At 49.0% G+C, this 72,089-nt stretch overlaps 6 non-coding genes across 6 annotated transcripts; all 6 read left to right on the top strand.

Annotated features, from left to right (window-relative positions):
* Positions 1-8,340: 8,340 nt before the first annotated feature.
* Positions 8,341-8,502, top strand: LOC142586470 (U1 spliceosomal RNA). The gene has a single exon (XR_012829233.1). It is a non-coding gene; the product is annotated as a U1 spliceosomal RNA (small nuclear RNA).
* Positions 8,503-18,335: 9,833 nt separating this feature from the next.
* On the top strand, positions 18,336-18,497 carry LOC142586464 (U1 spliceosomal RNA). Its single transcript, XR_012829229.1, has one exon. It is a non-coding gene; the product is annotated as a U1 spliceosomal RNA (small nuclear RNA).
* Positions 18,498-22,072: 3,575 nt separating this feature from the next.
* Positions 22,073-22,234, top strand: LOC142586472 (U1 spliceosomal RNA). Its single transcript, XR_012829235.1, has one exon. It is a non-coding gene; the product is annotated as a U1 spliceosomal RNA (small nuclear RNA).
* A 9,909-nt stretch (positions 22,235-32,143) lies between these two features.
* Positions 32,144-32,305, top strand: LOC142586471 (U1 spliceosomal RNA). The gene has a single exon (XR_012829234.1). It is a non-coding gene; the product is annotated as a U1 spliceosomal RNA (small nuclear RNA).
* Positions 32,306-42,457: 10,152 nt separating this feature from the next.
* Positions 42,458-42,619, top strand: LOC142586474 (U1 spliceosomal RNA). The gene has a single exon (XR_012829237.1). It is a non-coding gene; the product is annotated as a U1 spliceosomal RNA (small nuclear RNA).
* Positions 42,620-55,653: 13,034 nt separating this feature from the next.
* Positions 55,654-55,815, top strand: LOC142586418 (U1 spliceosomal RNA). The gene has a single exon (XR_012829216.1). It is a non-coding gene; the product is annotated as a U1 spliceosomal RNA (small nuclear RNA).
* Positions 55,816-72,089: the final 16,274 nt, after the last annotated feature.

The following is a 72,089-nucleotide window of genomic DNA, read 5'->3' as shown; positions in this document are numbered from 1 at the left end:
CATGAAGGTCAATTCGCTTGCTGCTACCGCGATTATTCACTCCAGAATTTCCACAGCAAGTTACCGCGCTCTTCGAGCCAGACGTGTTCATGTTTACCTGTGCGCGAATGACACCGTGCTGGTTATTTAGTTCAAACATGTTGACGGGCTAGTTGGCTTGAATCCATGATAGAATGTGCAAGCGCGGCGGAACAAGGGCGAAGACAAAAGCAGACACGCAAAGACGGCGCTGTCTCTGTATGTCTGTTTCTTTCTACGTCCTCGTAGAGTCACGCTTACACATTCTATCATAATTAATTTACTTAGTAAGCAAATGCTTACAAGATTCTACAACCGATAAAACTCGTACAGCTATCTAATAATTTGCTATCGCAATCGCTGCTTCGCCTTTCGGGTGGAACAGCGAATTTCTCCCGCTGTGCAATAAATAACAAAAACGCACGAGTATTTTCGTGCTCTCATGTCGAGTGCCCATACGCCTTGCTCCGTTCCTTTCTTCTTTCCGGTTTCTGTAGCAAATGGAAAGGATAGCGCCAGGGTTTAGACACTGCCTTTTCGGTGATATGCAAAGCTCTGAAGCCGAAGAGGGCTCGTCTCATAGTCACTGTACCCGAAATGTTCGTAGTACAGAAAGTCACGCTTTGACGGTACCCATGATGGCTACAATGAGCGCGAAGCGCAAATTCCTATCTTTCGAAGCTTCGGCTCTGCCGGAATGGCATGAGACGGCTTTGTCTTGTCCGACGATGCTTTTCCCACACTCCTGCGCGCAGCAGCCTACAGGCATTCTCCTGCGTGTTACAGGTGCTCCACTCATCATATCACAAAGCGGCACACAAGACAAACGGCGATTTTCCGAAGACTTGGGCAGGTGCTCCGCTTGTGAAAAGAACTGTGCGGCCGAGAGCAACTGTGGTTCGAACCACAGCGAACTGTGGTTCGCTGCCATTTGGCGCCGTCCATGCGGGTGGAGAGTCGCGGGCGACGGCTCGCTTACCGTCGTCCGGCACAGTAACGTCGGTTCCTTGAGTTTACGGCAAGGCCGCTATGCGTGGTATCTTGCGAAATGTGCATGAAATTCATTGATTTATTTTATTTCCTACTTGAAAATAAGATTTTGCCAACCAATCTGAGCACCCAAGCTTTCGTTTGGGCTAAGAATCTCGGCGGCGAAAGTTTTGTTCAGTATCCCTTCAATTACTTTGATCTGCTAATGTAAATGCTAGGCGAATTGTAAAAATAGGCTAGTTCTACAAGCTAGAATGTTGCCTTTCCCTGAACAGTGATCCCAGGATCACCCACAAATTTTGCCCATACTGCATCTCACTAGCTCGTTGCATTAGGATGGAACCTACGAAACGCGCGGCGGCGGTGTCCCGGCGCAGCACCAAATAGAGCGCTCAGGGCACATTCGCTCCCTTGGCCTCATCACTATAATAGGTATTGTTGTGCGTATTGATGTAATTTAAGACCCACTGGGAGGCCTTCATCTTGATTATTTTAACCTCCTTGGCTTTAGTATAGCTATTTGGTTTTTACTTTTCGCCACGGCCATTGAAGAAATAGTGCCTTGCACATGCGTATATTACGTTGTAGATATTCTATAAATCAATCCACGGGTTCAGCAATGGTTTCAGCCTATTGTGTAGAAAGGACTGAGAGCTTCTTTTGCGGGCAGTTAAACGAACGTAGGAAGCAAGTCAACGATGCCTGAACCTAGTTATAGGAGGGAAATCGCTGTTGAGCATGGCTAGGCACGGTTATGGAGTGCTACTTCCCGGCGAGCTCTACCGGCATAGTGCTCAGACTCAGCCTGGAGCATGCGGCGTAGAACTGACGAGTTCGCACCGGCACGTGCTTTACCCGTGGCGACACTGAGCGACCAAGCGCCACTGAAGTACCTGTTGAACCCTTGCCTAGTCACGTGGTACACAACGGCGAACATGGGGGGAGCAAAACTTAAGAGGAAGCTTTAGCTCGGGCCCAACTCCGACGCGGCCTATTCAAATACATGTAAAACGCAAAAACGTTTTTCTGAGATAACCCCTGCACCGATATTGATGAAATTTGTTGCATTTGAAAGAGAAAGTTAAATTCTAGTGACTGTTGGAAGCGGAATTTCGATTTAGGGCTTAAATTTTCTTAACACGATTTTCAAATATTTGACCGTTTGAAAAAAATAGAAGCACGAAGTTTACAAATTCATAGCTCTTCATCAAGACCTGATATCGCGGTTCTGTAAACGGCATCCATTAGATCATTGAAAGCGGACAAATTCAGTGCGTCATTTTACATCTTAAGTGAATTTGTTACGTTGGTTACAACGGTTTTGCAAACGTTGTATGTCCCTATGATTAAATTTTTTTTATATTCATGTGTAACATACCAATTTTGTCCGCTTTAGATGTACTATTAGATGCAATTCGCAGAATTGTGATACCATGTTTCATTGCTGAGTTACAGTGTTGTAAACTTGATAGTATCGTTTTTTGAAATTTTTCGGTTTTTGGCAATTTTTAATAAAAAATTCACGATCTAACTCAAAAATTCGAAACCAACAGTCACTAGATTTTGAGTTTTTCTTGTAAATGCAACAAACCTCGTCAAATTTGGTGCGGTGGTTGCTGAGAAAAACGAATTCTCCTTTTACATGTATTTAGATAGGAGCCCCCGAGCTAAAGCTTCCTCTTAAGGAGGGAGCGTTAGGTCACGCAGCCAGCGCTGACAGGTGAACGCTCCGTGAAGACACAGTGGTGACCCAGCACGTGGCCTCTTACATCGAGATCACGGAGCAAGAATCCAGATTTGCTGAGACGCTTGGTTCCAAGTAGCTATGCCAGAAGTTTTTATTCGGTGCGCGTTTGTTAGACTGCGCTGCTGTGGCTCTGCCTGCAGAGCGGGAACACTATAACCTACCGCGCACTTTGATGGTTGGTCACGGGTTAAGCCATAATGCTTGGCTGCAGTCGCGTTGCGGTATTCTCCATCCTATTTTTCGCTTCCTCCATGGCGGCGAGACTCGAACGAGCGTAGCTGCGACGCCTCTCCGCAGCGGAGCATGGGACGTGAAGTCACACTCACATTTTCGCTCCGACAGCTGAAGGTCCGACGCGCGCCGAGGTTGACTTTGAGTGTTGTACTTTCAGGCGTAGTGCTTTCGCTCTAAAAAGACAAACCGGCAGTTTCTAATGAAGTAGTGCGCCGTCATTAGCAAACATTGCATCCGCCGTAGTAGCCACGTCTTGTGCACGCCATTCTTCTAAAGTGCAATGCTTCCCGAAAGAGGCGAAGTCGTTACCTTTAAATGTCTTAGAATCTCTTCGCAATGAGTGTGGAGAAAGAGCCAGCATGAATTTTGGGGTCAAGCGGATAACACAACTGACGAAGGTGAGCGAGGGGGGTGCTGTACGGCTGAGTGTCGGAGAAAGAAAAGGCGGGCAAAATATTGACACCCGAGAAGCGTTCTGGTGGAACAGGGCGTGAGCGCAAAAAGAAGCTGCACTATTCTGACCTAGAAGCACTGCGAAAGGTCATGCAGTTTTTTTTTTCGGAGAAACGAGACCCCCACTGTTGCCAAACTGAGGTGCAACATTGAAGGGGACAGCGAGGTCCCATCCGTATCGACGGCAACGGCAACTATGCACAGGATATTGAAGAAGCTTGGCTTCCTATGCAAGGAGCGGTCTCGGAACGCACTGTGCATCAAAAAGGCCCACATTGTGCAGTCTCACCGCCGTTATCTGCACGAGATTCCGGAGTTGCAACGCCAAGGAAGGCAGACGCTTTACACCGACGAAACGTGGACGAACGCCGGCCACACGAGTAGAGAAGTGTGGTTGACGAAAGGGTAAATACCCTGAATAAGGCGCGTGAATGCGGACTGTCGAGGGGCCTCGAAAACCCCAGTTACAACGGCGGCAGGCTTATTGCGACCCACTGTGGCAATGAAAATGACTTTGGTGAAGGCGCTGGGGAAGTCTTTCCCCCAAAGAAAAGCTCAGTCTGTTATAATGACGAGATGACTAGAGAGCACTACGAAAAGTGGGGAAATGAGAAATTGCTGCCTCATCGGCCACCTGGAAATGTTATAGTCGTGGACAGTGCATCTTATCACTCCGTGAAGCAGTAAAAGGTGTCGCGAATGAGCAGCATCAAAAGAAAAATACAGGGTTGACTTTCCGCAAAGGGTGTTGCGTATGGCCAGGACGCGGTAAAGGCTGAGCTCATGAAGCCCGTCGAAAGCACTAACACAGGTGGAGGTAGATACCGTGTGGACTGTATCGCTGCAGCATAAGGCCACATTGATGACGTCGAAAAATAGGTTTTGCATCCTCAGAGACGACCGTGCATTCGATCGATGTCTCTTGCGACGCAAATCTCACGCTCGAGCAGTAGACGTTGGTCTCCCTCAATAACTCAATCTACGTCTGGGGGTCTTTCAGCGCCGACGTGAATGACAATGCTGGAGCGCGGCGGCATGCTGAATTGCTCTACGAGCACACTGACGGCATGGTGACTCCGAGAACTCTCTAGCAAAATTGCTTGGTCTGCGGATAGCGTTATCGACTTTGATGTAAGGTCGATGATTGCGCCTTATTGCTTCAGGAAGTCGTGCCAATAATTAGGGCTCGTGAACACTCTTGAGCGTAATCAAGTTGACATGATAGGTTCGGTAATGAACGGTAATTCTTGAAGCACAGACTCCAGCCGGTGTTATCAAATATCCTCCAGCTGTCCGGACTTGACGACCTTCCCATGCAGTCTTAGCTTTCGTGAACTGGGCGGCAAAGGGTCCACTCTTGACGGAGTAGTCGGTTTCTGTGTCCACTAAAACGGTGACTCCATGGGGTTTGAGAAGCAAATCGTGGTAGGTGGTTCTTTGGCATGCGTTTCAGTTTGGTCTTGGCGTAAGATGACAGTTGCGTCACATTGACATGAGGCTGACACGTAGGGTCGTAAGGTTTTCTTTTGTTGGCGTATGCTTGCCTTCCAGACTTGGTCGGGATGGCGGCGTGTCGTTGCTACGTCAACGAGTAGGACGCTGAATCGTCGTCGTGGGCGGCGGAGGATCTTCGCCATTGAGACGAACAGCAACCGCCACGCCATCAGTTGCTTCCTATGGTTTTCCGCATATGAGGTTATGGCCGGGGCCGGACTAGTGTATGGTCGGGGCTGCGGCGACAGGTAGCGTCCTTGTGAGGGCGAACGGGAAGGTCGTCGGGTTGTCCAGTGTGTTGATGCGAGATATTCGGCCATGTCACGAGGTCGCTGCCGAAGCTGTGGATGCGGTGCGTTGACGGCAAACCCTCGCAGTCCCAAGTCGCGGTGTGACCATCGGCGGAACACGTGGCCGGCTTCTCCTTCCCAATGATAGCTGAGCGGGTGGTGTTCGGGGTCTCGCAAAATGTGTCTTCCTCTAGGTGTTTAGCTGGCCGATTTTTGGGTGCGGTGAGGGTGGCGTCTGGTGACACTGTCTGGTGAGGAGGGCGGGCGACGACGGCATATGTCATCGTTTCCGGCTGGGGCTGTGGCGATGGCGGTTGCACTTCAGTAACCCCCAGTTATCGCTGAACTTTAACGACGGCAGCGATTGAGGCCTCTAGAGGCTGCGACCTGAGAAAGATCTGCACTTCCTCGTGAACGACCTCTCATGGTTTCGCGCAGATCGGCGCTGCGGAGGGCTTGAACATCGATACAATTTGTTGTCAGCATTCGGCAGTTACATTGCCTTGTGCGCATATCGAGCGTCTGCTGAATGGCTGTGGCCTCGGAAACAAATTCAGCAGCGGTCTTGGGTGGGTTGCATATCAATCCGGCGAAGGCCTCTTGCTTGAAACCGCTCATCAAGAAGCGAACTTTTTTCTCTTCTGGCAAGTCGGGTCGGCGTGTCTGAACAGGCGAATCACCTCCTCCGTGACAATCACGATGCTCTCGTTGGATAGTTGCACTCGTGCTTCAAACAGACATTCGGCTCTTTCCTTGAGCAAGATGTTCGTAGAGATGTGCAGGAAGACGTTGCCGAAAAGGGGCCGTGTTTTCATTTACGACTGCCGGTTCTCTAACCATGCCGCAGCTTGTCGTCGCATTTCCAGCTGTCAAACGAACTTATTCGTCCTTTTATTGGTACTGCATTTCACCCGCTAAAAACCTGAAGTTCTCGTTCAGCGCAAGACGTACATGCGTGATGTAAAACTTACGCGAATGTTATCGTTGGTTCTGTCTATTGTGTTGGCCCTTGCCAAACTTTTTCTATTTAGATTGCATGCACCACAGGAATTGTGTAGTAGTTTCTGGTAACCACGCGGGCACCGGTGAGTACACTGGAACCTTCGATGACTCATGTGCAAAAGCCGGCGCTCTTGAACCTCTGGAAAATTTTCAACGACCGCTGGCTGTGTGTGCCGCTATGACTCTGCTTTAAGAGGAAGCTTTAGCTCGTTCCAAACTCGGACACGGCCTATTCAAATACATGTAAAACGCAAATACGTTTTTCTTAGATAAACACTGGGCTGATTTTAATGAAATTTGTTGCATTTGAGAGAAAAAGTTAAATCCAGCGTGACTTAAATCTAGTGACTACATGAAGCGGTATTTTGATTTACGGCCTCAATTTTGTTGAAAAAAAAAGCGCCATAAGCTGCTTCGAATGCCAAGTGTGCACTTACGTAAGCACGTATGAGTTTATCGATGTCATTATTGGAATGAAGCAACCACAGGCCAGCGGCATCATCCTCTTTCCACAGCTAACAGGTAGTCCCGTAGTATCCAGCAACCGGACACGATCCCAAGACTAAAGAAAGCTAGAACGGCAGTCCTGTTAACGGTCGTAAACAGCCAAATGCATCTAAATAGAAGGATATGCACACTTGTTAAAAAGATATCAACAAATATCTTGCCATGCGCAAAAACACACGGTAACGTTAAGCAGTAAACAGATGGCGTGCAGCACATTTCCCCGCTGGGAGATATACGCATTCGTCAAAATTTTAGTGCCGCAAACGAGAAGCCAAGAAATGCGTACAGTGAACGTTGGCGATTCCACCTAAAGCTGTATGCAGTAAAAAGAAAGACATTGGAAACACAAGGGATTTTCGTGGGTTTGAAAGCGCTCAATTTCAGAAAGAGGTTGGAGCCTCTTTTGGGGAAGCATGTTCGCCTCAGTCTTTTAATAAAAGACGTAATTCCGAAGCACGTTAATGTGTGTTTCGCCATTCTTCGCAGCTCGCCCGTCCCTATACTCCCCTCGTATAGAGCTGCAGCTGTAGAGTGACCGCCATACTCTGCCCCTCTAATTTGGTTAGGCACACCCGAGCAGCTGGAGGAAGTCGCCTGGTATGCCTGACAGCCACGAAGATATTTACGCAGATCAAATGGGGCAATCCAGTTAAAAACACCCACTCATGCATTTTTCTCTGTTCTACTCTTTGTGTGTTATCACGAAACTGTTGGCTGTACAGGAGCAACGAAAAGAAGCTTGAAATTCAGAAAGGATGTGGAAACATGTTCAGGAAATAGAAGACACCATCGATCGTTAATCGAAACAGCGGAACGCCTTTGATACTGATGCTGATCAGGTACTGATGCTTCGTGAGAATGTTATCGTGCCGGGCAGTGATACGTTGAAATGAAGGAAGCGCAAATATCGTGTGTAAAATGTGGGATCGGTTCCCGAACTGCCGGCTTTTATTATTATTATTATTATTATTATTATTATTATTATTATTATTATTATTATTATTATTATTATTATTATTATTATACATCCACCCGGCCGTGGTTGGTTTTTGGCTATCATGCCGGGAGGCTAAGTACTAGGTCGCGTAAAGGATGCGTAAAGGTCGCGTAAATGCGGCCGCCTCCACGGCGGCCGTATTTCGATGGCGGTGAAATTCAAGAGCACCCGTGTACTCACATTTAGGTGCACGTTAGAGGACTCCAAGAGGTCCAAATTTTCCCGAGTCCCGCCTTATGGCATTCTATTTCATGAGATCGTGGATTTGATACGTGAAACCATCTAATTTTAGTTTACTATACCGCATTCTCGACAGCCTGGACAGCACACAGATAACCTGTTAGAAACGCAAACGAATACGTGATGGTTCTTGACCCTTTATTTTTGATTTCTGCGCCATGTTAGTGAAAAAAACCTATCAATAAATTTCAAAGATGTGAAAATTAGGATTATAGGTTTTCAGCTAGAAGGCTCTTGTGTGCAAAAAGTGCCTTGTATGTTGCTCTAATTTAGTGCAGCGTTTAGTGAAAGAAGCGATGCACTCTCCGCTACCAGTGCAATACGTAGGGCCTATTGAAATAGGCTGTCGTTCCGATGTATTATCTCTCATACTTACCTGGTGCCGAGTTCCTGATGATCATTCAGGTCGGGGCTCCGTGCTGAGGCTAACCATTGCACTGCGGTTGGCTGAATCACGCCACTACCCCAAACCGGGGCAGATGGGGCATGCAATTTTTGGTAGTGGGGCTTGGCGTGCGCGCCAGCCCCTCGTCGTTAAAATCAAAAATTAGAACTCATGCGTACTGCGTTCACCACGGGCGGAGCTGCGCGCCGACCGCCATGACGTAAAGTGTGCTGTCTTGCAGCAGCCGCAACACATGCGGGCAGCCGCCGCTTGCTTGACGTCCACCTATCAGTGTTTCGTGAGCGCACCACCATGGAAGGTTCGAGAGAAACTTCCTGCACGAATGGCGCAATTAAATAAAAGTGCGAAGTAAGCTTGCTCTGCAGTTGCCTTCTAACGTTGGGTTTGTACAAGCTTACAGTCAGAATAATGTGTCAAGCCGCTGTTTCGAACGCACTTGAACCTGGAAGTGAAACAAGGCGTTGTAGCGGCGTGAAAATTCTTTGCGCTCAACTTTCTCAACTACGTACAGAAAGAGGGCGGCGATTTGCACGCAGTGTCGACAATATTCACAGGCGGATACAGGCAGCCAATCCTTGCGAAATAAGATATAGCGAGCGCAATGAATAAACGCGGGAGCCGTCCGTTCCTTCGGCGTCTACTGCCGTCAAACTTCCACTTCCGCCAGTGCTGTGGTGCGTCCACTTCGGACGCTAAGTGAAGCTCCCCCATAGCGTGACCAGATGAAAAGTATTGAAGTACCCGGCTACTAGGACGCCACAAAGGACGCCGCTCGAAAGCACAGCAGTACGAAGATGGCAAGATGCCTTTGCTCATGACCAGCCAATCTCGTCTTCGATTTCCCGCTGTGCGATAAAGAACTAAAAAGCATAACTCGTTTCGTCTTCTCGAATGCAGCTTCGTTCCTTTCTTTATTCCGCTTTCCGGAGAAAATGGAAGGGATAGCGCCAGGCTTTAGGCGTTGCCTTTTCGGTGACATTCCGCAGCTCTCCAGAAGAACAGGGCTCGTCTGATAATCACTGTCCCCGAAATGTTCGAAGCACAGGAAGTCACGCTTAGACGGTACCTATGATGGTTGCGACGAGCGCGCAGCGCAAATCCATGTCCCTCGAATCTTCGGCTCTGCCGGAAATGCGAGATTGCTTGTCTCGCTTGAAGACGCTCTCCGCACACTTCTGCGCGAAGCAGCGTAAAGGCGTTCTCCTGCCTCCACTCATCCCATTACAGAGCAGCACACAGCACCAGTGACGATTTTTCCAAGATTTGGGCACGTGCTGCGCTTGTGAAAAGAAGTATGCGGCCGAGAGCCACTGCCGCTCGAACCACAGCGAACTGTGGTTCGCTGCAGTTTGGCGCCGTCCATGCGGGTGAGAGACGCGGGCGACGGCTGACTCGCCGCTATCCGGCAAAGACAACGTCACAAGAACGTCGCTTCCTCTAGTTCACTATACGGCCGGTAGACGCGGTATTTTGTGAAAAATGCATAATATTCATTATTTTCCACTAGTTTCTGCCTGAAAACAAGGTTGTGTCGACCAGTTTCAGCACCGAAGCTTCCATTCTTGCTAAAAATCTCGGCAGTAAATGTTTTATTCAGTATGCCTTAATTTCTTTCGCTCTGCTGATGTAAATGCTAGGCAAAGTACAAAATAACGCCATTACTTTCAAGCTAAAATCTTATCATTACCTGAACACTGAGACAAGGATCACCCACAATCTTTGCGTATTCTGCACCTCATAATCTGGCTGCATTTGCGGGAAACTACGAAGCGCGCGGGAGCGGTGTCCCGGCGCCGCGCAAATAGCGCGGGAATAGCGCGGAATAGCAAAGAATCGAACGTGACTTCAACATAGTTGTTTGAGCAAAAGCGCTGTTAAGCACGGTTAGACCAGGTTCTTCAGTGTTTTTCCCGGCTAGCCATACCGGTAGAGCCCTCAGACTCAGCCGGGCGCCTGCGGCGAAGAGCTGACGCCCTCGCTCAAGCGCGTGCTTCATCCGTGGCGAGGCTGAGCGACCAAGCGCCAACGAAATAGCTGTTACCTCACTTAGTCACGTGGTATGTAGCGTCGAGCGCGGCGAGGTTCGAGCAAGTGTAACTGCGACACTTCTTCCCAGCAGTTCACGTGACGTGACGTCACAGCTTCACATTTGCGCGCCGGCGGCTGAAGCTCAAATGCGCGCCGAGATTGGCCTTGGGAGTTGTATCTTGAGGAGTACAGCTTTCGATCTAAAAAGCAAAGCGGAGGTTTCCTGCGAAGTTGCACGTCGCCATTGGCATCGATGGCCTCCACCATAGCAGTCACGTCTCCTGCGCGCCGTTGTTCTAAAGTGCAATGCTTCCTGAAAGAGGCGAAGTTGTTAGCTTCAAACGTCTAGCTTCCCAATGAGTGTGGGAAAGGAGCCAGCATGAAATTTTCTGGTCAGGCGCACAGTACAACTCATAAGCTGAGCGAGCGGGCACGGTACGATTGGGTGTTGGAGAAAGAAAAGGCGGGTTGAATATTGATACCGAAGAAGTTTTCCGGCCAAAGAGGTCGTGAACACAAAAAGAAAGCGGACGACTTTCACCTACCACCGTTGAAAGGGGTCGCAAACAGCTTTTTTCGGAGAAACGGGACTCCACTGTCGACAAACTGATGCGCCACTTGGAAGGGAACAGCAAGCTACCATCCACATAGACGGCAACTATGCAAGCTATGTTAATGAAGCTTGGCTTCCGATACAAGAAGTCGTCTCGGGACTCACTGCTCGTGGAAAGCGACGCACAAAGTGTAGTCTCGTCGCGCTGTCTGCGCCAGATTGCGAAGTTGTGGCGCCAAGGCGGGCAGATTTTTTACACCGACGCAACGAGGGTCAACGCCGGCCACACAAGTAGTCAAGTGTGGGTTGACAAAACCATAGATACCCTGCATAAGGCGCGTTGATCCGGATTGTCTACGGCCTTCCAAAACCTCAGCGGTAAATGTCGCAGGCTTATCTTGACCCCTAGCTGTGGCAATAAAAATGACCTTATTGAAGATGCTGGGGAAGCCTCTAGCACGGCGGGAGCAAGAAGGCCGCAGACTCCTTGTCAGGCATCCATATACCTTTTGGTCTACGCCCTAGGCAACTGTACCATACGTTGTCTGAATAAACTATTTGACTCTTTGACAAAGAAAAGCTAAGGCGATTATCATGAGGAGATTAATGGAGAGCACTTCCAAAATGGCTAACTCAGACATTTCTGCATCTTCTACAACTTGCAAGTGTTATACTCATGGACAATGCACCATACCATTCCGTGAAGCAGAAAAATCTGCCGCGAGTGAGCAGCGTCAAAAGGCAAATAAAGGACTGGCTTTCTGCAAAGTGTGTTGCACATGGCCAGGACATGGCTGAAATCATGAATGCAGAACTCAGGAAGCTCGTCTAAAACACTAACACAGATGGAGATAGATACCGAGTGAACTGTATCGCTGCAACATCAGGCCACCTCGATGCCGTCGAAAAGAGGTCTTTGTATTATTGGAGAAGAGTTTCTATCTGTTCCAGACTACTACGGGGAACTCTTGGATTTGTGTCGAAGTCTGGTTCCCGAACTATGACCTCAGAGGTTAATCCCACAGAATCTACAAGGACAAACGCATTGCATTCCACAATTTCCTCAATGTAGGTGATGGTCACGCCCTTGTTGATGGGTTTGAGCTCCTGACTTAAGTTTGTAAACATCACTTCCATTTTTCCACCGAGCAGTCGATCGATCCCTATTCTGACACAAATTTCACGCTCGAGGAGTAGACGTTGATCGCCCTCGATGACTCCTTCTACGTTTGCGAGTCTATCAGTGCCAACGGAAATGGCGATGCTGGAAAGAGGCGGGATGCTGACTTGATCTTCGAGCACAGTCATGGCATCGTGACTCCGAGAGCTCTTCGTCGGTATCGCTTGATCTCCGAATAGCGATATCGACTTCCATTTCGACTCGATGTTTGCGCCATGTTGGTTCAGGGATTGCGTGCCGAGAATTACGTCTTGTGAATACTGCTGGGCGGTAAGGAAGATGGTAGGGTAGGTTCGGTCATGAACGGCAACTCTTGCCTTGTAGATTCCAGTCGGCGTTATCAAGCCCCCTCCAGCTGTTCCAATTTTAGGGGCTTCACTTGCAAGCTTAACTTGAATTCGGCGGCGATGGGTCCATTATGACGGTGTAGTCAGTTCCTGTGTCCACTATAGCGGCGACTGCGTGACCGTCGACAAACGAGTCGTGATATGTGGTTCTTTGCCTCGCATTGCAGTATGGGCTTGTCAGATGAAGGCTGTGTTGCGTTGACATGAGTCTGGTACGTCACGTCGTCACGTCTTCTTTTCTCGGCGTATACTTGGCTTCCAGGCTTAGTCGGGATGGCGGCGTGTCGTTGCTACTTCCCCGAGTAGGACGTTGAAGCGTCGTCGACGGCGGCGGACGATCTTCGCGATTGAAATGAAAAGCAAACACATCTCCATCAGTTGCTTCTTATCGCTTTCCCGATATGGCCTTATGAATCAGCCCCGAGCGGGACTAGTGTATGGTCGGCGCTGCGGCGGCAGGTAGCGTCCTTCTGAGGGCGAACAGGAAGGTGGTCGGGTTGTCCCGTGTGTTTAGACGAGGTAGTCTTCGATGTCACGAGGTCGCTCCCCAAGATGTAGACGCAGTGCGTTGATGGCGAAGCCTTGCAGTCCCAAGTCGTGGTGCGGGCATTAGCCGAACACGAGGCCGGCTTGTCCTTCGCAACGATAGCAGAACGCATAGTGGTCGGGTGTGCGTCAAATGTGTCTCCCTTGGGGGGCTTCGTTGGCCGACCGGTGGCCGGGCTGACGGCGGCGACTAGTGACGGATTCGTGGCGTCACAGGGCCCTGACATGGGCGCCGAGGGGGACCTGGTAGCTGGCGACGACGGCGTATGTAATCGTTTCCGGCTGAGGCTAAGGTGGTAATGGTTGCACTTCAGTGACCTCCAGTGATCGCTGAACTTCTTTGACGATGTCGGCGATTAAGGCCCCTTGAGGCTGCAACCTGCGAAAGAGCTTCTTCGTTTCATCGCGAACAACCGCTTTTATGCTCTCGCGCAGGTTGTCGCTGCCGAGTGCTTGGGCATCTATACAGTTTGGGGTCAGCATTCAGCAGAGACATTGCCATGTCCACATATCGAGCGTCTTCTAAATGGTTGTGGCTTCGGAAACAAGTTCAGCAGCGGTCTTGGGCTGGTTGCGTATCAATCCAGCGAAGACCTCTTCCTTGAAGCCCTCATCAAGAAGCGAACTTTTTTCTCTTCTGGCACATCGCGGTCGGCGTGTTTGAACAAACATGTGATCTCCTCCGTGAAAATCGTGATGTTCTCGTTAGATTTCTCCTATTCACCACATTTTCAGACTGGGAGTGGCGCCTGAAGGGTGCAAGGACTCTACAGTACACTGTACTCTGACGAAGGCTGGTCCACCAGCCGAAAACGTCAAGTAAAAGAAGTCTTCCAAAAAGGTCGTCATCTCTTTCCTGCGTATATATATATATATATATATATATATATATATATATATATATATATATATATATATATATATATATATATATATATATATATATGCACATCGAGAAAGGAAACAAAAGGCTCGAATTCCTTCTCGTTCATCTATCTACAAGCGGTGGTATGAAATATAGCGCTCTCGATGCTATTAGGTAGCAAACGAGTTCTTCTTAGCCACGTGCCTGCTCTGCTAAGTTCGCGTGTTACGTGGATGGCACATCCACCCGTAATAACTTTCAGTGGCGCCGGCTAACATTTCTAGGGCTAGCTCTATTACGCATAAATACGAATGTATTAATGGACGGATCGATTACCAATGCTGTCACAGAATTGGTAGTGCATTGCACGCATAGGGCTAAGGTTGTTTGTTCTTTCCGCCCCGCGTACCTATCTATTACCTGTTTGTCCACTTTCATTTCCCCTTTCTTCGTTATTTTCATATTTCACTTTCTATCAATGCTAATTACCGCAATTATTTCCTTGGCTTCATTGCCTGGTGGCTTTATATGTTTTGATATAGAGCAGCTCACAGTTATCTGCTCCTGAACACCATCAGCCGCACCTCGCTCCTCAAAGAGGCAGCACGTGTGCCGAGAGAGCTCGTGAACTTCACTTTGCAATTTGGTGAAACAGGATGAAATTGTAGATCCGGGACCTCAAACAAGTGTAACGTAATGATAATTTATTTCTCTCTCATTTACCGCTAAGCCACCGCCCAATTTTTTCGCACTTTTTCTCGCATTGTTTATTCTTCTTTCTTTCTTCTTTCGTTCTTTTGGGAGGTGAGGGTTTACGCCCCCCCTCCCTCCTTTTACACGCGAATAGACTTTGAGCAGGAGAAGTAGTGCGTCTTTAAAGTGAAAGGTGGCGCCAGGAGTAAGCTTCGTTTGTTAAGAATAAGGGATTAAATTTTAGCCACCGAACCATCCACGACGCCTATCTTGGTTAGAATCACCATATAGCGAGATCAATCGTAAATCCTCAATCCTCGAGCCTTCTCGCAAACACTTTAAACATGTAAATGTACACAAAACGCAGTGTAGGCATCAGAATACGGAACTGCTGCCCATGCTCCAAAATCGGTCATGCGTCCGTCAGAAACGGGCTGCACATAAAAAAAAACATGCAACAACGAGAATGATAATCTCAGATCTCTAAAATAGCAAGCTAGACACATTAGGAGCGAGCTATGACTTAGCATTAGTTTAGACGGAAGACCGTCGACATAACGATTAGAATAGACAGCCACCTGGAATGCAGGGCGTACGTAACAGGGGACCTGCTAAGCAAGGCCCTTGACATGTTGATTTCGAACAAAGACAAGCACCCGTAAAGAAAGATATTTCTGGATTGTGTTTCAAGCCACATTAGCATAGATACGATTGAGAGATCACATGCTTTTTCCCGCGTCGCGATTCCGGGCCCTCGGCTTAAGTTGGACGACCAATTAATGTCAAGGGAACTCAACCTATAAGATAAACAAAATAGACAGCAGACATAAAGTTAATTACACACAGAGCACAATACGCTTCTGGCACCAACAAGAACACTCGTAGAAAGGAGAGTGTCATATGGAGCAAGCCCACAATCACCACGTACACGATATCACTGCACTACATACATTATAAAGAAGGACGCAACTAATGTGGCGGCACCGTAACACCCAGCATACGCTTTGAGGTTGCCAGTGTACTAAATGTAAACAAAAGAAATATTTAAGACACAGAAAATAAAACAAACACCCTCGATGAGTGGCTGAGCGACACCGCTGTGGTCAACGTAACCGAAAACATCGAACTGGCCACGATACCCAACTTAACAGAGCCAGCAGGCGATTACCATAACCAGAATTCAACAGGCAACTACCATGATACATATTGCGACATCGTTTGAAATGCAGGACATGGGTAGAAACTGTTGAATGCAAAGCATTTCTTGACTAACATTTGCCACTTTGACGGTAACTATGTATCTAGCCGCCTGCGTTTTGTTGCTCTAGTGGTCGTTTACAGAACTTGGTATCTACCACGATCCGCATAGCAGGACAGGAGTGGACGACGAACATAAATGATAAGTCGTGACATGAACGTCATGACATGTGTGTTATGTAGTTCATGAAAACGGCGTCTACATCTTGGTGTTGACATGATCGTTTCGTTAACTTGCAAGATCCTACAGCGCGTGGGATCTGCCGGCTTTCTTAATGAATGGTTCGGAATTTATATGTTCGTTTCCTGCATCCACCTCAGGGAACAAGCGGGTCACCGTAGCCACGGACTATGCCATCATGCAAGCTATCACCAAGCACTCCCTACCAACTGGGCTACTGGCATTACAGTTTTTTAATGCGAAACATTTCTCTCAGGCTAGGTTAGCCAGGACGCAAGCAGTATACTTCAGACAATTACAAACAGACTCTTACAGAAACCCCAGACTCATGCACATCATGTATCCGGACATGTACACTACAAACAGATGCACATCGTGTGGCGAGGTTGCCGCACTAAACCACATGTTATGGGAGTGTCAGGACCTAACAACCAAGTCGGGCAGTGCCGACCCCGCCGTCTCTTCCACCACCAGCCTCCGATCACGCTGGATGACCGCAGTGCTCAGCTCTGACCTGACAGCACAACTCTGGGCCGTCCAGCGAGCCGAGGAAGCCGCTTCGAGACAAGGTCTCGGAACCGCGTCCGCGGCGGGTGCCCAGACCCACTAAAAGGACGCCGGACTCAAATATTGTTGATTTAAAATAAAAGTTTACGCTCTCTCTCTTGACGAACATTTGCCATTTTGACCGTATCTATCTACCACCTACGTCTTGGTGTTCTCACGGTCGTTTCGTTCCCTTGATATGTGCCAAAATTGGCATAGTATGAGAAGCGTGTACGACAAACATAAATGAACGGTCATGACATGAATATCATCACATGTGTCTCACGTAGGTCATAAAACAGTCGCCTGCTTCTTGATGCTCTCATGGTCTTTAGTTAGGTTAGTAGGTAGGAAAATTGGCATTGTATGACAAGAGTGTATGACGAACCTAAATTATAGGTCATCACATGAATATAATGATATGTGTATCATGTAGGTCATGAAACAGCCGCCTAAGTCTTGCTGCTCTCATGGCCGTTTCGTGAACTTCCTATGTACCACTTTTAGCATACTATGACTAGAGTGTATCACCATGATAAATGATAGGCGATGACATGAATTTCATGACATGCGTGTCATGTAGGTCATGAAACAGCGGCCTACGCCTTGGTATGTACCAAAATTGGCATATCGTGAAAGTGTGTAGACGAATATGAATGATCGGTCATGACATGAGTATCATGGCATGCATGTCATGTAGCTCATGAAACAGCCGCCTACGTCTTGGTGCTGTCATGGTCCTCTCGTTCACTTGGTATGTACCAAAATGGGCATTGTACGAAAAGGGTGTATGACAAACACAAGTGATAGGTCCTGACATGAATGTCATGAATGCGTGTCACGTAACTCATCAAACAACCTGCTACGACTTGGTATGTACCAAAATTGGCATAGCATGACAAGAGTGTATTGACGAACATAAGTGATGGGTCATGACAGATATCATGACATGCGTGTTTTGTAGATCATGAAACAGCAGCCTACGTCTTGGTGCTGTCATGGTCATTTCGTTAACGTTGTAGACTCCCCGCTGCATCACTAACATCCATTCCTACAGACAAGGCGTGGGATATGCCGGCTTTTCATTATTGTTATTATTATTATCATTATTATTATTATTATTATTATTATTATTATTATTATTATTATTATTATTATTATTATTATTATTATTATTATTATTATTATTATTATTATTATTATTATTATTATTATTATTATACATGCACCCGCCGCGGTTGTTGGGCTGCGAAGCACTAGGTCACGGCATTGAATCCTAGCCACAGCAGCTGCATTTCAATGGGGGCGAAATTCAAAAAGCACCCATGTACTTAGATTTATGTGCACATCAAAGAAACGCAGGAGGTCGAAATTTTTCGGAGTCGCGCATTACGGCATTACTGATAATCAGTTCGTGGTTTTTGTACGTGAAACTACATAATTATACTCTATTACAGCGCATGCTGGACAGCCTAGACAGCACACAGATAACCTGTGGGAAACGCAAATAAACACGCTGTGGTGTTCAACCTCGATTCTTGGTTTCCGCGCCATGTTAGTGAAAAAAGCTATCAATAAATTTGAAAGCTACGAATATTAGGATTATAGGTTTTCAGCTAAAATGCTCTTGATCGTAAAAATTGCCTTGTATGTTTCTCTTACTTACTATAGCATTTGGAATAAAGCGGAATGCACTCTTCGCAACCAGTGCAGCACTAAGGGCCTATTGAAATAGGCTGTCGTCCCAATGGTTTGCGCTTCATACTTACCTGGTGCCGAGTTCCGGATGATCATTGAGGTCGGGGCTCCGTGCCGAGGCTATCCATTGCACTGCGGTTGGCTGAAGCACGCCACTACCCCAAACCGGGGCAGATGGGGCATGTAATTTTTGGTAGTGGGGCTCGGCGTGCGCGCCAGCCCCTCCATGTTTCAATCCAAAGTCAGAACTCGTGCATAATGCCATCAAGCGCTAACCACGTACCTGCACAGTCCACATGCTGTTCAGACGCCTAGTCAACTAGCATCCGTTCAAACTTCTCAGCTCAAATGAATGATGTAGAAAACAATGCAAAAATGAGGCAAGCATCGAAATCCGACTCCAAAAATGGTACGGTTCAGATGAACAGCGTTTATGTCACATATCTTTAATGGATGGCTGTATTTTTGGACGATTCTAAACACGCGCGATCTGCGCGCCGACCGCCGTGACGTCATGTGCTTGACGTCCGCTTCTCAGTGTTTCGTGCCCGCATAACCATGCAAGGTTCGAGTGAATGCGAGTGCACGGATGGCGCAATTACATTAATTTGCGATGTGAACTTGCTCTATAGTAGCTTTTTAGCGATGGGTTAGTCCAAGTGTGCAATGCGAATAATGGGCTAAGCCACTGTTTTGAACGCAGTTGAAGCTGGAAATGAAACAAGACATTGTAGTTGTAGTTTATGAACTGTGTACAGGAAGAGGGCGGCGATTGTTGACAATATTCGCAGGCGGATACAGGCAGTCGACCCTTACGCAATAGCGAGCGCGCTCAATGAACGCGGGTGGCGTCTGCTCGGCGTCTGCCCCCGTCCACCTTCCACTTGCGTCAGCGCTGGGGTGCGTCCACTCCGGACGCTATGTGAAGCTCCCTTATAGCATGACGCGCATGTTTCATGACCAGATGATAAATATTGAGGTACACTGCTACTACGACACCATAGGGAACGAGACTCGAGAGAGCAGCAGTATGAAGATGGCACGATGCCTTTGCTCTTCGCCTGCCAATCTCGTCTTCGATTTTCCTCTGAGCAATAAAGAACTAAAAAGCATAACTCCTTCCGACTTGTCGATTGCACCTATGTTCCTTTCTTCTTTTCGCTTTCCGAAGAAATTGAATGGTATAGCTCCAGGCTATGTGCATTGCCTTTTCGGTGACATGCCGCAGGTGTGCAGAAGAACAGGGCTCGTCCGATATCCACTGTCCCCAAAATGTTCGGAGCACAGGAAGTCACGCTTTGACGATACCCATGATGGCTGCGTTGAGCGCGCCGTGCAAATGCATATCCCTCGAAGTTTCGGCTCTGCCGCAAATGTATGAGGCGGCTTGTCTCGCCCGACGATACTTTTCCCAGATTGTTGCAATGGCTATGGCTTGCTCACTGGCGTCCGGCAGAGACAACCTGACAAGAACGTCGCTTCCTCTAGTTCACGGTACCGCCACTAGACGCGGTATTTTGCGAAAATGCATAAACTTCATTATTTTCCTCTAGTTCCTGCCTGAAAACAAGGTTGTGTCCACCAGTTTCAGCACCCAAGCTTTCATTCTGGCTAAAAATCTCGGCGGCAAAAAGTTTTATTCAGTATCCCTTACTTTCCTTTGCTCTGCAGATGTGAATGCTAGGCAAATTGCAAAATAAAGCTAGTTGTTTCAAGCTAAAATGTTACATTTACCTGAACAATGACACCAGCACCCCCCACAACCTTTGCGTATATTGTTCCTCATAATCTGGCTGCAATTGGCGGGAAACTACGAAGACCGCGGAGGCGGTGTCCCGGCGCAGCGCGAATAGTCCGCTCAGTGCACTTTCTCTTCCTTCTACGAATAACTATAATACTTATTGTTATGCGCATTTGCCCACTAGGCGTCTTTCATCATGATTATTTTAAGCTTCTGGGCTTTAGTATTGCAATTTGTTTTTTTTTTTACTTTCCTCCAAAACCATTGAATAAATAGTACCTTGCACGTTCGAATATAAATTTACATATATGCCAAAAGTCTATTGATGGGTTCAATGCTGATCTGAGCCTATTGTTTAGAAAGTACTCAGATCTTTTTTGCATGCGGTTAAACGAACGTAGGAAGAAATTGAATGTGGCTTGAACATGGTTATATGACTAAAAGCGCTGTTAATCACGGTTAGACACGGTTCTTAAGTGCTTTTTCCAGGTGAGCTATATCGGCAGGGTGCTCACAACCAGTCTGGCGCCTGCGGCGAACAGCTGCCGCGCTCGCACCAGCGCGTGCTTCACTCATGGCAAGGCTGAACGACCGAGCCCCGACGAAACAGCTGTTACCTCACTAAGTCATATGGTATGCAGCGGCAAGCTCGGCGAGGCTAGAGCAAACGTAACTGCGACACTTCTCCCCAGAGGATCGCGTGCCTTGATATACGCATTCGTCAAAATTTTAGTGCCGCAAACGAGAAGCCAAGAAATGCGTACAGTGAACGTTGGCGATTCCACCTAAAGCTGTATGCAGTAAAAAGAAAGACATTGGAAATACAAGGGATTTTCGTGGGTTTGAAAGCGCTCAATTTCAGAAAGAAGTTGGAGCCTCTTTTGGGGTAGCATGTTCGCCTCAGTCTTTTAATAAAAGACGTAATTCCGAAGCACGTTAATGTGTGTTTCGCCATTCTTCGCAGCTCGCCCGTCCCTATACTCCCCTCGTATAGAGCTGCAGCTATAGAGTGACCGCCATACTCTGCCCCTCTAATTTGGTTAGGCACACCCGAGCAGCTGGAGGAAGTCGCCTGGTATGCCTGACAGCCACGAAGATATTTACGCAGATCAAATGGGGCAATCCAGTTAACACCCACTCATGCGTTTTTCTCTGTTCTACTCTTTGTGTGTTATCTCTTTCTCGAGACGAACGAAACTGTTGGCTGTACAGGAGCAACGAAAAGAAGCTTGAAATTCAGAAAGGATGTGGAAACATGTTCAGGAAATAGAAGACACCATCGATCGTTAATCGAAACAGCGGAACGCCTTTGATACTGATGCTGATCAGGTACTGATGCTTCGTGAGAATGTTATCGTGCCGGGCAGTGATACGTTGAAATGAAGGAAGCGCAAATATCGTGTGTAAAATGTGGGATCGGTTCCTGAACTGCCGGCTTTTATTATTATTATTATTATTATTATTATTATTATTATTATACATCCACCCGGCCGTGGTTGGTTTTTGGCTATCATGCCGGGAGGCTAAGTACTAGGTCGCGTAAAGGATGCGTAAAGGTCGCGTAAATGCGGCCGCCTCCACGGCGGCCGTATTTCGATGGCGGTGAAATTCAAGAGCACCCGTGTACTCACATTTAGGTGCACGTTAGAGGACTCCAAGAGGTCCAAATTTTCCCGAGTCCCGCCTTATGGCATTCTATTTCATGCGATCGTGGATTTGATACGTGAAACCATCTAATTTTAGTTTACTATACCGCATTCTCGACAGCCTGGACAGCACACAGATAACCTGTTAGAAACGCAAACGAATACGTGATGGTTCTTGACCCTTTATTTTTGATTTCTGCGCCATGTTAGTGAAAAAAACCTATCAATAAATTTCAAAGATGTGAAAATTAGGATTATAGGTTTTCAGCTAGAAGGCTCTTGTGTGCAAAAAGTGCCTTGTATGTTGCTCTAATTTAGTGCAGCGTTTAGTGAAAGAAGCGATGCACTCTCCGCTACCAGTGCAATACGTAGGGCCTATTGAAATAGGCTGTCGTTCCGATGTATTATCTCTCATACTTACCTGGTGCCGAGTTCCTGATGATCATTCAGGTCGGGGCTCCGTGCTGAGGCTAACCATTGCACAGCGGTTGGCTGAATCACGCCACTACCCCAAACCGGGGCAGATGGGGCATGCAATTTTTGGTAGTGGGGCTTGGCGTGCGCGCCAGCCCCTCGTCATTAAAATCAAAAATTAGAACTCATGCGTACTGCGTTCACCACGGGCGTAGCTGCGCGCCGACCGCCATGACGTAAAGTGTGCTGTCTTGCAGCAGCCGCAACACATGCGGGCAGCCACCGCTTGCTTGACGTCCACCTATCAGTGTTTCGTGAGCGCACCACCATGCAAGGTTCGAGAGAAACTTACTGCACGAATGGCGCAATTAAATAAAAGTGCGAAGTAAGCTTGCTCTGCAGTTGCCTTCTAACGTTGGGTTTGTACAAGCTTACAGTCAGAATAATGTGTCAAGCCGCTGTTTCGAACGCACTTGAACCTGGAAGTGAAACAAGGCGTTGTAGCGGCGTGAAAATTCTTTGCGCTCAACTTTCTCAACTACGTACAGAAAGAGGGCGGCGATTTGCACGCAGTGTCGACAATATTCACAGGCGGATACAGGCAGCCAATCCTTGCGAAATAAGATATAGCGAGCGCAATGAATAAACGCGGGAGCCGTCCGTTCCTTCGGCGTCTACTGCCGTCAAACTTCCACTTCCGCCAGTGCTGTGGTGCGTCCACTTCGGACGCTAAGTGAAGCTCCCCCATAGCGTGACCAGATGAAAAGTATTGAAGTACCCGGCTACTAGGACGCCACAAAGGACGCCGCTCGAAAGCACAGCAGTACGAAGATGGCAAGATGCCTTTGCTCATGACCAGCCAATCTCGTCTTCGATTTCCCGCTGTGCGATAAAGAACTAAAAAGCATAACTTGTTTCGTCTTCTCGAATGCAGCTTCGTTCCTTTCTTTATTCCGCTTTCCGGAGAAAATGGAAGGGATAGCGCCAGGCTTTAGGCGTTGCCTTTTCGGTGACATTCCGCAGCTCTCCAGAAGAACAGGGCTCGTCTGATAATCACGGTCCCCGAAATGTTCGAAGCACAGGAAGTCACGCTTAGACGGTACCTATGATGGTTGCGACGAGCGCGCAGCGCAAATCCATGTCCCTCGAATCTTCGGCTCTGCCGGAAATGCGAGATTGCTTGTCTCGCTTGAAGACGCTCTTCGCACACTTCTGTGCGAAGCAGCGTAAAGGCGTTCTCCTGCCTCCACTCATCCCATTACAGAGCAGCACACAGCACCAGTGACGATTTTTCCAAGATTTGGGCACGTGCTGCGCTTGTGAAAAGAAGTATGCGGCCGAGAGCCACTGCCGCTCGAACCACAGCGAACTGTGGTTCGCTGCAGTTTGGCGCCGTCCATGCGGGTGAGAGACGCGGGCGACGGCTGACTCGCCAAGAACGTCACAAGAACGTTGCTTCCTCTAGTTCACTATACGGCCGGTAGACGCGGTATTTTGTGAAAAATGCATAATATTTATTATTTTCCACTAGTTTCTGCCTGAAAACAAGGTTGTGTCGACCAGTTCCAGCACCGAAGCTTCCATCCTTGCTAAAAATCTCGGCAGTAAATGTTTTATTCAGTATGCCTTAATTTCTTTTGCTCTGCTGATGTAAATGCTAGGCAAAGTACAAAATAACGCCATTACTTTCAAGCTAAAATCTTATCATTACCTGAACAATGAGACAAGGATCACCCACAATCTTTGCGTATTCTGCACCTCATAATCTGGCTGCATTTGCGGGAAACTACGCAGCGCGCGGGAGCGGTGTCCCGGCGCAGCGCAAATAGCGCGGGAATAGCGCGGAATAGCAAAGATTCCAAGGGAAGGAAAGCGTAGCAGGGGGCGGCAGAAAGTTAGGTGGGCGGATGAGATTAAGAAGTTTGCAGGGACGGCATGGCCACAATTAGTACATGACCGGGGTTGTTGGAGAAGTATGGGAGAGGCCTTTGCCCTGCAGTGGGCGTAACCAGGCTGATGATGATGATGATGATGAACGTGACTTCAACATAGTTGTTTGAGCAAAACGGCTGTTAAGCACGGTTAGACCAGGTTCTTCAGTGTTTTTCCCGGCTAGCCATACCGGCAGAGCCCTCAGACTCAGCCGGGCGCCTGCGGCGAAGAGCTGACGCCCTCGCTCAGGCGCGTGCTTCATCCGTGGCGAGGCTGAGTGACCAAGCGCCAACGAAATAGCTGTTACCTCACTTAGTCACGTGGTATGTAGCGTCGAGCGCGGCGAGGCTCGAGCAACTGTAACTGCGACACTTCTTCCCAGCAGTTCACGTGACGTGACGTCACAGCTTCACATTTGCGCGCCGGCGGCTGAAGCTCAAATGCGCGCCGAGATTGGCCTTGGGAGTTGTATCTTGAGGAGTACAGCTTTCGATCTAAAAGGCAAAGCGGAGGTTTCCTGCGAAGTTGCACGTCGCCATTGGCATCGATGGCCTCCACCACAGCAGTCACGTCTCCTGCGCGCCGTTGTTCTAAAGTGCAATGCTTCCTGAAAGAGGCGAAGTTGTTAGCTTCAAACGTCTAGCTTCCCAATGAGTGTGGGAAAGGAGCCAGCATGAAATTTTCTGGTCAAGCGCACAGTACAACTCATAAGCTGAGCGAGCGGGCACGGTACGATTGGGTGTTGGAGAAAGAAAAGGCGGGTTGAATATTGATACCGAAGAAGTTTTCCGGCCAAAGAGGTCGTGAACACAAAAAGAAAGCGGACGACTTTCACCTACCACCGTTGAAAGGGGTCGCAAACAGCTTTTTTCGGAGAAACGGGACTCCACTGTCGACAAACTGATGCGCCACTTGGAAGGGAACAGCAAGCTACCATCCACATAGACGGCAACTATGCAAGCTATGTTAATGAAGCTTGGCTTCCGATACAAGAAGTCGTCTCGGGACTCACTGCTCGTGGAAAGCGACGCACAAAGTGTAGTCTCGTCGCGCTGTCTGCGCCAGATTGCGAAGTTGTGACGCCAAGGCGGGCAGATTTTTTACACCGACGCAACGAGGGTCAACGCCGGCCACACAAGTAGTCAAGTGTGGGTTGACAAAACCATAGATACCCTGCATAAGGCGCGTTGATCCGGATTGTCTACGGCCTTCCAAAACCTCAGCGGTAAATGTCGCAGGCTTATCTTGACCCCTAGCTGTGGCAATAAAAATGACCTTATTGAAGATGCTGGGGAAGCCTCTAGCACGGCGGGAGCAAGAAGGCCGCAGACTCCTTGTCAGGCATCCATATACCTTTTGGTCTACGCCCTAGGCAACTGTACCATACGTTGTCTGAATAAACTATTTGACTCTTTGACAAAGAAAAGCTCAGGCGATTATCATGAGGAGATTAATGGAGAGCACTTCCAAAATGGCTAACTCAGACATTTCTGCATCTTCTACAACTTGCAAGTGTTATACTCATGGACAATGCACCATACCATTCCGTGAAGCAGAAAAATCTGCCGCGAGTGAGCAGCGTCAAAAGGCAAATAAAGGACTGGCTTTCTGCAAAGTGTGTTGCACATGGCCAGGACATGGCTGAAATCATGAATGCAGAACTCAGGAAGCTCGTCTAAAACACTAACACAGATGGAGATAGATACCGAGTGAACTGTATCGCTGCAACATCAGGCCACCTCGATGCCGTCGAAAAGAGGTCTTTGTATTATTGGAGAAGAGTTTCTATCTGTTCCAGACTACTACGGGGAACTCTTGGATTTGTGTCGAAGTCTGGTTCCCGAACTATGACCTCAGAGGTTAATCCCACAGAATCTACAAGGACAAACGCATTGCATTCCACAATTTCCTCAATGTAGGTGATGGTCCCGCCCTTGTTGATGGGTTTCAGCTCCTGACTTAAGTTTGTAAACATCACTTCCATTTTTCCACCGAGCAGTCGATCGATCCCTATTCTGACACAAATTTCACGCTCGAGGAGTAGACGTTGATCGCCCTCGATGACTCCTTCTACGTTTGCGAGTCTATCAGTGCCAACGGAAATGGCGATGCTGGAAAGAGGCGGGATGCTGACTTGATCTTCGAGCACAGTCATGGCATCGTGACTCCGAGAGCTCTTCGTCGGTATCGCTTGATCTTCGAATAGCGATATCGACTTCCATTTCGACTCGATGTTTGCGCCATGTTGGTTCAGGGATTGCGTGCCGAGAATTACGTCTTGTGAATACTGCTGGGCGGTAAGGAAGATGGTAGGGTAGGTTCGGTCATGAACGGCAATTCTTGCCTTGTAGATTCCAGTCGGCGTTATCAAGCCCCCTCCAGCTGTTCCAATTTTAGGGTCTTCACTTGCAAGCTTAACTTGAATTCGGCGGCGATGGGTCCATTATGACGGTGTAGTCAGTTCCTGTGTCCACTATAGCGGCGACTGCGTGACCGTCGACAAACGAGTCGTGATATGGGGTTCTTTGCCTCGCATTGCAGTATGGGCTTGTCAGATGAAGGCTGTGTTGCGTTGACATGAGTCTGGTACGTCACGTCGTCACGTCTTCTTTTCTCGGCGTATACTTGGCTTCCAGGCTTAGTCGGGATGGCGGCGTGTCGTTGCTACTTCACTGAGTAGGACGTTGAAGCGTCGTCGACGGCGGCGGACGATCTTCGCGATTGAAATGAAAAGCAAACACATCTCCATCAGTTGCTTCTTATCGCTTTCCCGATATGGGCTTATGAATCAGCCCCGAGCGGGACTAGTGTATGGTCGGCGCTGCGGCGGCAGGTAGCGTCCTTGTGAGGGCGAACGGGAAGGTCGTCGGGTTGTCCCGTGTGTTTAGACGAGGTAGTCTTCGATGTCACGAGGTCGCTCCCCAAGATGTAGACGCAGTGCGTTGATGGCGAAGCCTTGCAGTCCCAAGTCGTGGTGCGGGCATTAGCCGAACACGTAGCCGGCTTGTCCTTCGCAACGGTAGCAGAACGCGTAGTGGTCGGGTGTGCGTCAAATGTGTCTCCCTTGGGGGGCTTCGTTGGCCGGCGGGTGGCCGGGCTGACGGCGGCGACTAGTGACGGATTCGTGGCGTCACAGGGCCCTGACATGGGCGCCGAGGGGGACCTGGTAGCTAGCGACGACGGCGTATGTAATCGTTTCCGGCTGAGGCTAAGGTGGTAATGGTTGCACTTCAGTGACCTCCAGTGATCGCTGAACTTCTTTGACGATGTCGCCGATTAAGGCCCCTTGAGGCTGCAACCTGCTAAAGAGCTTCTTCGTTTCATCGCGAACAACCGCTCTTATGCTCTCGCGCAGGTTGTCGCTGCCGAGTACTTGGGCATCTATACAGTTTGGGGTCAGCATTCAGCAGAGACATTGCCATGTCCACATATCGAGCGTCTTCTAAATGGTTGTGGCTTCGGAAACAAGTTCAGCAGCGGTCTTGGGCTGCTTGCGTATCAATCCAGCGAAGACCTCTTCCTTGAAGCCCTCATCAAGAAGCGAACTTTTTTCTCTTCTGGCACATCGCGGTCGGCGTGTTTAAACAGACGTGTGATCTCCTCCGTGAAAATCGTGATGTTCTCGTTAGATTTCTCCTATTCACCACATTTTCAGACTGGGAGTGGCGCCTGAAGGGTGCAAGGACTCTACAGTACACTGTACTCTGACGAAGGCTGGTCCACCTGCCGAAAACGTTAAGTAAAAGAAGTCTTCCAAAAAGGTCGTCATCTCTGTCCTGCGTATACATATATATATATATATATATATATATATATATATATATATATGCACATCGAGAAAGGAAACAAAAGGCTCGAATTCCTTCTCGTTCATCTATCTACAAGCGGTGGTATGAAATATAGCGCTCTCGATGCTATTAGGTAGCAAACGAGTTCTTCTTAGCCACGTGCCTGCTCTGCTAAGTTCGCGTGTTACGTGGATGGCACATCCACCCGTAATGACTTTCAGTGGCGCCGGCTAACATTTCTAGGGCAAGCTCTATTACGCATAAATACGAATGTATTAATGGACGGATCGATTACCAATGCTGTCACAGAATTGGTAGTGCATTGCACGCATAAGGCTGAGGTTGTTTGTTCTTTCCGCCCCGCGTACCTATCTATTACCTGTTTGTCCACTTTCATTTCCCCTTTCTTCGTTAATTTTCATATTTCACTTTCTATCAATGCTAATTACCGCAATTATTTCCTTGGCTTCATTGCCTGGTGGCTTTATATGTTTGGATATAGAGCAGCTCACAGTTATCTGCTCCTGAACACCATCAGCCGCACCTCGCTCCTCAAAGAGGCAGCACGTGTGCCGAGAGAGCTCGTGAACTTCACTTTGCAATTTGGTGAAACAGGATGAAATTGTAGATCCGGGACCTCAAACAAGTGTAACGTAATGATAATTAATTTCTCTCTCATTTACCGCTAAGCAACCGCCCAATTTTTTCGCACTTTTTCTCGCATTGTTTATTCTTCTTTCTTTCTTCTTTCGTTCTTTTGGGAGGTGAGGGTTTACGCCCCCCTCCCATCCTTTTCCACGCGAATAGACTTTGAGCAGGAGAACTAGTGCGTCTTTAAAGTGAAAGGTGGCGCCAGGAGTAAGCTTCGTTTGTTAAGAATAAGGGATTAAATTTTAGCCACCGAACCATCCACGACGCCTATCTTGGTTAGAATCACCATATAGCGAGATCAATCGTAAATCCTCAATCCTCGAGCCTTCTCGCAAACACTTTAAACATGTAAATGTACACAAAACGCAGTGCAGGCATCAGAATACGGAACTGCTGCCCATGCTCCAAAATCGGTCATGCGTCCGTCAGAAACGGGCTGCACATAAAAAAAAACATGCAACAACGAGAATGATAATCTCAGATCTCTAAAATAGCAAGCTAGACACATTAGGAGCGAGCTAGGACTTAGCATTAGTTTAGACGGAAGACCGTCGACATAACGATTAGAACAAACAGCCACCTGGAATGCAGGGCGTACGTAACAGGGGATCTGCTAAGCAAAGCCCTTGACATGTTGATTTCGAACAAAGACAAGTACCCGTAAAGAAAGATATTTCTGGATTGTGTTTCAAGCCACATTAGCATAGATACGATTGAGAGATCACATGCTTTTTCCCGCGTCGCGATTCCGGGCCCTCGGCTTAAGTTGGACGACCAATTAACGTCAAGGGAACTCAACCTATAAGATAAACAAAATAGACAGCAGACATAAAGTTAATTACACGCAGAGCACAATACGCTTCTGGCACCACCAAGAACACTCGTAGAAAGGAGAGTGTCATATGGAGCAAGCCCACAATCACCACGTACACGATATCACTGCACTACATACATTATAAAGAAGGACGCAACTAATGTGGCGGCACCGTAACACCCAGCATACGCTTTGAGGTTGCCAGTGTACTAAATGTAAACAAAAGAAATATTTAAGACACAGAAAATAAAACAAGCACCCTCGATGAGTGGCTGAGCGACACCGCTGTGGTCAATGTAACCGAAAACATCGAACTGGCCACGATACCCAACTTAACAGAGCCAGCAGGCGATTACCATAACCAGAATTCAACAGGCAACTACCATGATACATATTGCGACATCGTTTGAAATGCAGGACATGGGTAGAAACTGTTGAATGCAAAGCATTTCTTGACTAACATTTGCCACTTTGACGGTAACTATGTATCTAGCCGCCTGCGTTTTGTTGCTCTAGTGGTCGTTTACAGAACTTGGTATCTACCACGATCCGCATAGCAGGACAGGAGTGGACGACGAACATAAATGATAAGTCGTGACATGAACGTCATGACATGTGTGTTATGTAGGTCATGAAAACGGCGTCTACATCTTGGTGTTGACATGATCGTTTCGTTAACTTGCAAGATCCCACAGCGCGTGGGATCTGCCGGCTTTCTTAATGAATGGTTCGGAATTTATATGTTCGTTTCCTGCATCCACCTCAGGGAACAAGTGGGTCACCGTAGCCACGGACTATGCCATCATGCAAGCTATCACCAAGCACTCCCTACCAACTGGGCTACTGGCATTACAGTTTTTTAATGCGAAACATTTCTCTCAGGCTAGGTTAGCCAGGACGCAAGCAGTATACTTCAGACAATTACAAACAGACTCTTACAGAAACCCCAGACTCATGCACGTCATGTATCCAGACATGTACTCTACAAACAGATGCACATCGTGTGGCGAGGTTGCCACACTAAACCACATGTTATGGGAGTGTCAGGACCTAACAACCAAGTCGGGCAGTGCCGACCCCGCCGTCTCTTCCACCACCAGCCTCCGATCACGCTGGATGACCGCAGTGCTCAGCTCTGACCTGACAGCACAACTCTGGGCCGTCCAGCGAGCCGAGGAAGCCGCTTCGAGACAAGGTCTCGGAACCGCGTCCGCGGCGGGTGCCCAGACCCACTAAAAGGACGCCGGACTCAAATATTGTTGATTTAAAATAAAAGTTTACGCTCTCTCTCTTGACGAACATTTGCCATTTTGACCGTATCTATCTACCACCTACGTCTTGGTGTTCTCACGGTCGTTTCGTTCACTTGATATGTGCCAAAATTGGCCTAGTATGAGAAGCGTGTACGACAAACATAAATGAACGGTCATGACATGAATATCATCACATGTGTCTCACGTAGGTCATAAAACAGTCGCCTGCGTCTTGATGCTCTCATGGTCTTTAGTTAGGTTAGTAGGTAGGAAAATTGGCATTGTATGACAAGAGTGAATGACGAACCTAAATTATAGCTCATGACATGAATATAATGATATGTGTATCATGTAGGTCATGAAACAGCCGCCTAAGTCTTGCTGCTCTCATGGCCGTTTCGTGAACTTCCTATGTACCACTTTTGGCATACTATGACTAGAGTGTATCACCATGATAAATGATAGGCGATGACATGAATTTCATGACATGCGTGTCATGTAGGTCATGAAACAGCGGCCTACGCCTTGGTATGTACCGAAATTGGCATATCGTGAAAGTGTGTAGACGAATATGAATGATCGGTCATGACATGAGTATCATGGCATGCATGTCATGTAGGTCATGAAACAGCCGCCTACGTCTTGGTGCTGTCATGGTCCTCTCGTTCACTTGGTATGTACCAAAATGGGCATTGTACGAAAAGGGTGTATGACAAACACAAGCGATAGGTCCTGACATGAATGTCATGAATGCGTGTCACGTAACTCATCAAACAACCTGCTACGACTTGGTATGTACCAAAATTGGCATAGCATGACAAGAGTGTATTGACGAACATAAGTGATGGGTCATGACAGATATCATGACATGCGTGTTTTGTAGGTCATGAAACAGCAGCCTACGTCTTGGTGCTGTCATGGTCATTTCGTTAACGTTGTAGACTCCCCGCTGCATCACTAACATCGATTCCTACAGACAAGGCGTGGGATATGCCGCCTTTTCATTATTATTATTATTATTATTATTATTATTATTATTATTATTATTATTATTATTATTATTATCATTATTATTATTATTATTATTATTATACATGCACCCGCCGCGGTTGTTGGGCTGCGAAGCACTAGGTCACGGCATTGAATCCTAGCCACAGCAGCTGCATTTCAATGGGGGCGAAATTCAAAAAGCACCCATGTACTTAGATTTATGTGCACATCAAAGAAACGCAGGAGGTCGAAATTTTTCGGAGTCGCGCATTACGGCATTACTGATAATCAGTTCGTGGTTTTTGTACGTGAAACTACATAATTATACTCTATTATAGCGCATGCTGGACAGCCTAGACAGCACAGAGATAACCTGTGGGAAACGCAAATAAACACGCTGCGGTGTTCAACCTCGATTCTTGGTTTCCGCCCCATGTTAGTGAAAAAAGCTATCAATAAATTTGAAGGATACGAATATTAGGATTATAGGTTTTCAGCTAAAATGCTCTTGATCGTAAAAACTGCCTTGTATGTTTCTCTTACTTACTATAGCATTTGGAATAAAGCGGAATGCACTCTTCGCAACCAGTGCAGCACAAAGGGCCTATTGAAATAGGCTGTCGTCCCAATGGTTTCCGCTTCATACTTACCTGGTGCCGAGTTCCGGATGATCATTGAGGTCGGGGCTCCGTGCCGAGGCTACCCATTGCACTGCGGTTGGCTGAAGCACGCCACTACCCCAAACCGGGGCAGATGGGGCATGTAATTTTTGGTAGTGGGGCTCGGCGTGCGCGCCAGCCCCTCCATGCTTCAATCAAAAGTCAGAACTCGTGCTTAATACCATCAAGCGCTAGCCACGTACCGGCACAGTCCACATCCTGTTCATCACATATCTTTAATGGATGGCTGTATTTTTGGATGATTCTAAACACGCGCGATCTGCGCGCCGACCACCGTGACGTCATGTGTGCCGTCTAGCTGCAGCATGGGTGGGTTGCTAGCGCTTGACGTCCGCTTCTCAGTGTTTCGTGCCCGCACAACCATGCAAGGTTCGAGTGAAAGCGAGTGCACGAATGGCGCAATTACATTAATTTGCGATGTGAACTTGCTCTATAGTAGCTTTTTAGCGATGGGTTAGTCCAAGTGTGCAATGCGAATAATGGGCTAAGCCACTGTTTTGAACGCAGTTGAAGCTGGAAATGAAACAAGACATTGTAGTTGTAGTTTATGAACTGTGTACAGGAAGAGGGCGGCGATTGTTGACAATATTCGCAGGCGGATACAGGCAGTCGACCCTTACGCAATAGCGAGCGCGCTCAATGAACGCGGGTGGCGTCTGCTCGGCGTCTGCCCCCGTCCACCTTCCACTTGCGTCACCGCTGGGGTGCGTCCACTGCGGACGCTATGTCAAGCTCCCTTCTAGCATGACGCGCATGTTTCATGACCAGATGATAAATATTGAGGTACACTGCTACTACGACACCATAGGGAACGAGACTCGAGAGAGCAGCAGTATGAAGATGGCACGATGCCTTTGCTCTTCGCCTGCCAATCTCGTCTTCGATTTTCCTCTGAGCAATAAAGAACTAAAAAGCATAACTCCTTCCGACTTGTCGATTGCACCTATGTTCCTTTCTTCTTTTCGCTTTCCGGAGAAATTGAATGGTATAGCTCCAGGCTATGTGCATTGCCTTTTCGGTGACATGCCGCAGGTGTGCAGAAGAACAGGGCTCGTCCGATATCCACTGTCCCCAAAATGTTCGGAGCACAGGAAGTCACGCTTTGACGGTGTTACGTTTCGCCTACGACGCGCGGTTTAGCCGGCGCGGCTGCAACGGACGCCGGGGCTTCGTTCAAAGCGGCAGACATTTTGGCCCGTTCGGCGCCGCCGCTACGCCTCCCCGCCAAGCGCGTCCGGGCCTGTTCTAATGCCACGTGTCTTCATGTGCGTGTGTGTGTGTATGTGCATGTTGGTGCCCACGCTTGTCGAAGCGCGGCAGCCGGGGAGAGGAGCTCCCCCAACTGTGAAGCGAGGGGGTCTGACCGGCGCCGACACGACGTATGCGCCACCTTCTCTTCCCATTGTGCCCGAACGGCGCCGGCACGACGGCTACGCCACCTTCTCATCCCATTGTGCCCGAGCGGCACAGTCACGTGCTCGTCTATAGAGGGGTTCCTTCTTGCCCTACACTGCGAGAGTATAAAAGCAGCTGCCCCCGGACGCCAAGGAGGGCTCCGATTTCTTCTGTTGAGTAACGTGCACTCCCGTCTCTCTACTTCGGTCAACCTGACCGCCAACTCTTTGCAATGTTAGAATAAACAAGTTGTTTTGTTGTTACCAGTCGACTCATGCTTTGCCGGGACCTTCGGATGCTTCCAGTTGTACCCCAGGCCGCCAGGCCAACGCTACCCTTGGGGCTTGCGACCCAGGTGCAACAACGGGCGTCAGCGCCGAGTTCCCAACAACTCGTGCCCGCGGTGCGATTACAACAACTGTCTGCCAGCGGTGAGATCGCGACAACGGAGGCCAGCAGCGAAGATATGCGGTTGACTGCATGCTGAGCTGCTCAACGACCATCCGGGAGCAGTGCAACGTGCCCTGTGTGATGACTGGTTGCCTGCAGCGGAACGACTGCGCTGAATTCTTGGCTGCGAGGTTTGGTGAGTGCGGGACTTTCTTCTTCTGAGCTTTGCCAGGCTTTTGTTAGTGTCAGAAACAGAGCTGGTAATTGTGGTTGTCGTTGCTGCCGGGTTAGTTTGCGGCAAGACAATAATAGGCAGTAGAGAAAGCAGCATTCAGAGCAGCCATGGATTTGAAGTCGTTGCGCAAACCGAAATTGCTGGAGCTTGCAAGAGAGTTGGGTCTGGATGTCTCAGACAAACTCAGAAAACCAGAACTGCTAAAGGCTATTCTTGAGTTAGAGGCTGAGGATGACGAGCTGTCGGAATGCCTTGAGACTATTGAGGAGAGGTCAAAAAGACAGGAGCGCGAACTTAAAGAGCAAAAAGAGAAACAGGAGCGCGAACTTAAAGAACAAAAAGAGCGAGAGCAACAAGAGAAAACGAAGCGCGCGACCGTCAACACGCTTTGGAAATGAAGCGTCTTGAGGTAGAGATGGAACGCGCTCGTAATGGAAGTCAGGCACACGGTGCAGGAGAACGAGTATTGTTCAAAATGACTGACCTGATGCGGCCGTTTAAGCTTGGAGAGGACATTGGTTTGTTCCTGGTTAACTTTGAGCGAACGTGCGAGAAGCAGGGGTTCTCTCGGGAAGCGTGGCCACAGCGCTTGCTCACTTTGTTACCCGGCGAGGCGGCCGACGTAGTCGCTCGCTTGAATAGAGAGGAAGCAGAGGATTTCGACAAAGTGAAGTCGAGTCTGCTAAAGAAGTACAGGCTGTCAGCGGAGGCGTTCCGTCGGAAGTTTCGGGAAAATGAGAAAGGCAAAAGTGAGTCATATACAGAGTTTGCGTACAGGCTTATGTCAAACATGCAGGAGTGGCTCAAAGAAGAGAAAGCGTTCGGTGACCACGATAAAGTTCTGCAGTGCTTCGGGCTGGAACAGTTTTATAGTCGGTTACCTGAGAACGTGCGGTACTGGGTCTTGGATAGGCCAGACGTTTGTACGGTGGCTAAAGCCGCTGAGCTAGCCGAGGAGTTTGTGACGCGTCGGGCTCGCGGAGCTAAGGACGGTCAAAAGGGTGAATTTGGCTCGAAGTTTGAGAGGCCGAAGTTCACACCCATGAGAGCAAAGGGGAACACACGTAGTGCGGATGCGAGTGAAAGCAGTGCGACCGAACCTAAGGAGACGGCGGCAGCCGAAGCCGAACGCAGAAAGCGGTTCGAGACGAGGCAAGCGCGCGTTTGTTATACGTGCCAGAAGCCGGGTCACTTTTCGGCGCAGTGTCCGGAAACAAAACCAAAAGTTGTGTTTTTGTCAATATGCAGCACTGACGAGAACATGAAGCTTCTCGAGCCTTACATGCGAGACCTCCTCGTGAACGGGAAAGAGTGCCGAGTGCTTCGCGATTCCGCAGCTACAATGGATGTAGTTCACCCCTCTTACGTAGAACCCCATATGTTCACGGGCGAGTGCGCATGGATCAAGCAAGCCGTGGAAGCTCATAGCCTGTGTCTGCCGGTAGCAAAAGTGCTTATTGAAGGACCTTTCGGAGCGCTTGAGACGGAGGCGGCAGTGTCATCTATGCTGCCCCCCCAGTACCCGTACCTATTTTCGAACAGGTCCGATCACCTCCTGCGCGAGAAGGGGCTTTTGTTTGGTGAGGCTAGCGTTCGGGCCTTAACCAGATCGAAGGTTCGGTAGCTCGCTGCAAAGGCGGTAGTTGCGGGGCCGACGTTGTCCAACAATGAAAAAGGATCAGAGGCGCAGCAAGCTGATATTCAGAGCACGCCTGAACTGAATAAAATTGAGTCTGTAACGTTAAAGGCACCAGATACTGGAGAGGAAATTCCCGATGCGGGAAAGTTAGAAGAGCTATCTGCAGATTTGCTCATCGCGCCTACGTCACACGGACTTAATAGGTTGCTAAAACTCAGCCGGTCGGCTTTGATAGCCGAGCAAAAAAAGGATGGCAGCCTAGAAAACATACGCTGCATTGTCAAGGAAGGCATCGCCAAGAAAAATGCTCGCTTTGTGGAAAGAGGTGGGGTCCTGTACCGGAAGTATCTAGACAGCAGGGGAGTGGAGTTCGATCAGCTGATCGTTCCTCAATGCTATCGTCAGGATCTGTTGCGCTTGTCGCATGGGGGTTCGTGGTCCGGACACCTAGGAGTGAAGAAAACTAAGGACCGTCTCTTGCAAGAGTACTATTGGCCAGGGTGTTTTCGGGAGGCAGACCATTTCGTGAGGACGTGTGACACCTGTCAGCGGGTGGGCAAACCAGGGGACAAATCAAGGGCGCCGTTGAGATTGGTACCTATCATTACGGAGCCTTTTAGAAGGCTCGTTATTGATACAGTGGGACCTCTGCCGGTAACAGCCACGGGGTACAGACACATTTTGACTGTGATCTGCCCAGCGACAAAGTTCCCTGAAGCAGTGCCGCTTAAAGAACTCAGCTCAGTTGAGATAGTCAATGCACTACTGTCCATATTTGCGCGAGTTGGTTTTCCTGCGGAAATCCAATCAGATCTGGGCACAGTGTTTACTAGCGCTTTGACGACAACTTTTCTCGAAAGGTGTGGGGTAAAGCTGTTACACAGCTCAGTGTACCACCCACAGTCGAATTCCGTTGAGAAGCTCCACTCCGTCATGAAGCGCGTGTTGAGAGCATTGTGTTTTGAACATCAAACTGACTGGGAGCTGTGTCTGCCTGGGGTGATGTTTGCATTACGGACCGCGCCGCATGCGGCTACGGGGTTTTCGCCAGCTGAGCTGGTGTACGGTCGCTCGCTGCGATCTCCGCTTCGCATGCTTCGAGAATCGTGGGAAGGCAGGGGCGACGACCCAGTCGTGGTGGAGTACGTGCTTAAGCTCCTCCAATGCTTAAGAAGGGCACAGGAGTTGTCAGGTGAAGCAATGGCAAAGGCCCAGCAGAGGGCCAAGGTTTATTATGATCGGACAGCCAGGGCCCGTCGTTTTGAGATGGGCGATGAGGTCATGATATTGCGCACATCGCTAAACAACAAACTAGACGTGCAGTGGGAGGGCCCAGCACGGATTGTTCAAAAACTGTCAGACGTTAACTACGTGGTGAGTCTGCCAGGAAAGCGGAAAGCACAGCAAGTTTACCACTGTAATCTGCTCAAACCTTATAGACAAAGGGAAGCAGTGGTGTGCATGATGGTAAACGTTCCTGAAGAGCTTCCGGTCGAGCTTCCGGGACTAGGCTCAGTGACGAACAGGGAAGACACCGGTCAAGTCATTAGTGACCTTATCAGTAAAGCACCGCTGTCGCCTGAGCAGAAAACCGAACTACACCAGCTCTTACAAGAGTTTCAAGGTCTGTTCTCTGAGAGGCCTGGTAGGACTTCTGTACTTACTCATGATATAGAACTTACCTCCCCAGAGCCAGTACGATCCAAGGCGTATCGGGTGTCACCCCGCCAGAGCGATATTATGGAGGCTGAGGTAAAGAAAATGCTACAGCTCGGTGTTATTGAGGCAGGTGAGAGTGATTATACCTCCCCTTTGATTTTAGTTGAGGTACCGGGCAAGGAACCTCGTCCTTGCGTCGACTACCACAGGCTTAATTCCATCACTAAGGATCAAATTTATCCGATCCCTAACATCGAAGAGCGCCTTGAGAAAGTTAGTAGCGCTCAGTTTATTTCCACCCTAGATCTTGTCAGGGGTTATTGGCAGGTTCCACTTACAGAAGAGGCTAGTAGGTATGCGGCGTTCATTTCACCAATGGGAACATTCCGTCCTAAAGTGTTGAGTTTTGGTTTGAAGAACGCGCCATACTGCTTTTCAAGCCTCATGGATAAAGTGTTGCGGGGACAGCAAGAATTCGCTTTACCGTATCTAGACGACGTAGCGATATTCTCCGCATCCTGGTCTGAGCATATGGCACACTTGCGGGCAGTGCTAACCCGCCTGCGCGAAGCGGGCTTGACAGTCAAGGCTCCTAAGTGCCAGTTAGCACAGGCCGAGGTTGTCTACCTCGGTCACGTGATTGGTCGGGGTCGTCGCCGCCCCTCTGAAATAAAGGTGGCCGCTGTGCGAGACTTCCCGCAACCGCGCACGAAGACCGGTATTCGGTCATTCTTAGGTGTCGCCGGCTACTATCAGAGGTACATCCCCAGGTACTCTGATATCGCGGCTCCCCTGACGGATGATCTAAGAAAAACAGAGCCCCAAACAGTCGTATGGGACGAGACAAAGGATAGAGCTTTTAGCGCCCTAAAGAGTGCCCTAACAAGCCAGCCGGTGCTACGATCGCCAGACTATACAAAAGGGTTCGTTGTTCAGTGCGATGCTAGTGAGCGAGGCATGGGCGTTGTACTGTGCCAACGGGAAAATGGAGAAGTAGAACACCCCGTCCTGTATGCTAGTCGTAAGCTGACCAGTCGTGAGCAGGCGTATAGCGCCACCGAGAAAGAGTGTGCGTGTCTCGTGTGGGCCGTTCAGAAATTGTCATGCTATCTAGCCGGCTCGAGGTTTATCATTGAGACGGATCACTGCTCTCTCCAATGGCTGCAGACCATCTCTCCCAAAAATGGCCGCCTCCTGCGCTGGAGCCTCGCTTTGCAACAATATTCCTTTGAGGTGCGTTACAAAAAGGGGAGTCTCAACGGTAACGCCGATGGCTTAAGTCGAAGCCCCTAACGTAGGAATCAGCCTCAAAATTGTTTGTTACTGATGTTTTTCTTCCTGAGGCAGGATTTTTAACATATTGCTTTTGTTTAGTGTTTCAAAGTGATGACATGCTTTCTAGTGCAATTTTCCAATTTGTGGACGCGTTCTGAGTGCTGCTAGACTACTGTAAGGAACTAGGCAGTGGTATAGAAGGGGAAAGAGCCTGGCAGGGCTTAGTGAGGGTTGTGCCGTGCTTGCTGACTAAGCGGTTGAGTTTCAGCGTAGTTCTAACGCTTGCCGGGAACGAGAACAAAAATGTGAACTCTCCCGAAGTCACTTTGCATTGTCCCGTGCGAACCTGAACGAGAGAACGAGGCCTTCTCTGTGCGCTGCGCTCAAGAAACGTCGAGGGACGCCCGACTTCGGTTATGAGCATCATCGAGCGACATCCCTCCGGACAGCGGATGCAGTCCCCTGTCCATCGGGATCTCCTTCCCCCGGCGGGGCGGTCTGTTACGTTTCGCCTACACGCGCGGTTTAGCCGGCGCGGCTGCAACGGACGCCGGGGCTTCGTTCAAAGCGGCAGACATTTTGGCCCGTTCGGCGCCGCCGCTACGCCTCCCCGCCAAGCGCGTCCAGGCCTGTTCTAATGCCACGTGTCTTCATGTGCGTGTGTGTGTGTATGTGCATGTTGGTGCCCACGCTTGTCGAAGCGCGGCAGCCGGGGAGAGGAGCTCCCCCAACTGTGAAGCGAGGGGGTCTGACCGGCGCCGACACGACGTATGCGCCACCTTCTCTTCCCATTGTGCCCGAACGGCGCCGGCACGACGGCTACGCCACCTTCTCATCCCATTGTGCCCGAGCGGCACAGTCACGTGCTCGTCTATAGAGGGGTTCCTTCTTGCCCTCAACTGCGAGAGTATAAAAGCAGCTGCCCCCGGACGCCAAGGAGGGCTCCGATTTCTTCTGTTGAGTAACGTGCACTCCCGTCTCACTACTTCGGTCAACCTGACCGCCAACTCTTTGCAATGTTAGAATAAACAAGTTGTTTTGTTGCTACCAGTCGACTCATGGTTTGCCGGGACCTTCGGATGCTTCCAGTTGTACCCCAGGCCGCCAGGCCAACGCTGCCCTTGGGGCTTGCGACCCAGGTGCAACAACGCGCGTCAGCGCCGAGTTCCCAACAACGGTACCCATGATGGCTGCGTTGAGCGCGCCGTGCAAATGCATATCCCTCGAAGTTTCGGCTCTGCCGCAAATGTATGAGGCGGCTTGTCTCGCCCGACGATACTTTTCCCAGATTGTTGCAATGGCTATGGCTTGCTCACTGGCGTCCGGCAGAGACAACCTGACAAGAACGTCGCTTCCTCTAGTTCACGGTACCGCCACTAGACGCGGTATTTTGCGAAAATGCATAAACTTCATTATTTTCCTCTAGTTCCTGCCTGAAAACGAGGTTTTGTCCACCAGTTTCAGCACCCAAGCTTTCATTCTCGCTAAAAATCTCGGCGGCAAAAAGTTTTATTCAGTATCCCTTACTTTCCTTTGCTCAGCAGATGTGAATGCTAGGCAAATTGCAAAATAAAGCTAGTTGTTTCAAGCTAAAATGTTACATTTACCTGAACAATGACAGCAGCACCCCCCACAACCTTTGCGTATACTATTCCTCATAATCTGGCTGCAATTGGCGGGAAACTACGAAGACCGCGGAGGCGGTGTCCCGGCGCAGCGCGAATAGTCCGCTCAGTGCACTTTCTCTTCCTTCTACGAATAACTATAATACTTATTGTTATGCGCATTTGCCCACTAGGCGTCTTTCATCATGATTATTTTAAGCTTCTGGGCTTTAGTATTGCAATTTGTTTTTTTTTACTTTCCTCCAAAACCATTGAATAAATAGTACCTTGCGCGTTCGAATATAAATTTACATATATGCCAAAAGTCTATTCATGGGTTCAATGCTGATCTGAGCCTATTGTTTAGAAAGTACTCAGATCTTTTTTGCATGCGGTTAAACGAACGTAGGAAGAAATTGAATGTGGCTTGAACATGGTTATATGACTAAAAGCGCTGTTAATCACGGTTAGACACGGTTCTTAAGTGCTTTTTCCAGGTGAGCTATATCGGCAGGGTGCTCACAACCACTCTGGCGCCTGCGGCGAACAGCTGCCGCGCTCGCACCAGCGCGTGCTTCACTCATGGCAAGGCTGAGCGACCGAGCGCCGACGAAACAGCTGTTACCTCACTAAGTCATATGGTATGCAGCGGCAAGCTCGGCGAGGCTAGAGCAAACGTAACTGCGACGCTTCTCCCCAGAGGATCACGTGCCTTGATATACGCATTCGTCAAAATTTTAGTGCCGCAAACGAGAAGCCAAGAAATGCGTACAGTGAACGTTGGCGATTCCACCTAAAGCTGTATGCAGTAAAAAGAAAGACATTGGAAATACAAGGGATTTTCGTGGGTTTGAAAGCGCTCAATTTCAGAAAGAGGTTGGAGCCTCTTTTGGGGAAGCATGTTCGCCTCAGTCTTTTAATAAAAGACGTAATTCCGAAGCACGTTAATGTGTGTTTCGCCATTCTTCGCAGCTAGCCCGTCCCTATACTTCCCTCGTATAGAGCTGCAGCTGTAGAGTGACCGCCATACTCTGCCCCTCTAATTTGGTTAGGCACACCCGAGCAGCTGGAGGAAGTCGCCTGGTATGCCTGACAGCCACGAAGATATTTACGCAGATCAAATGTGGCAATCCAGTTAAAAACACCCACTCATGCGTTTTTCTCTGTTCTACTCTTTGTGTGTTATCTCTTTCTCGAGACGAACGAAACTGCTGGCTGTACAGGAGCAACGAAAAGAAGCTTGAAATTCAGAAAGGATGTGGAAACATGTTCAGGAAATAGAAGACACCATCGATCGTTAATCGAAACAGCGGAACGCCTTTGATACTGATGCTGATCAGGTACTGATGCTTCGTGAGAATGTTATCGTGCCGGGCAGTGATACGTTGAAATGAAGGAAGCGCAAATATCGTGTGTAAAATGTGGGATCGGTTCCCGAACTGCCGGCTTTTATTATTATTATTATTATTATTATTATTATTATTATTATTATTATTATACATCCACCCGGCCGTGGTTGGTTTTTGGCTATCATGCCGGGAGGCTAAGTACTAGGTCGCGTAAAGGATGCGTAAAGGTCGCGTAAATCCGGCCGCCTCCACGGCGGCTGTATTTCGATGGCGGTGAAATTCAAAAGCACCCGTGTACTCACATTTAGGTGCACGTTAGAGGACTCCAAGAGGTCCAAATTTTCCCGAGTCCCGCCTTATGGCATTCTATTTCATGAGATCGTGGATTTAATACGTGAAACCATCTAATTTTAGTTTACTATACCGCATTCTCGACAGCCTGGACAGCACACAGATAACCTGTTAGAAACGCAAACGAATACGTGATGGTTCTTGACCCTTTATTTTTGATTTCTGCGCCATGTTAGTGAAAAAAACCTATCAATAAATTTCAAAGATGTGAAAATTAGGATTATAGGTTTTCAGCTAGAAGGCTCTTGTGTGCAAAAAGTGCCTTGTATGTTGCTCTAATTTAGTGCAGCGTTTAGTGAAAGAAGCGATGCACTCTCCGCTGCCAGTGCAACACGTAGGGCCTATTGAAATAGGCTGTCGTTCCGATGTATTATCTCTCATACTTACCTGGTGCCGAGTTCCTGATGATCATTCAGGTCGGGGCTCCGTGCTGAGGCTAACCATGGCACTGCGGTTGGCTGAATCACGCCACTACCCCAAACCGGGGCAGATGGGGCATGCAATTTTTGGTAGTGGGGCTTGGCGTGCGCGCCAGCCCCTCGTCATTAAAATCAAAAATTAGAACTCATGCGTACTGCGTTCACCACGGGCGTAGCTGCGCGCCGAGTCTTGCAGCAGCAGCAACACATGCGGGCAGCCGCCGCTTGCTTGACGTCCACCTATCAGTGTTTCGTGAGCGCACCACCATGCAAGGTTCGAGAGAAACTTACTGCACGAATGGCGCAATTAAATAAAAGTGCGAAGTAAACTTGCTCTGCAGTTGCCTTCTAACGATGGCTTTGTACAAGCTTACAGTCAGAATAATGTGTCAAGCCGCTGTTTCGAACGCACTTGAACCTGGAAGTGAAACAAGGCGTTGTAGCTGCGTGGAAATTGTTTGCGCTCAACTTTCTCAACTACGTACCGAAAGAGGGCGGCGATTTGCACGCAGTGTCGACAATATTCACAGGCGGATACAGGCAGCCAATCCTTGCCAAATAAGATATAGCGAGCGCAATGAATAAACGCGGGAGCCGTCCGTTCCTTCGGCGTCTACTGCCGTCAAACTTCCACTTCCGCCAGTGCTGTGGTGCGTCCACTTCGGACGCTATGTGAAGCTCCCCCATAGCGTGACCAGATGAAAAGTATTGAAGTACCCGGCTACTAGGACGCCACAAAGGACGCCGCTCGAAAGCACAGCAGTACGAAGATGGCAAGATGCCTTTGCTCATGACCAGCCAATCCCGACTTCGATTTTCCGCTGTGCGATAACGAACTAAAAAGCATAACTCGTTTCGTCTTCTCGAATGCAGCTTCGTTCCTTTCTTTATTCCGCTTTCCGGAGAAAATGGAAGGGATAGCGCCAGGCTTTAGGCGTGTCCTTTTCGGTGACATGCCTCAGCCCTGCAGCAGAACAAGGCTCGCCTGATAATCACTGTCCCCGAAATGTTCGAAGCACAGGAAGTCACGCTTAGACGATACCCATGATGGCTGCAACGAGCGCGCAGCGCAAATCCATCTCCCTCGAATCTTCGGCTCTGCCGGAAATGCGAGATGACTTGTCTCGCTTGACGATGCTCTTCGCACACTTCTGCGCGAAGCAGCGTAAAGGCGTTTTCCTGCCTCCACTCATCCCATTACAGAGCAGCACACAAGTGACGATTTTTCCAAGATTTGGGCACGTGTTGCGCTTGTGAAAAGAAGTATGCGGCCGAGAGCCGCTGCCGTTCGAACCACAGCGAGCTGTGGTTCGCTGCAGTTTGGCGCCGTCCATGTGGGTGGAGAGACGCGGGCGACGGCTGACTCACCGCTGTCCGGCAAAGACAACGTCACAAGAACGTCGCTTCCTCTAGTTCACTGTACGGCCGGTAGACGCGGTATTTTGTGAAAAATGCATAAAATTCATTATTTTCCACTAGTTTCTGCCTGACTACAAGGTTGTGTCAGCCAGTTTCAGCACCCAAGCTTCCATTCCTGCTAAAAATCTCGGCGCCAGATGTTTTATTCAGTATGCCTTAATTTCCTTTGCTCTGCTGATGTAAATGCTAGGCTAAGTGCAAAATAACCCCATTTCTTTCAAGCTAAAATCTTATCATTACCTGAACAATGAGACAAGGATCACCCACAATCTTTCCGTATTCTGCACCTCATAATCTGGCTGCATTTGGGGGAAACTACGAAGCGTGCGGAAGCGGTGTCCCGGCGCAGCGCAAATAGCGCGGAAATAGCGTGGAAAAGGAAAGAATCGAACCTGACTTCAACATAGTTGTTTGAGCAATAGCGCTGTTAAGCACGGTTAGACCAGGTTCTTCAGTGTTTTTCCCGGCGAGCCATACCGGCAGAGCACTCAGACTCAGCCTGGCGCCTGCGACGAAGAGCTGACGCGCTCGCTCCGGCGCGTGCTTCATCCATGGCGAGGCTGAGCGACCAAGCGCCAACGAAGCAGGTGTTACCTCACTTAGTCACGTGGTATGTAGCGGCGAGCGCGGCGAGGCTCGAGCAAGTGTAACTGCGACACTTCTTCCCAGCAGTTCACGAGACGTTACGTCACGCCTTCACATTTGCGCGCCGGCGGCTGAAGCTCAAACGCGCGCCGAGATTGGCCTTCGGAGTTGTATCTTGAGGAGTAGAGCTTTCGATCGAAAAGGCAAAGCGGAAGTTTCCTGCGAAGTTGCAAGTCGCCATTAGCATCGATGGCGTTCACCATAGCAGTTACGTCTCCTGCACGCCGTTGTTCTAAAGTGCAATGCTTCCTGAAGGAGGCGAAGTCGTTAGCTTCAAACGTCTAGCTTCCCAAAGAGTGTGGGAGAGAAGCCAGCATGAAATTTTCTGGTCAAGCGGACAGTACAACTCATAAGCTGAGCGAGCGGGCACGGTACGATGGGGTGTTGGAGAAAGAAAAGGCGGGTAGAATATTGATACCGAAGAAGGTTTCCGGCCAAAGAGGTCATGAACAGAAAAAGAAAGCGGACGACTTTCACCTACCACCGTTGAAAAGGGTCGCACACAGCTTTTTTCGGAGAAACGAGATCCCCACTGTCGCCAAGCTGATGCGCCACTTGGAAGGGGACAGTAAGCTACCATCCGCATAGACTGCAACTATGCAAACTATGTTAGTGAAGCTTGGCTTCCGATACAAGAAGTCGTCTCGGGACGCACTGCTCGTGGAAAGCGACGCACAAAGTGTAGTTTCGTCGCGCTGTCTGCGCCAGATTGCGGAGTTGCGACGCCAAGGCCGGCAGATTATTTACACCGATGTAACGTGGGTCAACGCCGGCCACACAAGTAATCAACTGTGGGTTGACAAAACCTTAGATACCCTGCATAAGGCGCGTTGATCCGGATTGTCTACGGCCTTCAAAAACCCCAGTGGTAAATTTCGCAGCCTTATTTTGACCCCTAGGTGTGGCAATAAAAATGACCTTGTTGAAGAAGCTGGGGAAGCCTCTAGCACGGCGGGAGCAAGGAGGGCGCAGACTCCTTGTATTGCATCCACTTGCCTTTTCGTCTACGCCCTAGGCAACTGTACCATACATTGTCTGAATAAACTCTTTGAGTCTTTGACAAAGAAAAGCTCAGGCGATTATCATGAGGAGATGAATGGAGAGCAATGCCAAAATGGCTAACTCAGAAATTTCTGCATCTTCTACAACTTGCAAGTGTTATACTCAGGGACAATGCACCGTACCACTCCGTGAAGCAGAAAGATCTGCCGCGAGTGAGCAGCGTCAAAAGGCAAATAAAGGACTGGCTATCTGCAAAGGGTGTTGCACATGGCCAGGACATGGCTGAAATCATGAATGCTGAACTCAGGGAGCTCGTCTAAAACACTAACCCGGATGGAGAAAGGTACCGAGTGAACTGTATCGCTGCAACATCAGGCCACCTCTATGGTGTCGAAAAGCAGCCTTTGTATTATTGGAGAAGACTTTCTGTCTGTTCCTGATTACTAATGGGAAGTCTTGGATTTGTGTCGAAGTCTGGTTCCCGAGCTATGACCTCCGAGGTTAATCCCACAGAATCTACACGGACAAACGCATTCCATTCCACAGTTTCCTCAATGTAGGTGATGGTCACGCCCTTCTTGATGGGTTTGAGCTCCTGACTTAAGTTTGTAAGCATCACTTGCATTTTTTACCCGAGCAGTCGATCGATACCTATTTTGACGCAAATTTCACGCTCGAGGAGTAGACGCTGGTCGCCCTCGATGACTCCTTCTACGTTTGCGAGTCTATCAGTGCCAACTGAAATGACGATTCTGGAACGAGGCGGGTTGCTGACTTGATCTTCGAGCACAGTCATGGCACGGTGAATCCGAGAGCTCGTCGTCGGTATCGCTTGATCTTCGAATAGCGATATCGACTTCCATTTCAAGACGATGTTTGCGCCATGTTGGTTCAGGGATTGTGTGCCGAGATTTACGTCTTGTGAATACTGCTGGGCGGTAAGGAAGATGGCAGGGTAGGTTCGGTCATAAACGGCAATTCTTGCCTTGTAGATTCCAGTCGGCGTTATCAAGTCCCCTCCAGCCGTTCCGATTTTAGAGCCTTCCCTTGAAAGCTTAACTTCAATTCGGCGGCGATGGGTCCATTATGACGGTGTAGTCGGTTCCTGTGTCCACTATAGCGGCGACTGCGTGACCGTCCACAAACGAGTCGCGATAGGTGGTTCTTTGCCTCGCATTGCAGTATGGGCTTGTCTGATGACGGCTGTGTTGCCTTGACATGAGTCTGGTACGTGACGTCGCCACGTTTTCTTTTCCCGGCGTATACTTGGCTTCCAGACTTAGTCGGGATGACGGCGTGTCGTCGGTACTTCATCGAGTAGGACGTTGAAGCGTCGTCGACGGCGGCGGAGGATCTTCGCGATTCAAATGAAAAGCAAACACATCTCCATCAGTTGCTTCTTATCGCTTTCCCGATATGGGCTTATGAATCAGCCCCGAGCGGGACTAGTGTATGATCGGCGCTGCGGTGACAGGTAGCGTCCTTGTGAGGCCGAACGGGAAGGTCACGGGTTGTCCCGTGTGTTAAGACGACGTAGTTTTTGATGTCACGAGGTCGCTCCCCAAGATGTGGACGCAGTGCGTTGACGGCGAAGCCTCGCAGTCCCAAGTCGTGGTGCGGGCATTGGCCGAACACGTGGCCGGCTTGTCCTTCGCAACGATAGCAGAAGGCGTGGTGGTCGTGTGTGCGTCGAATGTGTCTTCCTTGGGGGATTTCGTTGGCCGACGGGTGGGCGGGCTGACGGCGGCGACTAGTGACGGATTCGTGGCGTCACAGGGCCCTGACATGGGCGCCGAGGGGGACTTGGCAGCTGGCGACGACGGCGTGTGTAATCGTTTCCGACTGAGGCTAAGGTGATAATGGTTGCAATTCAGTGACCTCCAGTGATCGCTGAACTTCTTTGACGATGTCGGCGATTAAGGCCCCTTGAGGCTGCAACCTGCGAAAGAGCTTCTTCGTTTTCTCGCGAACAACCGCTTGTATGCTCTCGCGCAGGTTGTCGCTGCCGAGCACTTGGACATCGATACAGTTTGTGGTCAGCATTCAGCAGAGACATTGCGATGTCCGCATATCGGGCGTCATCTAAATGGTTGTGGCTTCGGAAACAAGTTCAGCAGCGGTCTTGGGCTGGTTGCCTATCAATCCAGCGAAGACCTCTTCCTTGAAGCCCTCATCAATCAGCGAACTTTTTTCTCTTCTGGCACATCGCGGTCGGCGTGTTTGCACAGACCAGTGATCTCCTCCGTGAAAATGTTCTCATTAGATTTCTCCTATTCACCACATTTTCAGGCTGGGAGTAGCGCCTGAAGGGTGCAAGAAAAGATAGCGAGTATCAGTAGGGCTATACTATAGTCCAGGAGCAACAAAACCAGAAAGGAACCAGGAGGCTCAAAAGGAGTGTTTATATATATATATATATATATATATATATATATATATATATATATATATATATATATATATATATATATATATATGCACATCGAGAAGGGAAAGCAAAGGCTCGAACTCCTTCTCGTTCATCTATCTACAAGCGGTGGTCTGAAATATAGCACTCTTGATGCCATGAGGTAGCAAACGAGCTCTTCTTAGCCACGTGTCTGCTTTGCTAAGTTCGCGTGTTACGTGGATGCCACATCCACCCGTAATGACTCTGAGTGGAGCCGGCTAACATTTCTAGGGCTAGCTCTATTACGCATAAATACCCATGTATTAATCGACGGATCGATGACCAATGTTGTCACAGAATTGGTAGTGCATTGCACGCATAAGGCTAAGGTTGTGTGTTCTTTCCGCCCCGCGTACCTATCTATTAGCTATTTGTCCACTTTCATGTCCCCTTTCTTCGTTAATTTCCATATTTCACTTTCTCTCAATGCTAATTACTGTAATTATTTCCTTGGCTTCATTGCCTGGTAGCTTTATATGGTTCGATATAGAGCAGCTCACAGTTATCTGCTCCTGAACACCATCAGCCGCACCTCGCTCCTCAAAGAGGCAGCACGTGTGCCGAGAGCTCGTGAACTTCACTTTGCAATTTGGGGGAACAGGATGAAATTGTAGATCCGGGACCTCAAACAAGTGTAACGTAATGATAACTAATTTCTCTCTCATTTACCGATAAGCCACCGCTCAACATTTTTGCACTTTTTCTCGCATTGTTTATTCTTCTTTCTTTCTTCTTTCCTTCTTTTGGGAGGTGAGGGTATACGCCCCCCCCCCCCCCCCTCCTTTTACACGCGAATAGATTTTGAGCAGGGGAAGTAGTGCGTCTCTAAAGTGAGAGGTGGCGCCAGGAGTAAGCTTCGTTTGTTAAGAATAATGGATTAAATTTTAGCCACCGACCATCCACGACGCCTATCTTGGTTAGGATCACCAGTCAAGCGAGGTCAGTCGTAAATTCTCATTCCTCGAGCCTTCACGCAAGCACTGTAAACATGTAAATGTATACAAAACGCAGTGCAGGCATCAGAATACGGAACTGCTGCACATGCTCCAAAATCGGTCATGCGTCCGTCAGAAACGGGCTGTACATAAAAAAACATGCAACAACGAGAATGATAATCTCAGATCTATAAAATAGCAAGCTACATACATAAGGAGAGAGCTAGGACTTAGCATTAGTTTAGGCAGAGGACCGTCGACATAACGATTAGAACAGACTGCCACCTGGAATGCAGGGCGTACGTAACAGGGTATCTGCTAAGCAGGGCCCTTCACATGTTGATTTCGAACAAAGACAAGCACCCGTAAAGAAAGATATTTCTGTATTGTGTTCCAAGCCACAGTAGTATAGAGGATATTGTGAGATCACATGCTTTTTTGCCGCGTCGCGATTCCGGGCCCTCGGCTTAAGTTGGACTACCAATTAACGTCAAGGGAACTCAACCTATAAGATAAACAAAATATACAGCCGACATCAAGTTAATTTCACGCAGAGCACAATACGCTTCTGGCACCGCCAAGAACACTCGTAGAAAGGAGAGTGTCATATGGAGCAAGCACACTTTTTTTTTTTTATTGCGATAAGGCTTGCCCTTAAGGCATAATTCTTGGACTGTATATGTGTATTATATGTGTGCTGTGAGGCCTGTGTTGTGTATGAATTGGAGCATTGTTTTGTGGAATCTGTTGTCATGTATCCAGCGGTCATAGCTGGTTGTCACACTGTAGCGGAGGCCGGCTTCCAGTAGGAGACGCGAGCGTTCCGATTGTAAACCCGTACATGTCCATATTAGGTGGTATGCATCTGATTCCACCACAGGAACGGAGCAGTATGGACACGTAGCACCCAGTGGTAAATGCGACCAGTTCCACCTTGAGACAACAGCCGGTGTAAGGGCCACCCCGGCCCGAAGCCTCCTAAGCACAACTTCCTCCGCCCTAGTAAGGTGAAGGGGGAGGGAGCAGACACACGGTGGGATAAGAGCGCGTGTGTCCTGCCGGAGAACATTTTTACGGGCTCGCAGCGAGTTACGGGGTTGGGGTGGGAGGGGAATAGGTGGAGGATCAGGATTAGGAGGGCAGTGTGCCTGCTGGTCAGCAGCAATGTTGTGAGGGTTCGCTGAATGGCCTTGAATCCAGTGTACCTTGACGCAAGTAGATGTCTTACTATTCATAGTGTGTATTGTCTCGCAGATTTCCATCGCCTTATCAACCTTCTTGAGTTCCTGGATAGCCGCTAAAGAATCAGTGAAGATATCTAGTTGCTTGATGGTAGGCAGCTTAGATGTCGCATCTTGCTCAGCGTCGTGGATGGCTTGAAGTTCCATTACTAGAGCGCTGGCTTCTGTAGATAAATAGCGCTGGTGGCCGCTGATGAAATTATGCGTAGTACTCAGGAATGATGTCCTTCCGCCGTCTGGGAGAATGGCAGCATCCGTATAGACTTGGCAGGTGTTAACGCATGATGCATCGACGATGTTGTGTTCGTCAATAATACCTGTTGTATCGCGGCGTCGTAACCTCGTTGGCTTATTAGTTGTGATGCTGGTGAATTCCCAGGGAGGCATTGGATAGGGCTGATTGTCAATCCGAGAGCGGCGGTGAAAATGAGCATGCAACGCAGCGACAGCCGGAATAAGTTGCTTTTTTATTTCACGTGCTTTTTCACGTTGCAAAATGAGCTCTGCAATTGTGTTGAGCTGGGCATGTTCCTGTAAGGTTGGTATCGGAGTGATGCGGGGCAGTGCTGTGATTGTGCGCATAGCATCACGATTAATCGTCTCCAACTGTGCCAGCTGTGCCAAAGTCAGCCGTTGAAATTGAGCTTGATATAAAATCCGTGGCTGCAAGACTGCACGCACCAACCGTCGAGCTACGTCAGTACGAGCTCCAGCTGCTTTTGCTGCAATGCGACGAATAAGGTGAAGTGTTTTTGACGAACTCTGTCTGGTTTTACGGAGCCAGTGTGCACCACTGCCGGATTGGTGAATATCGAGACCCAGTATGCGGACCTCAGAAGCCTCAGGGATTGTCACTGCGCCGAGTCTAAATGTAAAGGGGTGCTGCGTGATTCTTGTGCGTCCTTTCTTGTTGGCCACCACAACATAGCTTGATTTTTGGGCGGAAATGTCCAATCCTGCTTTCCGAGCGTAGTTGTTCAGCACATCAAGGGCTTCTTGAAGCTGTTGAGCTTGTCTAGAGATATCTTTATGCACGGACCACAAAGTGACGTCATCCGCATAGATTAAGAACCTCACATCTGGAATCCGATGTAGTTGCCAGGCTAGAGGTATTAGAGCAACGTTGAAGAGAAGAGGAGCCAGAACCGAACCTTGTGGGACTCCTCTGTTCGATGTGAAGTATCCTTCTTGCCTTCCATCTACTCTAATCGCAAATGTGCGATTCTGAAGGAATGAGTAGATGAATCTTATCACCCGCGGTGGAAGTCCCAGGTCGATGAGGTTGGATATAATGATTTCATGGTCTATATTGTCATAAGCTTTCGTTATGTCTGTTGCTACTACCGTGCGTACAGCGTGACTGTGTGGAGAAACCTGTAAAACATCGTCTGATAACATAGAAAGTCCGTCTTCAGTTCCCAAGTAAGAACGGAATCCAATTTGAGCAGGATGATATTTATCGTGGCGTTCAAGCCACCAGGAAACTCGTGTGGCCAGCATCTTTTCAGCGAGTTTGCAGACAGTTGAGGTTAGTGAAATTGGGCGTAAAGACTGCAGGCTATTTGGAGACTTTCCTGGTTTCGGAATCGCAACAACAATTGAATGCTTCCAATCAGGTGGAACGTTTCCAGTCTCCCATACTTTATTAATAGCCTGAAGAAGTGCGTCGAGAGCTGCTCCTTCCATGTTCTTGAAAACCTCATAAGGAATACCATCGGGACCAGGTGTTGTTCCTTGCTTCGAAGTTTCAATCGCCGCTATTAGTTCGGCCATGCTGAAAGGGCTGGATATTTCGGATTTGGACTCATCAATTTCGGGGCAGTTTATAGGTGACGCTTGATCGTATTTCGGGAAAAACGCTCTAGCAGCGTGTTCTGCAAATTGATGTGGCGAACTCTGCATCGCTAACCTAACGCTCGCTGCAGGGTCAGGTTGCTTATGACCGCGTTCCATTGACCGGAACGTACGCCAAAGTGCTCTGTTTCCAATGCCCGATCCAAGATTCTCGCACCACTCATACCATCGTCGTCGAGAAAGTTGCTTTTCGTGCTGACGCGCCTTCGCCGCTATATGGTTAGCACGTGCACGGCTACCTGGTGCATCGGGATTCCTCGACGCATACAATTCTGCCTGACGTCGCTTTGCCCAAAGTTGCAAAAGGGTGAGGTCCGGTTGAGGTTGTTCCTCGTCAACTGTGGTTACAGTGGTGTTCCTCCGTAGCAGTTCTTGCAAAGCGGGAAGAATTTCTGAGGGCTCTGAGGGTACTTTATCAATCGATGATTCCCGAAACTTATCCCAATGCGTAACTGTTACTCGTCGTCGAATTTTCTTTATGCACGTTCTGTGCAAACCAATCATTATGGGCATATGATCACTGCCCCATGTATCTGGTTCCACCCGCCACTGCGGCATTCCAGGACCCAACCACCACGTGAGGTCTGGAGCGTTTGTTCTAGATACTGCGGGTACAGCACAGGTAGCCACAGCGTGATGGTTCAGTAGTGTAAAAGTGGCATCGCTCATGATGTTTTTAACTTGGCATCCTCTTCGGGAGTTGTACTTGTACCCCCATTCTGTATGTGGGGCATTGAAGTCTCCACCCACGAGAATAGGAATTCCCGGGTACGTAGACCGGAGATGGGCTATCCACCCTAAGTTCAAACGTGTGCGCTGCGGTCTGGCGTAGAATGACACTAGAATGACAGGAGTCTTCACTGGTCGTGTCAGGACCCCGACAACTTCTTGATTACCACTACACCATGGCTCCAGGTCAAGCACTGTGTGAGCACACAATCACTACGGACACGATATCACTGCACTACATACATTATAAGGAAGGACGCAGCTAATGTGGCGGCACCGTAACACCCAGCATACGCTTTGAGATTGCCAGTGTATTAAATGTAAACAAAAGAAATATTTAAGACACCGAAAATAAAACAAGCACCCTCGAGGAGTGGCTGGGCGACACCGCTGTGGTCAACGTAACCGAAAACATCGAACTGGCCACGATACCCAACTTAACAGAGCCAGCAGGCGATTACCATAACCAGAATTCAACAGGCAACTACCATGATACATATTACGACATCGTTTGAAATGCAGGACATGGGTAGAAACTGTTGAATGCAAAGCATTTCTTGACTAACATTTGCCACTTTGACGGTAACTATGTATCTAGCCGCCTGCGTTTTGTTGCTCTAATGGTCGTTTACAGAACTTGGTATCTACCACGATCCGCATAGCAGGACAGGAGTGGACGACGAACATAAATGATAATCGTGACATGAACGTCATGACATGTGTGTTATGTAGGTTATGAAAACGGCGTCTACATCTTGGTGTTGACATGGTCGTTTCGTTAACTTGCAAGATCCCACAGGGCGTGGGATCTGCCGGCTTTCTTAATGAATGGTTCGTAATTTATATGTTCGTTTTTCCTGCATCCACCTCAGGGAACAAGTGGGTCACCGTAGCCACGGACTATGCCATCATGCAAGCTATCACCAAGCACTCCCTACCAACTGCGCTACTGGCATTACAGTTTTTTAATGCGAAACATTTCTTGACGAACATTTGCCATTTTGACTGTATCTATCTACCGCCTACGTCTTGGTGTTCTCACGGTCGTTTCGTTCACTTGATATGTGCCAAAATTGGCATAGTATGAGAAGCGTGTACGACAAACATAAATGAACGGTCATGACATGAATATCATCATATGTCTCACGTAGTTCAAAAACAGTCGCCTGCGTCTTGGTGCTCTCATGGTCGTTTAGTTAGGTTAGTAGGTACCTAAATTGGTATAGTATGAGAAGAGTGTATGATGAGCGTAAATTATAGGTCATGACATGAATATCATGATATATGTGTCATGTAAGTCATGAAACAGCCGCCTAAGTCTCGCTTCTGTCATGGCCGTTTCATGAACTTCGTGTCTACCACGTTTGAGATACTATGACTAGAGCGTATCACCAATATACATGATCGGTCATGACATGAATATCATGGCATGTATGTCATGTAGGTCATGAAACAGCCGCCTACGTCTTGGTGCTCTCATAGTAGTTTCGTTAACTTGATATGTACCAAAAATGGGCATTGTACGACAAGGGTGTATGACAAACACAAATGATAGGCAGCGACATGAATGTCACGAATGCGTATCACGTAACTCATCAAACAGCCGGCTACGGCTTGGTATGCGCCAAAATTGGCATAGCATGACAAGAGTGTATTGACGAACATGAATGATAGGTCATATCATATCATTGTCATGAAATGCGTGTCTTGTAGGTCATGAAACAGCAGCCTGCGTCTTGTGCTCTCATGGTCGTTTCGTTAACATGTTAGGCTCCCAGCTGCTTCATTTAACATCGATTCCCACAGGGCGTGGGATCTGCCTGCTTTTCAATATTACTATTATTAAAGCGAAAGCGTTACTGGCCGCGAACTTGCGATTTCACCATGGCCGTGCTCCGAGGAGGCACATGACGTCATACCGCGTTCCTCGTCGTTACGCTCGCCTCCGCTTGCTTCGCCAGCTGCGTCGCATGTGTGATAACATGTCGGAGGATTGAAAAGGAGAGCTCCCGTGCGCCGCAACCACAGCTGAGGCAGAAGTATGCACGACGAGAATTCTGTTAAGCAGGAGGACGTCTGGAATCGGCATCGGAACGAGATGAAGAGGAAACGAATCGACAAGAACACAGGAAAAGCGCGCCGAACGACTTGCTAAACGCCGCAACATAGCTAGACAACCAGACTAATCCGGACTTGCAATCAAGTTTAACCAAGGCTAACCATGCTATGCCTTAGCTTCCGCTACGTATATCCTTGAACAGCCGAGCTAAGCCACTGCCTATTATTATTATTATTATTATTATTATTATTTTTATTATTATTATACATGCACCCGCCATGATTGCTTTGTGGCTATGAGGTTGGGCTACTAAGCAGTAGGTCGCGGCATCGAATCCCGGCCACGGCGGCTGCATTTCAATGGGGGCGAAATTCAAAGAACACATCCGTGTACTAAGATTTAGGTGCGCGTTCAAGAACCCCAGGAGGTCAAAATTTTCCGGCGTCGCGCATTACGGCATTCCTTATAATCAGTTCGTAGTTTTCGTGCGTGAAACCACATAATTCTGTTTAATTATACCGCATGAAGGCCAGCCTAGGCAGCACACAGATAGCCTGTATGAAACGCACGCACACAAGCGATGGTGTTCGACCTTTATTCTTGATTTACGCGCCATGTTAGTGAAAGAAGCTATCAATAAATTTCAAAGATGGGAAAATTATGATTATAGGTTTTCAGCTAGAATGATCGCGTGTCGTAAAAACACCTTGTATGTTTCTCTAATTTACTATAGCGTTTAGTATAAAACGGGATGCGCTCTTCGCAACCAGTGAAACACGCAGGACCTATTGAAATAGGCTTCCGTCCCGATGTATTGCACCTCATACTTACCTGGTGCCGAGTTCCGGATGATCATTGAGGTCCGGGCTCCGTGCCGAGGCTACCCATTGCACTGCGGTTGGCTGAAGCACGCCACTACCCCAAACCGGGGCAGATGGGGCATGTAATTTTTGGTAGTGGGGCTCGGCGTACGCGCCAGCCCCTCCATGTTTCAATCCAAAGTAAGAACTCGAGCATAATGCCATCAAGCGCTGATCACATAGTAATTATGAACCTGCACATTGCACATACTGTTCAAGAACCCTAATGAAAGTCAGCCTAGTCAACGAGCATCCGTTCAAACCTCTCAGCTTGAACCAATAATTTAGAAAACAACGAAAAAATGAAGGAAGCATCGAAATTCGACTCGGAAAACGTTACTGTTCCGTTTCACATAATTCAACGGCTGTATTTTTGGACGATTGTAAACCGGCGGGGGCAGCGCACTGACCGCCGTGACATGTGTGCCACCTTGCAGCATCAGCCGCAGCAGCAACATAGGTGGGCAGCTGGCACTTGCCTGACGTCCGCTTCTCAATGTTTCGCGACCGCGCAAGAATGGAAGGTTCGAGTAAAGCGACTGTACGAACGGCGAAATTACATAAACGTGCGGCGTGAACTAGCTCCATAGTCGCTTTACCGATGGGTTAGTCCAAGTGTACAATTCGAATAAAGAGTTAAGCCGCTGTTTCGAACCTAGTTGAAGCTGTAAATCGAACAAGGCGTTGTAGTTGTTTCCAAATTGTTCTTGCTGAAGTTTCTAAACTCTGCACAGAAAGAGGGCGGCGATTGCGGACAATATTCACAGGCGGATATAGGCAGGCGACCCTTGGGCAATAGCGACCGTACTCAATGAACGCGTGTGGCCTCGGGTCGGCGTCTGCGCCCGTCCACCTTCCACTTGCACCAGCGCTGGGGTGGGTCCACTTCGGACGCTATGGGAAGCTCCCCCAAAGCGTGACGCGCATGTTTCATGACCAGATGACAGCTATCGAACTACCGTTCTACTACGACACCATAGGGATGGCCACTCGAGAGAGCAGCAGTACGAAGATGGGCCTTCGCTCATCGCCTGCCAATCTCGTCTGCAATTTTCAGCTGTGCAATAAAGAACTAAGAAGCGTAACTCCTTCGGTCTTGTCGAATGCACCTCCGTTCCTTTCTTTTTTCCGCTATCTGGAGAAAATGGAAGGGATAGCGCCAGGCTTTAGGCGTTGCCTTTTCGGTGACATGCCGCAGCCCTGCAGCAGAACAAGGCTCGTCTGATAATCACTGTCCCCGAAATGTTCGAAGCACAGGAAGTCACGCTTAGACGCTACCCATGATGGCTGCGACGAGCGCGCAGCGCAAATCCATGTCCCTCGAATCTTCGGCTCTGCCGGAAATGCGAGATGGCTTGTCTCGCTTGACGATGCCCTTCGCACACTTCTGCGCGACGCAGCGTAAAGGCATTCTCGTGCCTCCACTCATCCCATTACAGAGCAGCACGCAACACAAGTGGCGATTTTTCGAAGACTTGGGCACGTGCTCCGCTTGCCAAAAGAAGTATGCGGCCAACAGCAAATGCGGTTCGAACCCCAGCGAACTGTTCGCTGCCGTTTCGTGCCGTTCATGCGGGTAGAGAGACGCGGGCTACGGCTGCTTCACCGTCGTCCGGCAAAGACAACGTCACAAGAACGTCGCTTCCTCTAGTTCAGGGTACGGCCGGTAGACGCGGTATTTTGCCAAAAAATGCATAAAATTCATTATTTTTCACTAGTTTCTGCCTAAAAACAAGGTTGTGTCAACCAGGTTCAGCACCCAAGCTTTCATTCTGGCTAAAAACCTCGGCGCCAAATGTTTTATTCAATATGCCCTAATTTCATTTGCCCTGCTGATGTAAATGCTAGGCTAATTGCAAAATAAAGCCAGCTCTTTCAAGCTAAAATGTTACCGTTACCTGAACAATGAGACCAGGATCACCCACAATCTTTGCGTATACTGCAACTCATAATCTGGCTGCATTTGGGGGAAACTACGAAGCGCGCGAGGGCGGTGCCCCGGCGCACAGCGCAAATAGTGCGCTCAGTGCACGTTCTCGTCCTTCGTCTAATCACTATAATAGGTATTTTTATGCGTTGCAAGCCACCAGGAGTGCTTCACCTTGATTAATCTTAAGCCCCTTGGCTTTAGTATTGCAATTTGGCTTTTACTTTTCGCCAAGACCATTGAAGAAAAAGTTGTTTGCACCTTCGAGTATTACGTTGCATATATGCCAAAAATCAATCCACGGGTTCAACATTGATCTGAGCCTAATGTTTAGAAAGTACTGAGAGCTTTTTTACATGCAGTTAAACGAACGTAGGAAGAAATTGAACGTGACGTGAACATAGTTATATGAGGAAAAACGCTGTTAAGCACGGTTAGACACGGTTCATCACTGCCTTTTCCTGGTGAGCTATATCGGCAGGGCGCTCAGACTCCACCTGGCGCCTGCGGCGAAGAACTGACGCGCTCGCACCGGCGCGTGCTTCACTCATGGCGAGGCTGAGCGACCGAGCGCCGACGAAGCAGCTGCTACCTCACTTAGTCATGTGGTATGCAGCGGCGAGCGCGGCGAGGCTAGAGCAAGCGTAACTGAGACACTTCTCCCCAGCTGATCACGTGAGGTGACGTCACACCTTCTCATTTACGCGTTGGCGGCTGAAGATCAAACGCGCGCCGAGATTGGCCTTGGGAGTTGTATCTTGAGGAGTAAAGCTTTCGCTCTGAAAGACAAAGCGGAGGTTTCCTGCGAAGTAGCGCGTCGTCATTAGCAAACATTGCGTCCGCCGTAGCAGTCCCGCGTCGTGCGCGCCGTTCTTCTAAACTGCAACGTTTCGCGAAAGAAGCGAAGACGTTAGCTTCAAATGTCTTACAACGCTCAAACATGGGCACTCTAAAATCCTTTAGGTACGGGGGCATCTATCGGGAAGGCGTTCAAGCGCAATGACACAAGATAAAGGAGTATCTCCCTTACAGCAAAGTTCCTTTACGCGAAAGGAGATCGCGCATCCGGGCGATACACGCTAAAAAAAAAATAAGGGGCGTTACTCTCGCTAACAGCGTGTACAACTCATCGACAGAAGAAAGAAACCTGTCGCAAAGCTGCCACATTAGTTTTCTTTCTTTTTACCTCGAGAAAATGTTTCAATTTTTAGCGGTAATGCGATTTGTCGAACAGTCAAGATTTTTTCAAGCTATACTCTCAAACGCTCGTTTCACGTCGCTCGTATTGCAACGCAAACGGGAAAAAGAACGGCAGAAACGTGGGCAGTACCATGGAAGCACCATAATAAACAGCATGCACAGCAAAAGACCAACTTTCAATAGTTGCTGGGCCAATTTAAATTGCTCCTAAGAACGCAAAAACATGAAGAAAAAAATGATATGCGCATTATAAGCCATCAAGGATGGGAAAAACGTACGTTTGGGTTCTACAATCGCTAAATGTAACCTATGGACGCAGATTTTTTTTAAATGTTTCCTCTCTTGCTGCTCTAACAATCAGTGATTTTTTTCTCTTTCTTTTATTTTTTTTTTTTTTTGAGCGTTCGTTTGAGGAAGAACATAAGGAAGTTAGTGCGGTGCCGTGTGTCATCGGCGCAGCTCTTTTCTGCAAAGGGTCCTTCAGAACAACAACAGAAGTTTACTGCAAATGACTTTACTTTTGCGTGTATGTCCGGGGTATTGAAACGCTTCGCAATAAGTGTGGAAACAGAGCCAGCATTTTCTGTTGAAGTGGCCAGCAACACTCACGAAGATGAGCAAGCGGACGCTGCACGAGTGGGTGTGGGAGAAATAAAAGGCGGGCAGAGTATTGACACCGAAGAAGCGTTCTGCCGGAAGCGGTCATGAGCGCAAAAATAAACTGGACTGCTTTGACCTACCGGCGTTGCATCTTTTGTCGGAGAAAAAAGATCCCCACTGTCGCCACGCTGATGCGCTACTTTGAAGGAGACAGCAAGCTACCATCGGTAGCGACCGCTACTATATGCGAAGGATGTTGAAGGAGCTTCGCTTTCGCTACCAGAAGCGATCTCTGAATGCACTGCTCGTAGAAAGCGACGCACACTGTGCAGTCTCGCTTCCGCTCTCTCCGCCAGATTGCAGAGTTGCGAGGCCCAAGGTAGACAGATTTCTTACACCAACAAAATGGGGGTCAACGCCGGCCACACGAGTAGTCAAATGTGGGTTGACAAAACCGTAGATACCCTGCATAAAGCGTGTCGATCCGGACTGTCTACGGGCTTCCAAAACCCCAGTGGCAAAAGCGGCAGGCTCATTGTCACCCACTGTGGCAACAAAAATTACTTTATTGAAGATGCTGGGCAAGTGTTTCGCACAAAGAAAACCTCAGGCAATTATCATGAGGAGATGATTGCATAGCACTGCCAAAAGTGGCTAAGTAAGAAATTTCTGCTTCTTCTACCACCTGGAAATGTTATACTTATAGACAATGCACCTTATCACTCCGTGAAGCAGGGGAAGGCGCCGTGAATGAGCAACTTCTAAAAGCAAGTACAGGACTGGCTTTCTCTAAAGGGTGTTGCGTATGGCCAGAACATGGCTGAAATCAAGAAGGCTGAAAGTATAGTGCGGCGTTGATCTCGAGGAGAATTTAAAACAAGTAACGGCGTTGCACTGTGAGAACGCGATCGAGCATGTGCACATAATTACAGGGAATGCATTGTTTACCTAACAGGTCTACGAAGAGAGAAGATAGGATAAGTGAGGATCACGCTGCCTTGTCCGTTGAAGAATGCAGAATGACGCCGTAAGCACATTAACATACTTTGAGGAGCAGACGAGAAGGAAGACGAAGTGCTTCTCCTGCGGAACACACCTCGCCCGTCTCTGTGCTTTTCTGGACTTCTCACTGCACCTGTGGGGTCTACCGCCCCCTCCATCGCGGTGATGGATGTGCAACACCCCGAGGATCCTCCTGGTTCCCGTTCACCCGCGGACATCGGTTCGAGGAAGCGAGGAAATACATCGAGTGGTAGCGAGGACACAGAGCTGTACTCCGCTTCAGGTGACGAGTCTTCGGAAGACGGCTTTCGACTAGTCCAGTACCGCAAGGCCAAACGAAGAATTATCAACTCATCTTCGGCGTCTAGCTCGAACACTGTAAAAACAGCGCCTCAACGATGGCCTTACTCCATACTGTTTGTGCCACAAAACGCCACCGACAACCTGCGCGTCCTCAACAGGCAAGCACTCTCCGTGTATCTCGAAAACACTGTGCCAAACGAGATCAAGGATGTCAGGATAAACACTAGGCGAAACATCCTGGCAATCGATGTGATGAACCCGAGCGCGCTGACCATACTACAACATGTAACGCAGCTGGGAAACATCAAGGTCCGATCCATCATGCCAACGAATGGTGCCACAATAACAGGAGTCATCTACGACATTGACAATGAAATTCCTAATGCAGACCTCCCAGTTCTTATAAAACCAGCAAGTGAACGCAACGTCATTGTGCACGTTTGTCGCCTCGGCAACACACGTTGTGTGAGACTAACGTTCAAAGGCGACTGCCTTCCACCCTACGTGAAGGTCGGCCACATTCGCCACCAGGTTCGACCGTTTATTCCAAGACCAATGCAATGCTTCAGTTGTCAGAAGATGGGCCATGTGAAGGGTGTCTGCAGAAATTCGGCCGCGTGCCCTCGATGTGCCGAACCCCACTCAGAAGACAACTGCAGCGCAATCACGTTAAAGTGTCGTAACTGTCAGGGTGATCACTGCGCCTCCTCCAAGGACTGTCCCCAGATCAAGAAAGAGATCACCATTCTTAAACAAATGGTGAGAGACAACTCTACCCACAATGAGGGTGCTGTGAAAGTACGGCGAAGACGGCGTCACCGTCGAAGGTCTTCACGATGGAAAACATCAAGCTTTCAGGAACAGTCAACTCGTCAATCAGCATCATCAGCGGAAGTTTCCAGCCCTCCGAACATAGACGTTCGAAGGGAGAAAACTGCCACATCTCTCTCCACGGAGGAATGGCCGCCACTTCCACGTACACGACCGCCAGAAGAGCCGCAGAAGAAGCCGCCCCCAGTACAGCAAGGTGCTGTATCCGAGGAGTCGCGGAAAACAGATGAGCAAGTGATAGCACTTATTAGGCCTTTAATGAATGCCATTATTGTGTTGCTAAGCAACATGCACACACCATCTGCCAGAAGTGCACTTCAAGTACTGGACGCTCTGAGTCCGGTGCTTGCAACCCTTGAGTAGATCATGGCTCCACAGCCACGGTCTTTTAGGGAAGAGGTCCGACAAGCAGCTATTTTTCAGTGGAATGCGCGCGGACTCAGAGCGCGCCTTTCAGATTTCCGTCGCTTCGTGTACGCCAATATGTTTCCCATTATCGTCATTTGCGAGCCGAACTTATCGAACACAATCAGGCTTTCTGGCTATGAATTATTTATGTCGTCCACTGTTTATGAAACCAGTAAGGTTTTGGTGTGTATTCGCCGTGACCTCACCTACACTCATCAGCCTGTACCACCTAATGACAATAATCAATATATATGCCTATACGTAAGGAAAAAGAATTTGGCCTTTACTTTTGTGGGCGCCTACCTATCTCCGTCAAGTCGATTTGATTACAAAAGACTACAAGACATCCTTTCCTCAACCTCCAATCCCTGGGTCATCATTGGAGATTTCAACGCCCACCATACACTCTGGGGAAGTCCGATGATCAACGCACGAGGCAGAGCTCTGGTATCTTTCGCCTCCAGTAATGAACTTTGGCTGCTGAATGATGCAAGTCCTACCTTCTTACGTGGCTCCACCTACAGCAGCTGTCTTGACTTGGCTTTCGTCTCACGAAGCCTTGTCAGACGTGCAGGGTGGTTTGCGGACATAGAGACGCACGGAAGCGACCATATTCCCACGTACATCAAGATCAGAGGATTGTCCCCTTCCAAAATACGGGATACGATCCAAAGAGTGGACTGGCCTAAATTTCAGTCTATTATGGAAGAACACTGCGACGCCAATCCATCTTTCGACTTGGAAGAGGCAATCAAGAGCGCGGTGCAAGTCACTATGCGTACTCTCACATGCTCTTCGAAACTGAATGAATTTGATGTGGAACTAGAACGACTTCGAGCAATCCGACGACGTGCTGAACGAAGATACCGACGTACGAAAACAATGGACGATTTACGGACCGCCAGGCGCACGCAAAAGAAGATACAGCGCCGGTTAGACAAGCTCGAATCGCAACGTTGGACTGCCTTCTGTGAGTCGCTAGATCCACGCAAGCCTTTATCGCAACTATGGAGAACGGTGCGCGGCCTCCGGACACTCCCCGTACAGCGATTCTCATTCAAGGCGCTTGCCCTCTCTCAAAAGAGATCGGAGATTGACGTGGCAGAGGATTTCTGCGCCAGATTATCCGGCCAACTCACAGCTACCAACATTCCATCGCCTTCGAGTAGCTGTCCGCCACCACGTGATCACCGGATGGATCTACTATTCTCAATCCACGAACTTAAGGCAGCATTAGCTTTGTGTAGCCGCACATCAGCGCCAGGACCTGACGGAATTTCCTACCGAGCTCTGTGTCACCTGGGGGAGCGAGCGAGAGGGGTTCTCCTTGAGGTGTACAATGAATCTTGGAGAGATGGCACAGTACCAACAACCTGGAAGACAAGTCGCCTTGTTCCACTGCTCAAGCCTGGCAAGTCGCCGTTGGAACTCTCATCATATCGCCCGATCGCGTTGGCGAGCTGTGTGGGCAAAGTAATGGACAGGATGGTCCTAGGACGCCTGGAGTGGTACTTGGAGTTCCACAACGCCTACCCAGATGCCATGGTGGGCTTCCGACGCGGTCGATCATCGATCGATAACGTCGTCGACCTGGTCACCTACATTCAACATGAGAAATGCCGTAAGCGTCTCTGCGCGTCTTTATTCCTCGACTTTAAAGGGGCGTATGACAACGTTACGCATGAAGCCATCCTCTCTGCTCTCGCAGAGGTTGGAGTGGGTGGTCGGATGTTTAAATGGATACGGAGCTATTTATCCATGCGATCCTTTTTTGTAAGCACCGAAGAAGGCCATACTTGCCTACATTATAGCTACCGCGGCGTCCCCCAGGGCGGTGTACTTAGCCCTGTGTTATTTATTCTAACACTAATTGCTCTCCTTGAGCACGTGCCAACTAGTCAGGCTATCAATGTACGCGGATGACATCTGCATATGGACGTCTGCAGTAACACGCCTACAGTTGCGAGCGAGAATTCAGCGAGCCGCCACACAAACTGTTCTCTACCTCCGTAATCGAGGCCTGGAAATTTCCTCAGAGAAATGCGCGCTAGTGCCATTTACGCGCAAACCCATGGCCAACTACAATGTAATAATAAATGGTCAAATAATACGACGGGTCCGATCGTACAAGTTCCTAGGTGTCATAATCGACAGGGACTTGTCATGGAGCCCACACGTCCCATACGTGAAAAAACGGTTGACAGGCATCTGTCACCTCCTCAAGTTTTTCGCTGCCAAGACCTGGGGAATGTCGCCGAGTGCGATGTTGCAACTGTACAGGGTGCTTTTCCTAGGATTTCTGCGATACAGCTTGCCAGCAATAAACAACACAGGTAAAACAAATCTACGCACAATACAAAGTCTTCAGGGTCAGGTGCTCAGGATCTGTCTAGGCCTGCCTCAGTGTGCCTCAACAGTGGCTACGATAGCAATCGCTGGAGATCACCTTGTCAGGACCCACATTGAAATTGAAGTACTCAGGACCCATATAAGGCATCTGACCAGGACTCCTCGTCACCACTTGGCCTCCCTAACAGCGGACAGACCACACACATCTTTCAGCCGGACGATAACCGCATATGATGAATCATTGCCAGCTTGTTTAACCCCGGCTGCGAGACCTTCGATCCCTCCATGGTGCCTCGCTAGGCCAAAAATCAACCTCACAATACCTGGTATCTCGAAAAAAGCTGATCTATCATCGCCAGCCCTTAGACAGCTCACACTACTACATTTGTACGAGAACTACCGTGATTCTACGCATATTTACACTGATGGATCTGTCCTTCCAAGTAGCTCCGCGGCGGCAGTCGTCATACCAGCGAAAGCTACAACAATAAAATTTAAGACGACCCACGCGACAACATCGACGGCAGCAGAGCTCGCAGCGCTCTTTACTGCCCTTCATCACATTGGTGATGAACCACCACATAAGTGGACAATATTCTGCGATTCGAAGGCGGCACTGCAATCTCTACTGTCACCTTTACGACGCGGACCACACGAACAACTAATATTCCATATTACAGAGACATTGCAACATATAAGTGATGCAGGCCATGAGATAACCTTTCAGTGGCTTCCAAGTCACTGCGGGATTATCGGCAATGAACGGGCGGATCACGCTGCCCACTCAGCCCATACTGAGGAGCGCCACGTCCCAATTCCTCATTCTAGAACTGACGCAGCACGGAAGCTCCACCTACTTGCTCGGCAGTGCACCGTGTCGCAATGGAATGAGCCACATTTAAGAAACACGCGACTGTACTCACTTGATCCAACACTAAGTCTTCGAGCGCCATCACAGCTTCGCCGTCGAGACGCCACGCTTTTATATCGACTTTGGTTGGGCGTTGCTTTTACTAAAGCCTATGCATTCCGCATAGGGATGACCGACAGCCCAACCTGTGACCACTGCGGCCATGAAGAATCAATTGGCCATATTTTGTGTGCCTGCGCGCAGTACAGTACACAGAGGGCATGCCTTCGCCATCCACTTGACGAACTAGACGACCAAGCGCTATCCGAAAAAAGAATTCTGCAACATCGAAAGGACCTACCGTCACAGAAGAAGGCCGTGCAAGCGCTATTGCGCTTTTTGCGATCTACCGGCCTGTGTGAACGACTTTAACTGGAACGCCTTTTGTGTGTGTGCCTCCATGTGTGCGTGTTTTTTTTACCTTTATTTTTTTAACGTTTTCCTCTCTGTCATCTTTCTAACCCCTATCCCCCATCCCCAGTGTAGGGTAGCAAACCGGAGGCTCATATCTGGTTAACCTCCCTGCCTTTCCTCTTCATTCTCTCTCTGTTGTTGAGGAGCAGGAAAAGACAACTCGCTTCTACTTTCTCTAAACAGGCACCGAGAAAACGGCATGAGCGGCTTCAAAAGCTAAGTGAGCAATCCCGCCAGCACGTGTAAGTTTACGTTGTCATCATTAGAACGACGCAACAAGCGGCCAGCGTTATCATCCTCTTTCCACAGCTAACACATAGTCCCGTAGCATCCAGCAACCGGACACGCTCCCAAGACTAAAGGACGCTTGAACGGCCGTCCTGTGAACGGTCATAAACAGCCAAATGCATTGAAATAAAAGGAAAACACACTTGTGAAAAAGATGTCAACAAATATCTTGCCATGTGCAAAAGCACAGGGTAACGTGGAGCCTGACACTTATGGCATGTCGCACACTCCACCACTGCGACATATATGCATTCGTCAAAACTTTATGACGCAAATAAAAAGCCAAGAAATTCTAAGAGGGAATGTTGGCCGCTCCACTTAAAGCTGAAAGCCATAAGAAAAAATTAATTGGAAATAGAAGGCATTTCCGTGGATTTGGAAGCCCTCAGTTTACGAAAGCTATTCAAGCCCTTTTTGGGGAAGCATGTTCGCCTCAGTCGCACTAAAAAGGACGCACTAAGAGGATGTTCGCTGTAATATGAAAGCAAATTTTCAAGTGTCTTGGGTTTATATTAGCTAAATCAAAATCTTTAAACGCTAGCTTTTCATCTTCTTAGATTCCCCATTTGAAACGCTTCCAAATATTCTGGCGGACCTTGGAGGATGAGCGATAATATGAACTTTATATTAGGAGAGCACAAACGTGCTGTGGTGAGTTTCAATGTCTAGCTTTATTACTGCTTTGGCAGAAAGTTTCTCAGGTACGCATTCCGAAATTTAAGATGTGTTTTGAAATAACATTTAGGAAGTTTAACCAACGTCCTCAAAAAACTCAACGTACCAACAAGTAAAGATTTTAAAGAAATAGGAGCCACTTATAAGCCAAACGTGGAGAAATATTCAAGAGCATTAGTTAAATACGGGCTGTGGGAAAATTCCTAAATTGAGATTTTGTGTGTAATTACGTCCAAAACTCAGTGTCACAACAAATGTGCACTTAATAAATATCGGAAACATAATAAAGAGACACTAAAGGCAAATATTAATCATCGTAAAAGGACAGATCAATGCTGAAAAACATGTAAAGCATCAATATTATCGCGAATGGATTTTCAGTAATTAAGAAATTGATGTGAATGCAGGACAGGATTTGAGTCTACACCGCGACATTCAGGTACTACCCCAATGGCCTAGGCGCTCCTGATCCTAATTCTGTCACAAGTACTCAACCACTCATTATAAAAATATATCTTCAACAAATAACAACCATCATCCAGGACTGAGCTGGGAGACTTCATTGGGGCGTGGAGCAGATGTAGAGCGCTGGGCTCCTAATCTTGAGGTTGTAAGTTAGAATCCTCGTGCTATCCAACACCTTTTTCAAGCTTGCAGCGGCACCTGAAGTGTGCAAGAAAAGAAGCCGACAACCATAAGGGCCATCCTATAGTCAAGGTGCAACCAAACTAGGAAGGCCCACTAAGCTTCAAAAAAACATTGCCTCACCAGAACAGGAATTAGCCTCCCTGAGACAGTTTTCGGCCGCTACGTCCCTCATGGCTCTTGCGAGTCAAGACACAAACACGGGCTCGAAAGACGATGTCCGAAACCCACGGCAGCGATGACAGTAACAGCCATCGAGTGTTAGCAGATCTGTAGAAGCTTGAAGGATATATGGGAGTCGATCACAAACGCATGGCGCACTCTCTTGTTTTAATGCGTAGCATTAGGAGTGCCAAAGTTGAAGAAGTACATGTGTCACAAGTGTGGGAAGCCGGTCACATTGTTGAGGTAGAGAGCGGATCGGAGACCTTAAAAAACGGTGTATGTCTATAGGTTTATGTATATATATAAACACTCGTAGCAAAGAAACAACAAAATAGGAAAGTTCTTCAGCGTGCGTAAAAGGGTTTAAGACGCGCCACGTGGACCACTTCAGATCGTGTGCGGCGCCGCTGTGAACGCGAAATGCCGTCTGGCACGACCTCATAGTCCAGTTCACCAATATGTCGGATGATCTTGTAGGGTCCGAAATTGCGTCGCAATAGTTTCTCACTGAGTCCTCGTCGGCGTTTCAGGGTCCAAACCCAAACACGGTTGCTGCGTCGAGTACCAGCTCGACGTAGCGTCGTTGGAGGTTATACTCTCGGCTTTCGGTACGTTGGTTCTTGATCCGTAGGCGGGCGACCTGTCGGGCTTCTTCGGCGCGCTGGAGATACGTAGCGACGTCAAAATTATCTACGTCGGTGGCGTGCGGCAGCCCGGTATCGAGAGTCATCGTCGGGTTCCTGCCATAAACCAGCTTGAACGACGTGATCTGTGTTGTTTCTTGCACCACCATGCTGTAAGAAAAGGTTACGTACGGCCGGACAGGGTCCCACGTCTTGTGCTCGACGTCGACGTACATTGCTAGCATGTCGGCGAGGGTCTTCTTCAGTCGCTCCGTGAGACCATTCGTCTGCGGGTGGTAGGCAGTTGTCCTCCTGTGGCTTGTATGGATGTATTGCAGAATGGTTTGGGTGAGCTCTGCTGTAAAGGCTGTTCCTCTGTCGGTGATGAGGACTTCTAGGGCGCCATGTCGCAGCAGAATGTTCTCGACAAAAAATTTCGCCACTTCGGCTGCGCTGCCTTTTCGTAGAGCTTTAGTTTCAGCGAAGCGGGTGAGATAGTCCGTCGCCGCGACGATCCACTTATTCCCGGATGTTGCCGTCGGAAAGGGGTCCATCAAATCCATACCAATCTGCTGGAATGGTCGGCAAGGAGGTTTGATCGGCTGTAGTAACCCTGCTGGCCTTGTCGGGGGTGTCTTGCGTCACTGACAGCCTCGGCATGTCTTGACATAACGGGCGACGTCGGCGACCAGACGCGGCCAGTAATACCTTACCTTTCCTGCATCCACGACAGCGTTCGGGAGAATCCGAGGTGCCCAGCGGTTGGATCGTCATGTAGGGCGTACAGTACTTCTGGACACAGCGCTGACGGAACAACAAGAAGGTAGCGGGCACGGTTACTGAGAGGTTCTTCTTTACGAGCAGGTTGTTTTGTAACGTGAACGAAGACAATCCGCGCTTAAATGCCCTAGGTACTACGTCGCTGTTCCCTTCCAAATAATCGATGAGGCCTTTTAGCTCCGGGTCTGCTCGTTGCTGTTTAGTGAAGTCTTCCGCGCTTATTATAGGGAGGAAGGCGTCATCATCCTCGTTGTCTTGCGGCGGGGGATCGATGGGGGCGCGTGATAGGCAGTCGGCGTCAGAGTGTTTTTGTCCAGACTTGTAGATTACCGTGACGTCATATTCTTGCAGTCTGACGTTCCACCCCGCCAGCCGTCCTGAAGGGTCCTTTAAGTTAGCTAGCCAACACAACGCGGGATGGTCGCTTACGACTTTGAATGCCTGCCATATAGGTAAGGGCGAAATTTTGCTGCAGCCCAAATGATGGCGAGGCATTCCTTTTCACTCGTAGAATAATTGCCTTCCGCTTTTGACAGCCACTGGCTAACATAAGCCATCATCCTTTCATGTCCGTCTTTCTTCTGCACTCGGACGGCACCGAGGCCTAGGCTACTGGCGTCAGTGTGGATTTCGGTATCGGCGTCTTCGTCGAAAGGTGCAAGTACCGGCAGCGACCGCATGCGTCGTTTTGGTTCTTAAAATGCGTCAGCCTGCGGCGTTTGCCACTTTAACTCGACATCAGATTTGGTTAGATGCGTTAGTGGCTCAGCGATTCTTGAGATGTCCTTGACAAAGCGCCTGTAGTAAGCACACATGCCAAGGAATCTACGCACTGCCTTCTTGTCGATGGGCTGCAGGAACTTTGCGATGGCATATGTTTTCTGCGGGTCGGGCCGTACTCCGGATTTGCTGATGACGTGGCCAAGAAACAGAAGCTCATCGTAAGCGAAGCGGCAGTTTTCCGGCTTCAGAGTGAGCCCTGATGATTAGATGGCCTCTAGTACTGTCGCAAGCCGCCTAAGGAGATCGTCGAAATTTCCGGTGAAGACGACGACGTCATCCAAGTAAATAAGCCACATCTGCCACTTCAATCCTGCTAACACCGTGTCCATGACGCGCTGGAACGTTACAGGCGCCGAGCACAGTCCGAATGACATGACCTTGAACTCGTAGAGGCCGTCTGGCGTGATCAAGGCGGTCTTTCACGATCTGTCTCGTCGACTTCTGTTTGCTAGTAGCAAGACTTGAGGTCCATCGATGAGAAGTATTTAGCGTTGCAGAGCCGATCCAATGCGTCATCTATACGTGGAAGGGGGTGTACGTCTTTCTTCGTGATCTTCTTCAGTCGATCATAATCGGCACAGACACGTAGGGTTCCGTCCTTTTTTTTGACCAGGACAACAGGAGATTCCCATGGGCTTTTCGACGGCTGGATGGTGTCGTCGAGGTGCATTTCGTCGACTTGTTGCCTAATAGCTTCACGTTCTCGCGTCAAAACTCCGTAAGGGCTCTGGCGGAGTGGTCGAGAGCACTCTTCGGTTATTATGCGATGCGTTGCAACTGGTGTTTGTCGAATCCTCGATGACGTCGAAAAGCAGTCTGTGTATCGTCGGAGAAGACTTCTGATCTGTTGCTGCTTACTCATAGGAAGACTTGGATTCACGTCGAAGTCTGTTTCGGGGTCTATGCTCACCGGGGTAGATGCGGCTGAATCCGAGATGACAAAGGCATAGCTGGTTTCCACAATTTCCTCGATGTATGCGATTGTCGTGCCCTTGTTGATATGCTTGAACTCTTGGCGGAAGCTGGTTAGCATAACTTCCACTTGCCCTACGTGGAGTCGAACGATCCCTCTTGCGACGCAAATTTCACGGTCGAGCAGTAGATGTTGGTCGCCCTCGACGACGCCCTTTACGTCCGCGGGTGTTTCGGTGCCGACGGAAATAACAATGCTTGATCGCGACGGGATGCTAAATCGATCTTCGAGAACACTCAGGGTGTGGTGACTATGAGAGCTCTCCGGCGGTATCGCTTGATCTTCGGACAACGTTATCGATTTCGACTTCAGGTCGATGATTGCGTTGTGTTGGTTCAGGAAGTCCATGCCGAGAATGACATCTTGTGAACACTGTTGGAGAATAACGAAGGTGGCAGGGTAAGTCCGGTCATGCACGGTAATTCTTGCCGTGCAGATTCCAGTCGGCGCCCGAATTTCAGTCCAGCGGTCAGAATTTCAGTCCAGCGGTCAGAATTTCAGGGCCCTCCTATGCAGTCTTAACCTTCTTCAACTGGGCGGCGATGTGTCTGCTCATGAGGAAGTAATCGGCTCCTGTGTAGACTAAGGCGGTGACTGCGTGGCCGTCGAGAAGCACGTCGAGGTCGGTGGTTCTTTGTCTTGCGTTACAGTTAGGTCTTGGCGTCAGATCACGGCTGCGTGGCGTTGACCTGTGGCTGGAACGTCGCGTCGTCAGGTCATCTTTCATCAGCGTGTTCTTTGCTGCCAGACTTCGTCGGGACGAGGCCGTGTCGTCGTTGTTATGTCGTCGAGATAGTCTTTTCGGCGTCTTCGTCGGCCGTGGAGGATCTTCGTCAGTTCGACGAACAGCAACCGCACCTCCATTGGTTGCTCCTTTTAGTTTTCCGGATATGGGATCACGGACCGGCCCCGGGTTGGGCCAGTGGACGGCGCTGTGGCGACAGGTAGCGGCCTGGTGACGGCGAACGAGACGGTCGCCAAGAGTTCCACTAAGTGGCGGCTATGTAATCGGGGAGGTCACGTGGGCGCTCTCCAAGCTGTGGACGCGGCGCGTTGACGGCAAACCCTCTCAGTCCCAAGTCGCGGTATGGGCATCGGCGGTAGGCATGGCCGGCTTCGCAGTTATAGCAGAGCGGGCGGTGGTCGGGGGCTCGCCAGATGTCCATATTCCTCGCGTAGGTGCGCTGGCCGACGGGTGGGCGTGTTGGCGGCGGCGGCGGACGAAGGAATTCCGACGTTACAGGGCCCTGGCGTGGTCGCGGATGGGGGCCTTGACGGCGTGCGACGGCGGTGCAGGTCATCGCTTCTGGCTGGGGCTGCCGTAATTGGTGTTGCACCTCAGGAACTCCAAGCGATCGCTGAACCTCATCTTTCACAATGTCGGTGATCGAGGCCACTTGAAGGCTGCGACGAAGGCAGGACATTGCGCAGTTCTTCGCGCACAATGGCCCTGATGATCTCTTGAAGGTCAACGGAACCCACACCTTGGATGGGGTGCTGCGGCGTGAGCTCCTGGCGGTTAT

Source organism: Dermacentor variabilis, chromosome 6 (genome assembly GCF_050947875.1).
Source record: "Dermacentor variabilis isolate Ectoservices chromosome 6, ASM5094787v1, whole genome shotgun sequence".
Taxonomy (NCBI): domain Eukaryota; kingdom Metazoa; phylum Arthropoda; class Arachnida; order Ixodida; family Ixodidae; genus Dermacentor; species Dermacentor variabilis.
This window is presented reverse-complemented; position numbering and strand designations above follow the sequence as displayed.